Source organism: Diceros bicornis, chromosome 34 (assembly GCF_020826845.1).
Source record: "Diceros bicornis minor isolate mBicDic1 chromosome 34, mDicBic1.mat.cur, whole genome shotgun sequence".
NCBI lineage: Eukaryota > Metazoa > Chordata > Mammalia > Perissodactyla > Rhinocerotidae > Diceros > Diceros bicornis.
In genome coordinates, this window is record NC_080773.1 from 7650481 (window position 1) to 7721868 (window position 71388).

A 71388-nucleotide genomic window follows, 5' to 3' on the forward strand; every position below is an offset into this window, starting at 1 on the left:
ATACTACAACAATGAAAAAGAACTACTCCTACATACAAGCACTTGGATAAATATCACAAATATAATGTTGACCAAAATAAGCCAACCACAAAAGGTTACATCTCTGTGATTTCATTTGTATAAAGTTCATAAACAGACAAAACTAACCCATGTTACTTTTGATGGGGGGAGTGATAACAACTGGGAGAGAGCACAAGCAAACCTACTGAGGTACCAAAAATGGTCTATATCTTGATCTGTGTGGTGGCTAAGCAGATGTATACACGTGTAAAACTTCACTGCTCTACACCTAAGATTTATGTGTTCTATGTATGGACGTTATGTCAACATAAAAGTAACTAAAGTGTTTGTTTCTGAATGTAATTATTCAGTTCTACTGATATGTATGCATATTTCTGAGCCAAAGCTGCACTCTTGATCACTAACTCCCTAGTAGGTTTGATATCTACAAAATAAGTTCGCTTCTTTTCTTCCAAAATTTTCTTGCACATGTATGCTTCCAAGGTCAACTTTAGGATCAGTTTTTCAAATTCCTTAGAAAAATTCTATTAGGATTTTTATTGGAATTATGCCATATTTGTAGTTTATTTGGAGAGCACTTATATCTCTAGAATATTGACTCTTTCCATCCAATGAACATGGTTTGTTTATTCAGGAATTTTCAATCGAGTTTTAAAGTATTCTTTGTGTAGGGCTTAAACATGTTTTGATGTGTTATGTAGATGATGTATATTAAGTCATTATAGTTTCTGTTCCTATTATAGGAGAAATATTTGTCCCATTACTTCTCTAATCATTGCTGGTACATAAAAAGGCTTTTTTTTTTTTCTATCTGGCCATCTTGCTGAACTCCTTAACTCAATTTAGGAGTTTTTCATTTGATTCTTTTAACTTCTAGGTTGGGGTAAAGTATTAAAATCTTTCCCCCTTATATGAGAATCTGACTTTTGATTAGTTTGCTGACTGTGTTTCCTGGAAACAGATGCAGATGGTGTGTGTCAACTATGCTGCCAGGCAACTTTGCTTGTAATACAAATGACTCCTGGTTTGCAACTTTTATCTGGACCAGGAGTCACCACAGCCTTGGGTTCCTTTCTCAACCTGCAGGTCCCCTGGGGGACCCTGGAAACCATGTCTATGGAGTTGTTACCAAAGATATTTTTGCTGGGGGCTGGTGGAGGGGGGATGAAGTTTTAAAATCAGGGCAACTTGTGCACCTATCCAATGCGGATCTTGTCTTCCTGCACCTGAGCTGTCTGCTGAGTGAACTGCAACAAAGAGTCCCACTGCTATGAATATCTGACACTGCCACAAATGGCTGTGTGGTGGCCAGCAGGTCCAAGCAGAGCTACGATGACAACGTGTGGTTCCTGTGCTGTGGCCTTCCGAACAGGCCAGGATCTTATGTGGCCTGCGGTGGTCTTGCGGATCTGAATTAGTTGAATCTAAGAAGACCCGTCCTCGCCATGGGCATTGCAGAGTGGTGGAGCAGTAGGCTAGACTTGCAGACTCCTGACACAATTTGACCACTGGACTGTGAGATAGAGGAATGGGGAAGGAAAGCTGACAAGGCACTAAATGCCTGAGTGGGAGAGTCCATCTGCCCATTCACTGAAGTTGAAAATTCTGTAGCATATGACAAGGGATTGGGGCAGATGTGGCTTGGAGTAAAACCAAATTCATAGCGAGAGGAGACACTGCTCATGGTTTATGAAAGGAACCTGGCCCGAAACCCACTGCAGCTGTGCTACCAGGATAGATTAATGTCTGGCTGGGAGGATGTTGGAGGGGGCCACGAAGACAAGAGAATGAACCTGAAGACCCCATGCTTGTGATGGGCCGTCACCTTGGGACTGCCAAGGTGACGCCAACTCCACTCAAACTTTAATCTGCAGGGAGAGAGGTCTGAGAGCACCCAAGCAGACAAATGGCTGTGTGGTGGCCAGCAGGTCCAAGCAGAGCTACGATGACAACAGTTTAATATGGTTTGGGGTCACCAATACAAGGTTAGGGAAAGCTCTCCATGTGTGGGAGAGGGTAGCCCCAGGCCACCTAAACAGCATCCTGGAGTCTGACAACAGCTTTGGACTGAGTGCTGGAGTCTATTTAAGGCTGCGCTGGAGCCTGACCAGTGTCCTCTGCTGCCATCTAGTGAAAATTGATGGTAATGCAATCATTTTCTAGAGTGACAGACCAGATTTTGAAAGTAATAATTGGTTATTGTAAAGGCCTAAGCTGTACTTTCAGACTGGATAAAACTCTTGATTTGCACTTGGTATATAGGAAAAAAGACACTTTTCTAAAAAGGTTAAATAAATTTCACTGTAGTATGTTTAGTTTGCTAAAAACTATCGTGTAATATCGTTTGATATAAAATGCCTAGAATTCCCAGAATAAAAGGAGTATTGTAGGCACTGTAAAGACAGATGGCCAAAGACTAAAATTCGATTATTCCAGCTGAACAGGACATGCAGGGGACATTCGTACCCCACTGGTTAATACAAACCCTGGTGATCACAAAATGTGCTAATTTGTCTTTTTCTATGTTAAAAATGTTAACCAAAGTCACGGAAGTGGACTATGGGCAAAGGGTAACAAACACTTCTGAATGAGAATCTAACCTTAGGTTTATCTCACTGAAAGTATGTGTCAGCTATGTTGCTAGGCAACATTGCTCATAGTAAAAATGATCATTAGTAAATTGCATCTGGACTGGCAGACCTATAACTACCTGATGGGGAAACCACTGTTTTGGGCTTCCTGAGTGTGGAACTCTTGTAACTGGGCATGTCCCTTGCAGAAACCCTGGTAGCTATGCCTATAGATTTGTGAGATTGTCTCTTATGAGGCATGGGGCTTTTAAATGAAGGCAGCTCTTGTAAAGGCCCAGTGTGGATGTTGCCTCCTTGCATCTACTGAGTGAGCTGCAGCAAGGACACTCGCTGCAAAGAACACCTGTCGCTGCCCTGCTGATTGCCGTGGTTCCTGCCCTGTAGCCTTCTAACTAGACTGAGGGTGGCCTATCTTGTGAGTCTGCAAAGCCTAAGATCACTGGTGGGCCTTGCACAGGTAATTATATCAGCTGCCAAAAACGACTTTTTTTCCTTTTCCTCTCCATAACTATACTCATATCCTTTTCATTTGCCATTTGTTATAATTCATTGAATTATAGTGAGCACAATGATGAGAGGAGGGGTGCAGTGGGTGAAGAGGGGAGACAGAATGCCTTGTCCCTACCTTTTATTTTTCCATTTTTTATTATGAAATAATTTCGAGGGGCCGGCCTGGTGGTGCAAGCGGTTAAGTGCGCGCGCTCCGCTGGGGCTGCCCAGGGTTCGCCGGTTGGGATCCCAGCATGCACCAACACACCGCTTGTCAGGCCAGGCTGTGGCGGCGTCCCGTATAAAGTGGAGGAAGATGAGCATGGATGTTAGCTCAGGGCCAATCTTCCTCAGCAAAAAAAGGAGGATTGGCAGATGTTAGCTCAGGGCCGATCTTCCTCACAAAATAATAATCATAATAATAATTTTGAACTTATAGAAAAGTTGCAAAAAGAATATAAAGAACTCCTAGAAAGACTTCACAGAGATTCACCAATTGTTAACATTTTGCCACATTTGCTTTATTTTTATTTCCTCTCTCTACATATATGTATTTTTATTATTATTATTTGAGAGTAAGTTGCCGCCATCATATCCCTTTATCCTTAATATTTTATTGTGGTTCCTAAAAAAAAAAAAGACATCTACTTACATTATCACGGTATAATTCTCAAATTGGGAATTAACATGAATACAATGCTACTACCTAATTAACAGACCTGTGAAAATTTTACCAGTTGTCCCAATATTGTTTCTTATAGCATATTTTTTTTCTGGTTCCAGACCCAATCCTTTAGTCATCTCATTGCTTCTAGTTGTCATGTCCCTTTACTCTTTCTTAATCGGGAATAGTTCCTTAGCCCTTTTTGTCTTTCATGACATGGGCATTTTGAAGAGTACTATTGTTTTAGCAGAATGTCCTTCAATTTGGATTTGTCTGATGTTTTGTCATGGCAGATTCAGGTTGGGGTCTCCGCACTTTAGGGAACTCCCCTCTGGCTCTCCTCTAGCGCATCTCTCAAGTTTGGAGCCAAGGAGGCAAGCCCATTGGAGCCTGCCCACTCCCTCTTCTAGACCAGAGGTCGGCAAACTTTTTCTTTAAAGGGCCAGAGAGTAAATATTTTAGGCTTTCAGGCCATATGCTCTCTGTCACAACTAACCACCTCTGCCACTGTAGCAAGAAAGCTGCCGTACATAACATGTAAGTGAATGAGCATGGCTATATTCAAATAAAATTTTATTTATAAAAACAGGAGGAGGGCCCATATGTGGCCCGTGAGTCAGTTTGCTGACCTTCTTCTAATCCATGACCCAGCTACCAAGAACTCCAGAATTCCATGCCCACACAGCCTCAAGCCTATTCCCAGAGTAGGTCTGTGTGGGCCTCTCTTCCCCACATCCGCCATCACGAGGCGAGGCATATTGCCACTAGGGTGTGCGTTTTTCTAGGCTTGAGTGTGACCAGGAGGTGGCTGTTTGGAGGAATGTGGACAGATGTGAATGCAGAGGTGGGGCCTTCGCAGTGTGGGAAAGAGCTGAGAGGGAGACGAGAAGGGGCAGGGAGCCACAGTGGCCGGCTCCCCTCCTCTCACCACGTCTGGTGCGGAACTCCAGGGAGTCTGAGAATTCTACATTCGAACCTGGCCTTCCTGGTCAGTTTGAAGGTATAGTTTATCCAGAGAAAAATGAAATGTATTTTATTAACTGTTTATTGCTTGAATTATAATTTTTATTATAATTTTATTTATTTTTTTCCCCCCAAAGCCCCAGTAGATAGTTGCATGTCATAGCTGCACGTCCTTCTAGTTGCTGTACGTGGGACGTGGACTCAGCATGGCCAGAGAAGCGGTGCGTTGGTGCGCGCCCAGGATCCGAACCCGGGCCGCCAGCAGCGGAGCACACGCACTTAACCACTAAGCCATGGGGCCGGCCCTTGAATTATAATTTTTAAACATTTAGATATGTTGTATTTGGTATCTATTTGTACTTTGCCCCCAGCCCCATAGTGCAAGGGGCAGCCTGTGTGACAGCACAAACACGTCTCAGAAGAGCCTCAGCCAGGCTGAACTGGTCCCCACAGGGGTTCATCCGCGAAGGGACTCTCTGCAAGCTGGCTCCTGGCTCCACTTTGCCCCTGGGAGAATCAGGAGCAATCTGTGGCAATGCCTCCCAGCCTCCCTTGCCTGCAGCCACTTGGCTTGGCTAAAGGCCTCAGGCTCAGTGCTCAGCTTCCAAACAACAGAGCAGGGAAGATCCCAAATGGGCCAGTTCCTCATTCTTCCCACCTTCTACCTCTGGAATGACTTTTCTTCCTAGTTTATCTAACTAATTTCTTTGAACCTCTTGGTATTTGAACAACAAATTCCCCTGTGACAGACTTAAGACCTCTGGAGATTTCGTTGTCTCCTTCTTTTTTTTTGTTTTTGTCAGGAAGATCAGCCCTGAGCTAACATCCACACTAATCCTCCTCATTTTGCTGAGGAAGAACGGCTCTGAGCTAACATCTATTACCAATCCTCCTCCTTCCCCCCACCCCCCCGCCCCAAAGCCCCAGTAGATAGTTGTACGTCATAGCTGCACATCCTTCTAGTTGCTGTATGTGGGACGCGGCCTCAGCATGGCTGGAAAAGCAGTGCGTCGGTGCATGCCCGGGATCCGAGCCCGGGATCCGAACCCGGGCCTCCAGCAGCGGAGCGCACGCACTTAACCGCTAAGCCACAGGGCGGCCTGGCTCGTTGTCTCCTTCTCTTACTCATTTTTTTTTTTTTAATTTTTTGTTTATTGCAGTAACATTGGTTTATAACATTGTATAAATCTCTTATTCATTTAACACACTGCCACCACCCCACCACCACAACTACTGCCACCTCTGCCATCGCCACACTGCCGTCACTGCCTCTGGTCAGCACAGGGCCCTAAGGCACATTTCCCTTACCCAGAAGCCTCAAAGCTGGAAGATGTTGTAGGGGGTGCCATCTTACCAACACTAGCGCATACTCACGTCCAGACACTTTGGAATTCCATCTAAGTAAAAAACACCAATATGGTGCCCAGATCTGGTAAGTAGTGAGGTGTATCTGGAAAAATAAGCAATTTTTTAAAATGTTACCGCATGAAGTACCTCTAACTTTTAACATTTTTTAGAGGTAAGTGATGGATATTAATCTAAATATCTCTTCCAATAATGAAATACTTTTGGTAAGACATCCAATAACATCAAATTTAAGAATTACTGCTATGTAATTTACATAATTCCCATAATATAGTAACATATAGTTTACTGTTATATAATTTACGATTCTTTTCATTATTTTGCTGAATTTTTTAACTTTCATCCTAAAATTGTTTTCTATAAATATAAACTCTAAAAGTTGTTCCATTGCAATTTGTTTCTTTTATAATGCTTTGAATCTCTAGAAAAAGGCATTTTTGAGACTGTTTTGCAATAATATATTGATTTTTATATATTATTTGCAATTTTATTTTTTTTTTTTGTCGTTGACCCTGGCTAGCCTTACCACTAGGTGTCGTGGTGAAGGCCTTTGTCTGTTAATATATATAGGCGTCCTGTTGGCTTCGCTTACTGGTATTTCCTGCTCCTTCCCCAGATTTGGGAAATTTTCAGCTATTATTTCCTTGAATAGGCTCTCTGTTCCTCTTTCCCTCTCCTCTCCCTCAGGAATACCTATAATTCTTATGTTACATTTTCTAATAGAGTCCGATATTTCTCGGAGTCTTTCTTCATTTCTTTTTAGTCTTAGTTCTCTCTCTTCTTCCATCTGGAGTATATCTGTATTCCTATCCTCTAAAGTACTAATTCTTTCCTCCATATTGTCAGCTCTGTTCTTTAAAGATTCCAGATTCTCCTTTATCTCCTCCATTGTGTTCTTCATCTCCATCAGCACTGATAGGTTTTTCTTTATGATTTCAATCTCTTTTGTGAAGAAACTCCTAATCTCATTTAATTGTTTGTCTGTGTTGTCTCGTATTTCGTTGAGTGTTTTTATGATAGCTATTTTGAAATCTCTGTCATTTAGTTTATGGATTTCTGTGTCTTCGGGGTTGATTTCTGGGTGCTTGTCATTTTGTTTCTGGTCTGGTGATTTCATATATTTTTGCATTGTGGTTCCTGTGTTGGTTTTGATTTTCCTCATCCTGGAAGTCTCTGGTTGCAATTTCCACCTGCCGCCACTGTCTGGTGGTAAAGGGCTGTGTAGTCTAAGCCCCCTGCGCTCTGCCCCAGTTTTTCTGCTGCGATCCGCAGTTTTGTTTTGTTTTGTTTTGTTTTGTTTCCCCACTGCGATCCACGGGTCCAGTCCAGTTTATTCAGGTCTGCCTCGGACCGCTAGATCTGGTCGAGCTGCAGACTCCGGGTTGCGGGGAGGGGGGAGCTCTCTCTTTTGCCCTCTGGGTCCCTGACGTGGGAGGCTTCTCGTTTGCCCCTCTTTATCCGCTCTCTGGGTTGCTCAGATGTTGATGGTAGCCCTGTGGCTCCTCTGAGCCCTCTGTGCGGGAGTTTCCCACTGGCTGAGAGAGCCCGAAGAGCTACAGTTTCCCGCCGAGGGCCGCCCCTCCCCCCTCTCTGGGAGCCGCGCGGGCCGGGATCGCGGATCTGATGGGGAGGGAGCGGAGTTCTCCTTACCTCTCCCCACTTCCTCCGGGGGCCCAGCACGGTCCGCTCTCAGATGTGCGGCAGTGTGGATCCCTCCGCTCTAGCTTTTCACTGTCTGGGATTCCGTTGTTGGTCTGTGGCTGTTGCTTTTGTTGTATCTTGTGGGGGAAGAATTCACGGGAAAGCTCACTCCGCCATGATGCTGACGTCACTCCTATTTGCAATTTTATTTTTATATTATTTATATAATATTTGCAATAATATATGACTATCATTTTTATTTGCCAATAGTTAAGCCTATTACTTATTATAATTTACTTATTTATATCTTCACCATCAGAACATATAATTAGTCAAGATAGGAAGTGGAGCAAAAACAGGAATTTTGCCCACTAATCAGTGACTGAGTAGACTATTCTCTCCTCTAGCTGGGTGCTCTGGTAGAAAGAGCTGAGGCTGGACTGAAAAGACCTGAGTGCAAGTCTTGGCTCAGCCGCTGACCACCTGGGGTCAAAACCATCACCTTCGCTGGCCCTTAGTTTCCACACTGTAAAGGGAGGAGCATGATGACGCTGGTTCTGTGCTCGACAATGCAGGTCATATGAAGACCAAATGATAAAATGCTGTGTTAACAGGACATTGATGTGCTGGTTATCATCTCACCGCATACGAAGTCTGCTTACTGGATCATGATCCCTAATGCTGTAATGACATTGCTTTCCTCTGACAGATGTTATCTGGACTTCCTTGCACAGGTGGTGTTACCGCACCAGGTCTGTTTTTGCCCTCCGCCCAGAAAGCCAATCACCGAGACGACGAGATTGCAGAGAGAGAGGGTTTAATCACAAGGCAGCCCAGTGAGGAAAACGGGAGAACAAGTCTCAAATCCGCTTCCTCGCAACTAGGGACTTAGGGGTATTTATGGGGAAGGGGGCAAGGTGGTCTGAAATGATTGGAGGTGAGGAGAATGAGGTAATTGATGATCTGCGCACGCGTAGTCAGGCTTCTTGCTTCTTCTTAGGACACATGTTCACAGAATGGCGGCATTAGCATGCCCTGAGGGTGGAGTTGCAATCTCTTGCCGTCAAAAGGGCCCAGTTAATGGGTTGGTGGTCTCAATCTGGCCTGAAGTGGACAAGGGGTTCAGTTCCTGAAAAAAATAGCTCAAACACCCATTACCATGGTAACCCAGGCTCCAGGGAGATGTCATCTATAGGAACCTAGTGGGAGTCAGATAGCATAGTGTCCAAACACCACAGTTAACAATGAGTAAGTTAAATTTATCACGCACATTTAAGTCCCTCGCCTTCCATTCTGATAAATTTCTAGGTAAGGCCATTCCCCCCTTCTTCCTGGTGCAGGGAAGAAGATACCCTTACAAATGGAGATCTTCTTTACAAATGTAAATGTCTCTCATAGAGGGTAACTAGAACCAAGAATGGGTTTAGCATGACCCCACCCAGGTACCCGGAGATGTCTATAGTAATGGCCTTTTCTGGGGGCAGGCCTCCCATCCCAAACTCCTTTGGTCAGTTAGGGGGGGTGGGGGTCAAAACGTCATTCAGGCAGAGACATACTCTGAGTTCACAAATTCCAATCCCCCATAGTTACCAGCTGCTCAATCATCAATGGCTGCTTGCCGGTTTCAGTGGCAATGTGCTGGAGCAGTCCTCTCTCTCTTCATTGGAATTATACCTTGAGAATGAGTGCCTCCTTCAATTCTGCACCCCACGTGCCTCCCTTGCCTCACCCTAGCTCCAGCCCTGGTACCTTGGAGAGAGATGCTTGCAAAGCCTGCAGATGCAGGAATAAGCCGTTGTAATGTTCTCCCGGCCTGTTGTGCTCTGGTTACCAAAGTTCCATCATAGAGATAGCCCTCTACCTCCCTCTGCATTGGGCTGCCAGTGAGCCTAGAAGTTACTGGATTTTAACTTCGCATCCCATCTTGTGGCTGCCCACAGAGACTAAGTCTCCCCTCTCTGCAAACTTTACATCTGCATATACACTTTAGGAAAAAAAGTACCAGAGCAGCTATGAAGCTCAACTGTAGATTCTCTTTTGAAGCTTGGATCTGTAGGTTGATGTATCTCACTAAATTTGGGGAATTTTGAAACACTGGTCTTTGATATATTTTTTCTGCACCATTCTTTTTCTCCTCTCCTTTTGGGACACCAAATATAGATATATTAGACCACTTGATATTGTCCCACAGGTCACTCAGACTCTGTTCATCTTTTTCAATCATTTTCTCCCTATGCTTCATTTGAATAATTCCTACTGTTGTCTTCAAGCTGACTCTCCTGTATTTGGCAGTTCCGGTCTGATATTAAGTCTGTCCCATGGATAGTTTTGATTTCTGATAACACTTAACCCTAGGCTTACTTGTAAGACATGGACCTTTTGGGTTTCAATAGAAAGCTTTAGGAGTTCACCGAGCCCCTCCTATTTGTGAGTACTTGAACTTCAAACTAGCATGGATATTTCTGTCTAAAATTGTAGCTAAAACTTTCAGCTGGGTTCCCTGAGATTTGCCTGTGCATGTTCCCTCTAGGAGTCAGCTAAGGATTTGAGTGGAATTTATATGCATATTTTGTAGTTTCTCCTTATGACTCCCTCATTTCTGGGATGTTCCCCCTCAATTTCCAGCTGTTTTGGCAGCCCTAAATACTAACCTCAGTCTCTTCAGCTATTAAGACCACCACTTTATATTTTAGCTCTATTCTACCATGTGTCGTGTGTTGCTGAGGACTGGAAGTGCCCTCAGAGGAAAAGCCTGATAAATTGGGGCTAACCCAGTTTCCTTCCCTTCTTAAAAACTCAAATTCCCTTCAAATCCTGCTTGCTTTAGCTTGCTCACCAATGCCTTTAAACATGAGCATTTAAAATTTTTTTTTTGTCCAGGGTTAATTATTGTTATCAACAAGTAACTGGGTCCAATACAAAATACTGTCATTTCCAGAATTAAAACCCCACCTCCCACAGCAATTTTTTTTTTTTTTTGGTGAGGAAGATTGGCCCTGAGCTAACATCTGTGCCAATCTTCCTCTATTTTGTATGTGGGATACTGCCACAGCATGGCTTGATGAGTGGTGTGTAAGTCCGTGCGTGGGACCTGAACCAGTGAACCCTGGGCCACCGAGGTGGAGCACACAAACTTAACCACTACACCACTGGGCTGGCCCCCCTCCCACAGTATTTTAATGGAGCTACTTTTCCTCGGACACTGGTAGTAAAATCACATATAGTGAAGATAGAAATCTTAAATGTTCCCCTTCTTTAAAAAAGTTTTTATTGTGGTAAAATATACATAACATAAAATTTACCATTTTCACTTTTTTTTTTTTTAGGTGAGGAAGATTGGCCCTGAGCTAACATCTGTTGCCAACCTTCCTCTTTTTGGTTGAAGAAGATTGTCCCTGAGGCAAAATCTGTGCCAATCCTCCATTTTTTCTATGTGGGATGCTGCCACAGCACAGCTTGATGAGCAGTGTGTAGGTCCACACCCGGGATCCGAACTGGTGAACCCTGGGCCGCTGAACCTAACCACTACACCACCAGGCCAGCCTCTATTTTCACTCTTTTTAAGTGTACAATGCAGTGGCATTAAGTGTATTCACACTGTTGTACCACCATCACCACCATCCATCTCCAGAACTTTTTCATCATCCCAAACTGAAACTCCGTACCCATGAAACAATAAAACTCCCCACTACTCCCTGCCCCCAGCCTCTGGCAACAACCATTCTACTTTCTGTCTCTATGAATTTAACTACTCTAGGTACCTCACAGTAAGTGGAATCATGCAGTATTTGTCCTATTGTTGGAATATTCTTTTTTCAAAGTGAATGAACTCCTCGTTAAAGATGGCTTTTAACCCCACACTTTTATCTCCAGGCCCTCCCAATACCCTACTAAAATAATAGCAAAGGAGGTAAAAGGTACAAATCCACAGGAAATGGGAAACCACCAAGAGATAAGAAATTTCAACAGAATTATTCAAAATGTAAAATAGAGAGTAGACGAAAAGAACAAATACTGTGTAATTCCACTTATATGAGGCACCTAGAATAGTCAACTTCATAGAGACAGAAAGTAGAAGTGTGGTTGCCAGGGACTGGGGAGAAGGGAGAATGGAGAGTTAGTGTTTAACGGGTACAGAGTTTCAGTTCGAGTATGAAAAGTTCTGGAGATGGATGGGGGTAATGGTTGCACAAAAATGTGAATGTAGTTAATGCCACTGAACTGTACACTTAAAAATGGTGAAAATAGTAAATTTTATATTATATATATTTTACCACCGACACACACGAAAATAGATAGTGGAGGTAACTGATGAAGCCAAGTAGAAGAGACCAAGGACCAGAATGCACATGGTAGGGTGTGGGGAGGGGGACAGCAGCCAAGTGGGGAGCAAACCATCCCTTGGACCCCCACGTGGCTTGTGTCTTGTAAATGACCAGTACTGCAAAGGGTAGGAGTTAGGCATGGGGCTGAATCTTACTCCCTTCCCTACCACTCTCACATAGCGGCTGTGTGGTGGCCTGACATGCAACCCCCAGAAAAATTGCAGGAGCTCTTCCCTAAAAAAGAATTGAATGCCTCAAAACTTTCACAGTGTGTCATTTAGAGGTGCACCTCTAATGTCTAGAGAGCAGCTTCCCACCGGATGATCTTAAGTGAAGCCCTTCAGTCAGTGAGTCCACTACAAAGACAGAGGCCTCATCACAGAGATGATTCACGATCTCCTACTCATATATGCTCCAATGGTCACCAGACTTTGGCGAAAGCCTCCAACGTGAAAGACTCACTCTAAGATAAGCAAACAAAAACATAACCAGGAGGCAATGGGTGTCTTCATACTATGGAGCTGTCAGTACAGCAAACACCACACACAGTCAGAATGGGTACTACCTGGACATAACAGGCCAACCTTACATTGTATACAGCCTGGACCTCAGTCCTGCATGGAGGAAATAAAGACAACTCGGGAATGGGGAAGAACTTTAAAATATCTCTAAGTACTTGCCCTGTGAGATAAATCTTTATTTATCATACCTGGAAACTGATAGATAATGTCTGAAATAGAAGAATCAAGAACTGGTGATGTAAGCATTTTATGTAGAACAAAATAACCAACAGGAGAAACAGCTGAAGGAGTTAAAAGTGGTTGCCTCCATAGAACTGCAGCCAGGCAGAAGTAGCCGGGAAGACTGCTCTGCTCCATAAGCCCTCCTGCGTGATTTGATGGTTTAACCTTATGCATGTAGGAGTGGTACTATGATTTTTTTTTTAATTTTTTTTCCAAAGAAAATGACTGGAAGTTTTTTATTCCTGTATCATTTTTTCATTCTGGAATTTTCCAATTAAGCTTTTGGCTAAACACCTACATATGATAATGGTAATTATTCAGGAATCTGGAGGTTTGTAAAAGCACTGTGTGCCATTAGAGTAATCAACCTCAGCTCTAAGACGTCTTGGCTTTTCGGGATAATCACACGACACTGGAGGCCCAGATGGGTTGAATGAGAAAGCCATGGGTGTCTGCCATATAGTAACAGGAAAACATCACCCAGAACTACTCAACTGCCAATTGAAATTTGAGTGTTAACTTAGTACACAAGAAATACATCAAAATGCTTGGATTTGCAGCAAAGGTTTCACTTTAAAAATAAAACACGGGTGCAGCTGTGAAATCCTCCAAAACTCATTTTAGGCCTTCACGTATTAAAACAGAAACTTTAAAGCGAGGAGTAGTTACTTCTATAATTTCGATTATTTTAAATGATCACCTCAGACTGTGAGCACATTTGTTTAAAATTCACGAAATATAAAAGCTAACTTACCTATTACTTTACCTCAACCAGAACTTTTCCATGTGTACTCTGTACAAGTACCTGACAGGGCGAAGAACGCAATATTGGAAAGGCACAAATAGTCCCTGGTCCCACCACAACCAACAGACCAGGATAGAATACTACCTGAGAAAAAGGGGAGATTGTGGGGGAGGGGCGACTAGCGGGGACATGGGGTGCCTTTCAACAGACTCCTGGAAGGCGCAGAGACGCAGGGCCCCCTGGGCTGTGGCAGCAGGGCATGGGCCTCCTCTGCCCACGTCTAGGGGAGGCACCGGTCACAGGTTGACCCGACCGTCACTGGGAGCCGGACGCGGGGAATCTTCATCGCCACCGCCTCACCGGATTTCCACCCTCCAACCCCACATCGGACCCCACCCACACCCACTGCCGTCCAGATTCGAATACACAGAGGGTACGGCGTGCACGAGTCGCACCACCAAGTAACGCTGCCACCAGGGTGGCCTTGATGGTGGCAGTTGGGGAGGAGACTGGTGCGGGGCGGGGGGGGGCAACAACCGAGGTATGCATGCCAGCGGTGATGGCAACCACCCAGAGATCTGGGATCTCCGGGACCGTAGGACAGGAAGGTGGAAGCAGCCTGCACACCGGGCCCTGTCTCCCATCCTTCCTCCTCTCCCGACTACCGCCCAGCCCCTCCGGGAGCCCAGCGTCCTAGCGTCGAAGCCGGGCAATCAGCTGCGCATGCGCTGGCCGCTGGCGAGCGCCCACCCCCACCACCCCGGCCTCACAATGACCAGCCGCGTTGCTAAGCGATGTGACCTCGAGGCTCTGAGGGAGCGGGCCGGCCCTGAGGCAGTGTCTAGGCTCAGGCACATGCTGTGGCCTGTGCTTTCCTGAGCTGGCTGTGGCCATGTTTTCCAGTGGGGCCTTCAGATGGCTAGGTGGATGGAAGGCAGGCGAGCAGACAGGCAGGAAGGTAACAAAGAAGGAAGGAAGGTAGGAAGTTGGGTCAAAAGGAAGCAAAGAAAGATGAATAGCTAGATGAATGGGTGGTTGGGGCTCCCAAGAGTGGAGGAAGGCGGGACAGGGGCCTGGCTGACTAAGCAGGATCAGGAGCCAGGCAGTGGTATCCCTTCCTCAAGTCGGCCTTCAGAGGGTGCCTGAGACTGTCTGACACACCCTCAAAGACGTCTGCCCTGTGACCCGAGAGGGGACTGCCTGTGTGCTTCTGGGAGGCTTTGCTCGCTCAGGGGCTTCAGCGCCTGGAGCCACAGGCCGAGCCCCCGGAGCTGCCCATCCTGATGGAAGGATGACACTTAGCCCCTGGGCCTGGACATCCTGCAGTCCCCATTCCTCTCAGTGACCTTGTGCCTGTGTTGCTGTCTTTCTGCTATGTGGCTGAGCGTCAACTCTTTCTTTTCCTCCTTGGAGACTCTTCCTGGGTTTTCTTGAGGGGTGCCTGGCTTGGCGAGGGCTTCAGACCAGAAGCTGTGGGAAGCGCCTCTCCATCCTGAGACACACCTGTCCAAACACAAGAACACAAGAAGACCTGATCAGGACCTCAGTTTACACTCGGAGGAAAAGTGGCCAAAGAGCTCAGAGAAGGTGCTCAGGACTCTAATGCCACCCTACTGCCCCCCTTCCCCCAATGCTCCAATCTTCCCCAACACCAGTACCATGATCAAGAAGAGGAGAATTGCTTTGGGACGGCAGGATCCACTCAACGGCAGGCTTTATGGCCACTTCACCACGCACCCACTGCCAGTAGAGCTCTCTGTTTTCTGCACTTCTACCAGCACTTCATCTCCGGGCTTCCACTCTTTTTCCTGGGAAGTGGGTCCCTGGGGGCTGAGGGTGGACTGGGCTTGGAAGGGTCTTCGCTACCAGGGTTTTTCCTTGGTAAGCACTCTTTCTCTCCGTCTCTCTCTCTCCCTCCCTTTTTTTTCTTGTACCTTTTTCAGGCCTGTCTCCAACCTTCTCAGACCTCGGGTTGGCGCTCTGCACGGTTCCCCTTGTGGTCCTGGATAGGATATTCTTGATCGTGACCCCTCTGGGGGTTCTTCCTGTGGGCCAAAGCATGCCTGGGGGTTATCGTCAGTCTGGGAATCTCCAAATACTGCCTCAGAAACACACCCTCTCCCTCTCCATCTCTTCTTTTGCCGGATCCCGATGCCACAGTGTCCAAGCCGCTCTTTCTGTCCTCTGTGCTTCTGCTGGCTCTTCACTCTTTCCCATGATCCTGTGCTCCTAGGCTAGTGTGGGAGATCAAGATTTGGCCACCCTGAAATATATCTCTTTACCTTGATTGTTTTCTCTGAGGGACATTTGACCTCCCCCACTAACTGCCTAAAGAATTTGACATGGTGGCTCCTTCCTGGAACAGATTTTCTATCATGATGGCTGTAAAGATAATGTAGGATAAATGTTACAATAGGAAAGGCACCAACAAGCCCATCTTATCGGAAGTTCTGTCTCTCTGGCCACATTCTCTGGATGGCCTTGCAAGGAGTTGCCAGACAAATATTTACATTTATAAGGGAAATCTCCATTTGTAAAGGTATCTCCCTCTCTGTTTTGGGAAGAGGGGGGGATGGCCTCATTTCTAGAGGCTTATCAATGTGGAAGGTGAGGCCTTAAATCTACATAATAACCTTACTCTTGTTTATTGTGCTTTAGTGGTAATCTCCTGTAACTGACTCACCCCACCCCCAAAATCCTCCTTTGTCATTGGCTGAACATGGTATTTAAGATAAGAATTTCTGCTATTGTGTGGAGAAACGCAGTGTCCCTGCTTTCTCCCATGTATACATGTTATTAAACTTGGTATTATTTTCTCCTGCTAACCTGTCTTGTTAATTATTTGGCCAGCCATAAGAACCTTAAGGAAAAGGGCAGAGGGAGATTCTTCCTCTTCTCCCAACAGCTAGGGTGCACTCCTTCTGGCCGAGTGGGTTCACTTTTCCTTCAGCTGGGTCTCACCTCTTCTTCAAGCCTTCTGCTCCGCTCGTGGCTTCTGTTCGCCTTCAGTCACCGGCACACCTCTTTTCCATTTCCCTGGTCCGTTTGGTTTCATTGTTAAACTCAGAAGCGAGACTCCCTTCCCTTTCCAGACTGAAAACATTTGTCTTCTGTGTCTTTCACCTGTGTCTTCCTCGTATGCTTGTACCTCCCCTGGACCTATCCACGAACCTGTCGTTCGGCATAATTCACGTCAAGGAAAACGCAGCCCTTTTCCCTTTGGGGTCTCACGACTTCTGGCGGACGTCCCCGGAGGTGGGCTGCTGCCGTCAGCAGAATTCGGAACACGACGGGAGGGGTCCGAGCCCGGAGAGCCCTTGAGAAACTCTTCCTGACAATCCCAGGGCCTGGAAGAAGCTGCTCCTTCTTCAGCGTGCTGCCTTTGAGATCGGCCGGAGCCCCTTCGGGATCATCCCCCCTGTGGAGGTGACAAAGGCCTGACGCGGAGGATTTGCGTCAGTGGCCCGAGGGCCCAGCGGTGCTCCACGCCTTTGCTGGGTCTCCGCAGCCGGGTCCTCGGCGGCCCTGCCCAGGTACCGCCTGAGGGCAGGGGGTGCCCTGGGGGCGGGGCGACAGGCGGGAAGGGCGAGGCGGCAGTCAACACTTTCGCGGAAGGCACGGGGACAGGCAGGGCCCCTGGGCCGTGGCAGCAGGGCACGGGCCTCCTCCGCCCACGTCTAGGGGAGGCTCCGGCCCCAGAGTCAGTAGATGTGCGGTTGAAGCCACCGTCACGTGGGGCGGGATTCTGGGGATCTTCATCGCCCCAGGCTCCCCGGATTGCACCGCACCCGCCCCGCATCAGAACCCATTCCCACCCGCTGCGGTCCGCATTCGGGTGCAGAGAGGGGCCCAGCGGGCCCACGTCTCGCCAACCATTAATGCTGCCGCCCAGGTGGCGGTGATGATGGCAAGCAGAGGGGCGGAGTCTGGGGGGGGCCGCAGCGGCGGCGGTGGCAGGCACCCAGAGATTTGGGATCTCCGGGACCTTACAAGAGGAAGGCGCAGACGCCCTCCCCACCTGCACCCCTCTGCCACACTTCCTCCTCTCCTCCACCACTGCCCGCCCCCTCAGGCGGCCCAGCTTCTCAACGCCAAAGCCGGCCAACAACTGAATCAACTGCGCATGCGCGGGCAAGCGGCGCCTCTGGCCTCACAATGACCAGCCCCGTTGCTAAGCGACCTGACCGCGAGGCTCTGAGGGAGCGGGCGCGCCCTCTGGCGGTAGCTAGGCGCCACGCCACATCCCCAGGCTGTGGCCCGTGCTCTCCTCAGCGGGCTCTGGCCCATGTTTTCCACCGGTCCTTCAGATGGCTGGATGGAAGGCAGGCAGGCAGGAAGTTAGGTCCAAAGGAAGGAAAGAAAGATGGATAGATAGGTGAATGGCTGGTTGGGGCTCCCAAGAGAGGAGGAAGGCGGGGCAGGGGCCTGGCTGACTAAGCAGGATCAGGAGCCAGGCAGTGGTATCCCTTCCTCAGCTCGGCCTTCAGAGGGTGACTGGGACTGCCTGGCACAGCCTCAAAGAGGCCTGCCCTGTGATCCCAAGAAGGGGCCGCCCGTGTGCTTCTGGGTGGCTTGGCTGGCTCAGGGCCTTCTGCGCCTGGAGCCCCAGGCCGAGCCCACGGAGCTGCACGACCAGTTGCAGGGATGAGGCTTCCTCGCTGGGCCTGGGCATCCTGCAGACCCCGTTCTTCCCAGTGACCTTGTGGCTGCCTTGCTCTGTTTCTGCTGTGCGCCTGAATATCAACTGTCTCTTTTCCTCCTTGAAGTCTCTCCTGAGTTTTCCTAAGGGGTGCCTGGCTTGGCCACGGCTTGGGACCAGCAGTTGTGGGAAGTGCCTCTCCATCCTGAGAGACACCTTTCCAAACACAAGAACACAGAAAGACCTTATCAGGGACTCATTTTACCCTTGGAGGGAAAATGGCCAAAGAGCTCAGGGAAGGTTCTCAGGACTCTAGTGTCACCCTACCACGCTCGTTGCCCCAATGCTCCAATCTTCCCTAACCCTAGTAGCATGATCAAGAAGAGGACAGTCGCTTGGGGACGGCAGGATCGACTCAGCTGCAGACCTTATGGCCCACTCATGACTGCCCCACTGCCAGCTGAGCTGTCTGTCTCTTTTGGCCTACCAGCACTTCACCTCCTGGCTTCTGCTTTTTTCCTGGGAAGTGGGTCCCCAGCGGCTGGGCTTGGGGCTGGGCGTGGGGCGAGGGGCATCTTCCGGACCAGGGTTTTTCCTTGGTAAGCGCTCCTTCTCTTCGTCTCTCTCTCCCTCCCTTTTTTTTTAATTTTACTTTTTTCAGGCTTGTCTCCAACCTTCTCAGACCTCGGGTTGGCGCTCTGCACGGTTCGCCTTGTGGTCCTGCATAGGATATTCTTGATCGTGACCCCTCTGGGGGTTCTTCCTGAGGGCCAAAGCATGCCTGGTGGTCATGGTCAGTCTGGGAATCTCCAAACACTGCCTCAGAAGCACACTCTCTCTCTCTCCATCTCTTCTTTTGCTGGATCCCAATGCCACAGGTGTGCGATGCGATCTTTCTCTCCTCAGTGCTTGTGTTGGCTCTTCACTCTTTCCCATGATCCTGTGCTCCTATGCTAGGATGCACTCGTTCTGTCCCAGTGGGTTCACTTTTCCTTCAGCTGGGTCTCACCTGTTCTTCAGCCTTTCTGCTCACGTCATGGCTTCTGTTCTGGTAAGTAATCAGTATTTTTTAAAATATCTTAGTAGCACTACCAAAACCCCATGCAAATCAGCCCCCACTCATACAAACGGAATTCACCTAACGTACAATTAATATCATATTTGTTTTGGGATAACCCGTGTGCCAAGCACAGTAATGGTCCTTAATATGAACGTGCCTGGGCCTCAGACATGGAAAGTGACTTGATTCCAGCCGTAAACAGAAACTGTCTCAGAACTGGGGCAGATTTGCCCCACAGACAAGTTTTACCTGGATTGTGCAAGGTTTTAAGCATTTCAAATTAGTAGCCGTTATTTCAAAATCAGGAACAACCACTCCATCTCCACAACAGAGTTCCGATTTCTCTTGAAATCCTGTAAGTTTTGGCCACACTAAGCTTAGTAGAATTTCCCTCTATGGATGGGACAGACACTATCCTTTCCCCACCGTTCCCATCCAGCCTGCTTCGTGTTGCCAGGTTACATGCCTAGCACCTCTTCATATCTCAGTTGCCACTTCTGTCACTAAAGTCTGTGAGTAGAAGTACACAGATTTGGTCTGGGATCTTCTGACTCTCCACTGCCCCATTTTGCCTTTTTTTTTTAATTATGGTAAAATACATATGACATAAAATTTACCATCTTAACCACTTTTAAGTGTGTAGTTCAGTACTGTTAAGTATTTTCACGTTGTTGTCTATCTAATCTCCAGAACTTTTTCATCCTGCAAAACTGAAACTCTGTACCTGTTAAACAGTAGCTATTTCCTCTTCCCCCATTCCCTGGCAATCTCCATCCTACTTTCTTTCTCTATGAATTTGACTACTCTAGATATTTTATATATGTGGAATCATATAGTATATGTCTTTTATGTCTGGCTTATTTCACTTTGCATAATACCCTCAAAGTTCATCCATGTTGTAGCATGAGTCAGAATTTCCTTCCTTTTGAAGAATGAATAATATTCCATTGTATGTATAGACTACGTTTTGTTTACCAACTCATCCATGGATGGACACTTCGGTTGCTTCCACCTTTTGGCTATTGTGAATGATGCTGCTATGAACATGGGTGTGCAAATATCTCTTCGAGACCCTGGTTTCAATTCTTTGGGGTATATACCCAGAAGTGGAATTGCAAGATCTTACAGTAATTCTATTTTTTAAATTTTTTTAAGGAACTGCCATTCTGTTTTCCGTAGCATCTGCACCACACTTTCTGCCTTTTATTTCAAAGTTAGGAAGAATAGTAAGACCCAAAGTGTTTCTATTAAACCATCTATTGTTAAATCTGGAAGGGCCACAGTGAGCATCCAGTCCAAGGCTTTTGTTTTACACAAAAAGGAGACAGAGGCCTAGAGAACCAGGTCCCTTGCCTCCAGGTTTTGTGTTTAGACCACTGTCCCTGCTCGTGGTTAGGCTCTGGGCCCCACAGCTCATTTCTGCAAAGAGCAGCCTCCTTGCTCAGCTCAACCCCTCCTGCTGCAAGGTGGCTTTGAGTATAAGCGGGCCGTCGTGGACTGCATCATCAACATCATTGAGGAGAACTCAGAGAGCAAGGAGACAGGGCTGTCACCCCTGTGCGAATTCATGGAGGACTGCGAGTTCACTGAGCTGGCTACTCACATCCTGCATCTCCTGGGCCAGGAGGGGCCCAAGACCAAAAACTCCTCTAAGTCATCCACTTCGTCTATAACTGAGTGGTCCTGGAGCACAAGGAGGTCCTGGCAGGTGGGTCTGAGCAGGGCTGAACTTGGGCTTTTAGCTTCATCGTGAGTAGACTGCCCTAGCAAAGGGGCTGGAGCCCCCAGTGGGGACATGGGCACTTGGTGTTCTTGCCTCACAGGCTCAGTTTTATATAATATTGTAGGAAGGACCAGCGATGCTTAGATGTCATCTAGTGGAATGGTTCTTCTTCTTTTTTTTTTGTGAGGAAGATCGGCCCTCAACTAACTTTCAATGCCAATCCTCCTCTTTTTGCCGAGGAAGATTGGCCCTGGGCTAACATCTGTGCCCATCTTCCTCTACTTTATATGGGATGCTGCCACAGCATGGCTTGACAAGCGGTGCATCAGTGCACCTGAGATCCGGGCCTGCAAACCCCGGGCCGCGAAGCAAAGCGCATGCACTTAACCGCTACACCACCGGGCTGGCCCCTAGTCGGTTGGTTCTTAACCTCTCTAATTTGTTTTGTTGATTTTTTTTTTGTTTCACTATATGTTAGTGTTAAACTTTTTTTTTTTGCTGTGCAAGGTTTGTCCTGAGCTCACATCCACTGCCAATCTTCCTCTTTTTGTATGTGAGCCGCCACCACAGCATGGCCACTGACAGGCAATTGGTGCATGTCTGTGCATGGGAACCGAACCTGGGCTGCTAAGTGGAGCACGCTGAACTTAACCACTAGGCCACGGCCCTAGCTTTTTTTAAAATAATAGCTTTATTGAGTTATAATTCACATACCATAAAATTCTCTTTTAAATGAGCATACAATTCAGGGTACTAACATCATACTCTTAATTTTATTTTTAATTCACTCTTCTTTTCTTCTGTTGCCCACTGGACAGATTTTTCTCTTTCAGCAATTGATATTCATTAAGTAATAGCTCATTTTCTCATTGTATTCATCTGAAACTTAAACTGAAAATTGAGGCCATTTGGATACAGAAGCTGAGAAGCCTGACCTCGTGGCCAGCTTCTGTGGCTTCAGCATAGTTAATGCTGGAAATGGCTCCTAGAACTGGAGAATGGGGCTGCCTTCTCCATGAAACAGATGAGGAAGTTGAAGCCGGGTGGTGCTAAGATCCACCCAGAGCCACTCACTGCGTCGGCGGTGGTCTGGGCCTCTTGGGTCGGGACTGCTGGCTCCAGGGCTCTTCTGCCCGAAGACCCATTCTGAGAACTGGAAGTGCCCAAGCAGTGAGCTGTCAGATACATCAGGTCAATCACATTTGCGTCATAAACACAAGTGCTGTTAGTGCTCTGGCCAAGCTTGGACTGCAGAATGAAGAGCTGTTACCCAGAATCTTTGTGTTATTGAAGAGGTAAGTCTGGGCCAGAGGGCCCTGGTGGATGACAGTGTTTCCTTGGGCCCAGGTGGCTTTCCTTTGTCTCTTTTTAACTAAAAAGTGGGAGAAAAGTTATACAACTATGGACTGTAAGTAAAAAATAGAAAGCATAGAAAAGCAAGAAAAACAACGTCATGCAAAAATCCCTCCACCCAGACATGACCATTATTAAATTGAGTTATTTTCTTTTTTAAAAAACAACTTTATTGAAATATAATTCATGAACCATACAAATCACTCATTTAAAACGTATGTGATGGTTTTTAGTATATTCACAGAGTTGTGCAACTGTCACCACAATCTAAGTTTAAAACATTTTTATCACCCCAGAAAGAAACTCTGTTTCCATTAGTAGTCACTTCTCCCTCCCCTCAAACCTCCCTCCCCGCAGCCCTAGACAACCAGTAATCTACTTTCTATCTCTAGGGATTTGCCTATTCCGGACATTTCATATAAATGCAATCATACAATATGTGGCCTTTTGTGTGTCTGGCTTCTTCACAATGTTTTCAAGGTTCATTCCTGTTGCAACATGTTCCAGTACTTCATTCCTTTTTATTGCCAAAAAACATTTCATTGTATGTATAGACCACATTTGGTTTGTCTATTCATCAGTTGATGGACATTTGGGTTGTTTCCACTTTTTGGCTCTTGTGAATAATGCTGCTATGAAATTCATGTACTGGTTTTTGTGTGACATGTTTTCACTTCTTTGGGGGATATATCTAGGAGTGGAATTGTTGGGTCATATTAAATTCTTTTTTGACATATACTGTTAGATACAGGAAATTGCCTCCCTTACTGGGTGGGCTTAGGGAGTGGGTCCAGGGAATATAAATATGGCCACCTCTTAGTTAATTCATTAGAGTCTTATGGGCCCCTCTGTACATGTGATGCCTTGATACCACATCTGGGGCCTGAGCTGTTGGAGCTTAAGGAGACCTTCTTCCTCTTACCACCTTGTGATGAAGCCCTGCAGGATCCTTGTGGGGGCCCAGTCAAGAGTACCCTGTGTTTCAGCTGCAGGTGTGTGATTGATGATGACAGTGAAGTAAGGGACTGAGACACTTTTATTTATTTATTTATTTATTTATTTATTTTGGGTGAGGAAGATTGGCCCTGAGCTAACATCCGCTGCCAATCTCCCTCTTTTTGCTGAGGAAGATTGGCCCTGGGCTAACATCTGTGCCCATATGGGATGCCGCCACAGCATGGCTTGACAAGTGGTGCATCAGTCTGGGCCCAGGATCCAAACCTGCGAACCCCGGGCCGCTAAAGTGGAACGCGCACACTTAACCGCTATGCCACCAGGCTGGCCCCGAGACTGAGCCACCTTCTATCTCAATGTCCTAGAGCAGAAGCAGAAGGCCCTCAATGCAGGCTATATCCTAATATCCTGAATGGTGAGTCTTTCCCTCCCTGTCTTTGACCCAGCCGCCTCTCGGAGCTGTGGCTCTTCTCGTCATGCCAGAGCAGGCACACCCTCCTTTGGCAGGGGAAATCTGAGCAAGAGCTCTTGGCTGGACTTTCATGGCATCTTCATGGCATCGTTGTGACCTCAGGAGACCATGGGTCATGCGGTTCACACCAGTGTGGGTGGAAACAGCCCAGTGAATTGAAACACTAGTCATTCATACAAACCTCTGTGGTATTTGCATAGTACTTTACCCTTTTTAAGTCACTCTTGTATATACTTTACTCCCCACACCAATTCTATGAAGGAGGATGTAGATAAGAAAGTGGAGGCTCAGAAGGTTAGGTGGTTTCTCAAGGTCATACAACCTAGTCCCCAGGGCCTCAGTCTTCTATGGTGGATCTCTGGTGCTCATTCTACCATGTGTTCCAGGCAGAGTGACCTCTCTCCCACTGGCCTCTAGGTCTAACCATGTCCATTCCTGGTCTGGAGAGGCTCTGCAGCAGTACACTCTAGAACCATCAGAAAAACCTTTTGACTTCAGGTCTGTGCCCCTGGCCACCATGCCCATGGCAGAGCAGAGAATAGGTAAGTAACACCTGTGCTCCTTTCAGAGGCCCTCAGGTCCGTGCCTCTGTTGGAGGGTCTGTGTTGGCCGTGAAGCCACTAAACCTAACCAGGAGGAATGGGGTTGTGCTGGAAAGAGGGAATAATCCTTTCTCCCCCTGGCTGCAGGAAATGGAGATACGGACACACAAACACTTGCTCTCTTTCTCATATATTCTGTACTTTAAACTCTCTCAGGAGGATAGGAAATTATAATCCCTAAGTAATAGCACTGTGGTCAACACCACGCTGCCCCATTACTGGAGTTGTTGGTCACTACGTGTCTTTGCTCCTGCCAAAAGCACCCCCATCACAGCAGCCAAGCAGCATGAGAAAGTGGCAGCCACCCGGCAGGAGATCTTCCAGGGTGAGTAGCAGTGCTCAGTGGGGTCTTTGGGACCTGGACTTGGTCTCCTCAACTTTAGGGTAGCTGCTTTCCCCAGGAGAACTAAGAGTAAGAACTGTCCGTTGTGGGGTCTGTCCTGAGTGCTGGGCCCTGAGAGTACTTTAGACAGCACATTCAACTCTCCAGTGGAGGTTATTAGGTCCATTTGGTATCTGAGGAATTGGAAGTTTAGAGAAAGTGATTTTCCCAAGGTAGCACAGAAGAGAGTGGAGGGGCTGGAATTAAGACCCAGACCAAACTGGCTCAGAGCTGCCACTCAGCCTTGGTTCTGAGGACTCAGGTCCCTGGAGCCCAGGCAAGTTCAGAATGTCTGATTCAGCAGAGTTCAGTCCAAAGACACTGGTACTTTTTCTTGGATTCCAGATGTGTTCAGTCCACGTTGTCTTGTAAGGCTTTGTTTAGATATTCATCTATTCCTCTGGTCTTGCATTTTTTAAGGGGAGAGCTGCGTATCTAATTGCCAGACCATTTTATCCATTGACTTCCTACCTTCAAGGACTAGCACATACTCCTCTTCCTTCGTGAAGCCCTCCCTGATCTCCTAAGCTCATCACTCCTACCTCAGCTCCTCTGTCTTCTCTTAAATAGTTCTGTGTGGTTCTCCACATGTATTTTTATTTATTTCTCACAGCATTTAGCACAGTGGTTTCCTTCCTTACAGTAGGCTCCCAGTTATTGTTGAATTAAATTAAATCCCCCTTTTTCCATTCCATTCCAGAATACTGTCTTCTGTCAACATATTATTTTTCAGATTCAGCAAAACTAGGATCCTGACCTAACTGGGATCACTCTAACCCAAAACTTTTCCTTCTGTGTTAGTTTCCTCTTGCTGCTATCACAAATTATCACAAACTTAATGGCTTAACACAACACAAATTTATTATCTTACAGTTCTGAAGTCACAAATCCGAAATGGGTTTCACGGTGTTGGCAGTGCTGAGCTCCCTCTGGAGGCTCTAGGGAAGAATCATCTCCTTGCCTTTTCTGGTTTCTGGAGGCCACCTACATTCCTTGCCTAGTGACCCCTTCCTCCATCTTCAAGCCAGCAGCATAGCCTCTTCAAGTCTCTCTGACTCTGAGCCTTCTGCCTCCCTCTCATAAGGACCCTTGTGATTACATTGGGCCCACCTAAACAATCCAGGGTAATCTCCTCATCTCAAGATCCAACTTAATCATATCTGTAAAGTCCCTTTTACCATGTGACATAACATACTCACAGGTTCTCGAAATTAGCTCATAGACATCTTGGGGGCCATCATTCTGCCATATCTTCCAAAGGAGACTCCTCCTGAGCCTCTTACAGGGTATCAGTTCCATTTTTAAACCATCTTCCAAAGCCTAACATTTATTATCACATAAGTGCCAGGAATTTTGCTAGATCTTGACATTTATTGCCTCCTTTATCTTTGCAACAACCTTGTAAGCAAGATTATCATATCTATTTTATTGATGAAGAGTCTGAAACTCAGAGGCATTAACTGATAGCTACTAGCAGAATCCCCCAGGTAGTTAGTGCCAGGTCTAGAAACTTGATGCCCAGTGAAATCAATTCCCATAGAAAAGCACTCTGATGGCTGATGATTATGGTGGCCAGAAGTTCCTCCTAATATCTAAGCTGGTTCTTTCTGGGCTTTTTATTGCCTGCACATTCATTAGATACAGTCCTTTGGGCTGCAGAGGGCTAAAGCAGTCACATAGGCTGACTTTTGGGGGGAGAAAGCAAAATAATAACAATAATGCCTCTATCCCTGAAACATGATTTTTTTTTTTATTTTATTTTTTGGTGAGGAAGATTAGCCCTGAGCTAACATCCTTTGCAAATCCTTGTCTTTTTCTGAGGAAGATTGGCCCTGGGCTAACATCCGTACCCATCTTCTTCCACTTTATATGTGGGTAGCCTGCCACAGCATGGCTTGATATGCAGTGCGTAGGTCCGTGCCCAGGATCCAAACCTGCGAACCCTGGGCCGCCCAAGAGGAGTGTGCAAATTTAACCACTACGCCACTGGGCCAGCCCCCCGAAACATGAATTGAGTACCTACTAAGTACAGGGCAAAATAGCAGATCCCTGGTCCCAGGGCACAATTCCTATCCTTATAGAGTTCAATTTAATTGGGAAAACAAGTTGAAAATCTTAGCATAGTGGTCTTCAAATATCAGTGTACCTAAGAGTCATCTGAGGAAACTTGTTAGAAATGCAGATTCCTTGGTCCTGAACCCAGAGATTCTGATAGAGCAGATTTGGGATGGGCCCAGGAATCTGAGTTTTTAACAAGCTCTCACCCCCAGGTAAATCTGACACAGGTGATCCTTGCCTACAGTTTGAGGAATCCTGCACCTGCCGTAGAACAGGGAAGAGAGCAGCAGCTGTAACCACCATAGGTGGACGCCATGTGCAGACAGCTGCCAGATGCCTCATTCACCTGGATGGGCCAGAGGGCCCAGCCCAGTGCTGGACCCTGGTTATGGCGTGTAGGGCTAGGCCTTACCAGATGCCCAAAGACCACTCTAAGTTGGGTTTTCTGCAATATGCTGAATCTGAAACATCTCCTTATTGGCCGTTTGTCTTAATTGACAAATGTATGGGACCAGTTTATTCTTTTGCCTGATTCTGTGGCTACAACAGCATTCATCTCATCCTCTTAGTCTTTTCCTAATCTCTACCTTCTTTTATTTTATTTTATTTTTTTAAACATTTTTTTGTGTGTGAGGAAGATCAGCCCTGAGCTAACATCTATTGCCCATCCTCCTCCTTTTTTTTTCCCCCAAAGCCCCAATAGATAGTTGTATGTCATAGTTCCACATCTTTCTAGTTGCTGTATGTGGAATGTGGCCTCAGCATGGCCGGAGGAGCGGTGCGTCAGTGCACGCTCGGGATCCGAACCCGGGCTGCCAGTAGTGGAGCGCGCGCACTTAACCGCTAAGCCACGGGGCCGGCCCTCCACCTTCTTTTAAGAATCCTTGCTGAGCTAAAGTTGAAGGAGTCTCCAAATGGATTAGGCCTAGGACAGTGGGGTCTCCCAGTCAGTTTATCGTTTCTGAGGTCTTTCATGGAAAGAGAGGAGGAGAGTGTTCATGGTGGGTGGTACAACTTGAACGAAGTTAAAGAGATGAGAAAATGCATCTATATATTTAGGAAATAGTGAATAAACAGTTGTATAAACATATCCATCCATCTCAATAAAGTGAAAGACCTTGAGAATCAGGCATGAGCATTTATTAGAAGCCATCACAAGTTGGTCTGGGAATTGAAAAGCTTAGTAAATGTGTGGCCTCTGGGTTTCAGAGTAGTTGGAGGCAGCGCCAGTGTTCCATGGGCTGGGGCCCCTCTTCAAGTCCTTGCCTGAGCCTGTGGCCCTCACTGAGTCAGAGACAGAGTATGTCATCCACTGCAGCAAACACACCCTCACTGACCACATGGTATTCCAGGAGAGCAGGGAGGGCTGAGGCCTTGCTGGGGCCCGGCCCAGGGAGTAGTCCCAGGGCTGACGGCTCCTATAGGGTTATGGCACCCCCACACTGTGTTGGTTGGGAGCCCAACTTGCTGACAGGATCTGCCACCAGCTGGTATGTCTCTTGCACCGTTGACCTAGGGCCTCTCTGGCTCCTGAGTGTCAGCATGGAGACGGGGAGCCTGGGCAGGAGGACTGGAATGGGAGTCATTTTGGCCCATGGGGTGAGAGGTAGGACCTGGCTCTTCCTCTGCAGCAGGGCTTGGACCTAGAGCAGTGTCTAAGCAACCCCTCTCCTCCTTGGTCCAGTTTGACTGCACAAACACACTCAATGACCAGACTTTGGAGAATGTCACGGTGCAGTGGAGCCCACTGAGGCCTGTGAGGTGCTCTGCTACGTGCCTGCCCAGAGCCTTCTCTACAACCAGCCTGGGACCTGCTACAACTGGTGGCACTGCCTACAGAAGCCCCCACAGCTGGTAAGCCTCTCTCCAGATACAACCCTGGCCTCGTGGGAGCCCTTGGGATCAGGATGAGGTGGGGCAGCTTGTGTACTAGCCATTGGTCTCCCGTGAAAGCTTCAGCTCCTTGATTTTAGTCCTGAGAATAAGAATGATGGCTAAGTCCTGGGTACTTTTCATACATTATTTCATCCTCATAGAGGACCTAAACGGATGAGTACTGCTATCCCTATTCCTAGATGAGGAAACTGAGATTCAGGTGAAATGACTTGTCTAAGTTCACATGGCTGATAAGAGGCAAATCCCAGGTCTCTCTGGTTCTCAAACTAGTACGCTTTCATTATACCAGGAAAGTACAAAGACAGACACAAATACTGAAACATCCCAAATCCACTCCTCCCAAGGAAGCCACCAGCTCATTCTCCAGGCCTTGGACAGTGGGCCTATGACTATCACATGGACATAGCCATCCTGCAGCATCTCTGCTTCCTTTTTTCTTCCTTCCCCATGAGGGGACTCCTTGGACCCATGACTTGATTCTACTGCCCTTCTACAAGGTAGCTGTTCCCTATGCAGACTTGTGGGTTTAGATGGCATGTTGCTGCTACTGATAATGTAGCAGGGACCTAGAGAGCAGGCTATGGCCACCTGCCCTCTGGAGGAGCTCGTCCCCCGCAGTGCCTGGGGACATCGTGACCACCCAGTCTTTCTTCCCTGCAGTGGCCTGCACATTTAGCTGCATGATGAAGTTCACTGTCAAGGACTGCGACCCCACCACAGGGGACACTGATGATGAAGGCTATGAGGATGAATATGTGGTAAGAAGCTAGTGTCAAGTGGCTCAATTTTGTGCCTGAGGCTGCAGAGCAACTCCCTACTGGAGCTGACAACCAGACTTGAAGAATTTTCTTGCTGTTTTTGGCTTTACAGCTTTCTTTGAAAGAAACTTTTTTTTAACTTAAAAAAAATAGGGACGGGCCGGCCCGGTGGCGCAAGCGGTTAAGTGCACGGGCTCCGCTGCGACGGCCCGGGGTTCGCCGGTTCGGATCCCGGGCGCACACCGACGTACCACTTGTCGGGCCATGCTGTGGCGGCGTCCCATATAAAGTGGAGGAAGATGGGCACGGATGTTAGCCCAGGGCCAGTCTTCCTCAGCAAAAAAAAGAGGAGGATTGGCAGATGTTAGCACAGGGCTGATCTCCTCACAAAAAAAAAAAAAAAAAAATAGGGACTGGCCGGGTGGCATAGTCGTTAAGTTTACACACTCCACTTTGGTGGCCCTGGGTTCGCAGGTTCAGATCCCAGGTACAGACCTATGCACTGCTCATCAATCCATGCTGTGGGGGCGTCCCACAAAATAGAGGAAGATAAGCACAGATGTTAGCTCAGGGCCAATATTCCTCAGCAAAAAGAGGAAGATTGGCAACAGATGTTAGCTCAGGGCTAATCTTCTTCACCAAAAAAAAAAAAAAACATGCTGCTGTGTAAAAAGAAAACTTGAGAAATATAAAAACAAAGTATAAACAAACAAGAAAACATTACCCATAGTCTTTAGGAGTTTTTTGCAGGGGGAGTTGTACAGTTGAGGTCGTTCTGTACATAATACATCTTACTGTTTTCACTTAAAACTATAGTTAAGTATTTTCCTGTGCCATTACAAATACTTCATAAACACAATTTTTAATGACTGTGAAATACTCTGTTTTATAGATATAGCTCACTGGACTGTGTATTCCCTTAATGTTGGGCATTTGGGATTCCAAATTTTCACTATAAATGCTGCATTCAACATCCCTTTAGGTGCAATTTTTTAATTTTATCTTATTGAGGTCATATTGGCTTACAGCATTGTGTAAGTTTCAGGTGTCCATGACTGTATTTCAGTTTCTGTATAGACTGCATCGTGTTCACCACCAACAGTCCAGTTTTTATCCATCACCATACATAAGTGCCCCTTTACCCCTTTCACCCTTCCCCCACCCCCTTGTCCTCTGGTAATCACTAATCTGTTCTTATCTATGTGTTTGTTTATTTTCCACATATAAGTGAAATCATAAGGTATTTGTCTTTCTCTATCGGACTTATTTCACTTAGCATAATACCCTCAAGGTCCATCCATGTTGTCACAAATGGCACGATTTTGTCTTCTTTATGGCTGAGTAGTATTCCGTTGTATACATATATACACCACATCTTCATCCATTCATCTGTTGGTGGGCACTTGGGTTGCTTCCATGTCTCGGCTATTGTGAATAATGCTGCAATGAACATAGGGGTGCATATATCTTTTTGAATTATTGATTTCACGTTCTTTGGATAAATACCCAGTATGGAAATAGCTGGGTCATATGGTATTTCTATTTTTAATTTTTTCAGAAATCTCCATACTGTTTTCCATAGAGGCTGCACCAGTTTGCATTCCCACCAGCAGTGTATGAGAGTTCCTTTTTCTCCACGTCCTCTCCAACGCTTGTTATTTCTTGTCTTGTTAATTATAGCAATTCTGATGGGTGTGAGATGATATGTCACTATAGTTTTGATTTGCATTTCTCTAATAATTAGTGATGTTGAGCATCTTTTCATGTGCCTGTTGGCCATCTGTATATCTTCTTTGGAAAAATGTCTTTTCATATCCTTTTCCCATTTTTTGATCAGGTTGTTCATTTTTTTCTTGTTTGGGTGCAAATTTTTATCTGCATTTCAGGTTATCTCCTTAGGATAGATTCCTAGAGATAGAATAATTGGGTCAAAGGATAAGCAGGATTTTAAGATTTTTGATTTATTTTGTCAAATTGCTTTCTAGAAAAACTGGGTCAGTTTGCATCTGCTGGGTAGTCCTTTGATGCACTGAAATAGCCCTTCAAATTCCACCTCTCTGAGCTTGGATGAAACTGAGTGCAAGCTCATTCTGGGGTTTGACCATAGGGCAGTTGCTCAGTGCCATCTGAGTGCAGATTGTTATTCTCAGCCCATGGATGGACATTGTTAGAGCTCCTCATGGCTAGAGGGACAGTCACGGTGGAAGACAACTGACATGCACAGACAGTCTGTGTCATCCTAGAGCCATTGTTGAGGAGGGGACTTCTCTGAGCCAACAATGACCCTACGGGCAGGAACTGCCCTAGGACCAAGTGAGCTCCTTGGGAGAGCTGGGTCTGAGGCAGTGTTCCTACTGTGGGAGCTGAGTACTACTTATGTGCACCTTACACATCCAGGGTAGGGGCTCAGTGAAGATCTGTTGGGTGAATGAATGGGGAACCTTTACATACAGTCAGTCCAAGGTGTGGGGAAATATTATGTGCCAAGTTCAGGGAGGACACAGCTTATATGGAAGGGGGGATCCAGTATATGTCAGGCCGAGAGGACACAGCTGAGGTGGGGGGAGGATCTGCTGAGTCACAGGAGTGACAGAGCCATAGGAGGCAGACCTCTGTGAGTGGTCTGAGTGAGTGTGAGCAGACCTTATGCTCCTGTGAAGTCCCGGATCCTTGAACCACTGATTCTAGGCGGGCTTCAGAAGGGATGTGATCTTGCAGCTGACACCCTAAGGGGAGTACTTGGTCCGGGTGTTTTCCGATGAAGGGACACCACTTTCCTGTGAGCACCTTGAAGACAGGTAACCGGTCAAGTTGCTGCATGTCCCCAGAGCCTAGCACAGTGCTTAGCGCCCAGCAAGCACCTGCTGAATGTGTTTCAGGAAGGGATGAGCAGTGAGTTCAGAGCAGAGGCCTAGAGGTGTATAGAGCAGGGAGTTTCTCCCCTCAAAGTATGTCCCTAACTTCCCCCTCCAACTCCCCAGCTGGAAGACCTGGAAGTCACTGTAGCCGATCACATCCAAAAGGTCATGAAGCTGAACTTCGAAGCAGCTTGGGATGAGGTAGGAAAGGAGTTTGTGAGGGAGGAAACATTCATCTAGTTAACCATCAAGACACTTGAAGGTAAAATCCCTGGCTACTGTTGATGTGCTTCTCCTCTTTCTCCCCTCCCCACTCCCTGCCCCCCAAGGATCCAGGGCCATGTCTAGAGCATATAATTCAGATGCCACTTCATTAAAAGCCCCTCAGAGCAGTGTTAGGGGATGGGGGAGTGGTGGTGGCACAAAAGGGAGACAGGATCTATGGTTTGATGATACTGGGATTTCTCCCTACTGAGGCTGTGGGCAATATTGTGAAGTTGCTGGGGATGCACCCTGGTGAGAGGACGGACAAAGTGCCAAATAACAAGAACACCCACATGCTGCTCCTGGCTGGCAAGCAGCGTTTCTGGGTGGGAAGGGCCTGGATAGCTCGCAGCCTGGATGCCACTGCAATCTGGGAATGCACTCCCACTGAGAACACGGGGATTCAAACTTTACAGCACTGAAAATTCACCAGGTGAAAAAAGACCTGCAGTGAAATGTCTCCCTCCCGACCCTTGCTGCCAGTCATCCAGTTCCCTTCCACAGGCAACCAATGTCACCGTTACAAACAATGCCGGCTCGTCCTTCCAGTGATTTTATGGATAGAAAAGCTGATACAGACATATTTCCCTTTTTTAACTCAAATGTTTATGTACAAATAGTATACATACATTGTTCTGCACTTTGCTTTTCATGTGACAGTGCATCTTGGAGATCTTCCCTATCGGTACATACAGTTTCCTCATTCTTTCTTTTTTTTTTAAATTGTGGTAAAAATATATGTAACATAAAACTTACCATTTTAACCATTTGTAGATGTAAAGTTCAGTGGCATTAAGTACATTCACATTGTTGTGCAATTATCACCACCATCCATCTCCAGAACTTTTTTATCATCCTAAACCGCATCCTCATTCTTGTTTGTAGCTGCTTCATATCCCACTGTTTGATGCTCCATATGTTACAGAACCGGCCATATTGATGAATGGTTTAGATTGTTCCAGTCCTTTGCTATTACAGACAGGGCTACAGGGAAGAATCCCAGACATACACATATACATATATACACATATACTTCATTTTGCTCATGTGCACTGAGGATATCTATAGGATAAATTTCCCAAGGCATTACCAGGTCAAAGTGCATTTCTCATTGTGATAAATATTTCCAGTTGCCTTCGATAGGAATTGTATGCCTTTCCTCCCATACTCTGGACAACACAGTATATTATCATATTTTATGATCTTTGCCAGTCTGGGTGAAAAATGGTATCTTAGTGTAGTTTTATTTTACATTTCTTGATTGAATAAAGTATATTGAATAAAGTTAAGTATCTTCTCAAACGTGAAGTGCCATTTGTATTTCCCTTTCTGTGAATTGTTTTCATATCCTTCGTCTAATTTTCTACTGGGTTGGTTGGTCTTTTCTAATAGGAATGGGATTTTAAGCATTCATCATGGAAATTTTCAAACATATGCAAAAATTGAATAGCATAATGAACCTCCATGTGCTCATCTTCCAGCTTCAACTACTAACAGCATCTGTACCCCTACTCCTTCTCCTCCCCCCAGATTATTTTAAAGCAAATTCCAGATAAAGCATTTTGTATGTACATGTGTCTGTATCTGTATGTTTCTTTAAGAGATAATGACCTTTCATTTAAGCGGGGGCAATACAGTTATCATACCTATAACGGTGAACAAAAGGAAATGGGAGTTTGGTTTTGCTGAGTGTTTATAAACAGGGTTGGGAGGGAGCTATGCTTCAGTGCCCTGCTCACAGCTGACAGCCCCCAAGCCCAGTCCCCTGGGTCTTGCAGACACCTGTTCTGCGGTTTTGTCATGTGGGGCTGTCCCTTCATCTGTGCTCTTAGATTCAACCAATGTGTGAGAAGCCTGCAACATCAGATACAAGCCTTACATGTTCATTAATTCATTTGAGATTGGCAGAATCTTGAAATCATTTTGTGTTACTCCTCAGCTTTGTAGCTGAGGATACCACAGCTCAGAGAGGTAAAGTGACTTGCACAGGGCCTCAGGGCTTTCAGCCCAGCTCTCCTGGTTCCAGGCCCACTCCCATTGCACTGCACCAGAGCTGCCCCGATCAGCTGCTGCCAACGCCACCCTCAGCCTAGCTCTGCCGCCCCCTTCTGCTTTGCACACTTGTACTTCCGGGGTGGTCATGACGTCCTGGTGCGCTCTCGCTGCTGCTTTTGGACACAGTAGCAATGCAGGTGACAGCCAGAAGTTCGGAGGAGCTGCCAGTAGACATCATCTTGGCATCTGTGGGCTAAGAGGCCAGCCTGCATAGGCCCTACTCCCACCCTTTTCCCCCCAATACTACACAGAAGTCACACCTTCCTCCTGAACCCAGTGGAAACTCCTTCTCAAGCCTCTCTATTCAAAAACAGTTGAAAAGGAAACATGGAGGATTCTTTATTATTGTTATTTAACTCCTGCCCCAGGACTAGGGGGTAACTTTTTATTTTTTTAAATAGGGGATGATTTTAGTTTGTCCTAGAGCTTGCTGCCGTGCCTGCAAGGGAAAGCACGTCACACATGAGTAAAATGCTCGCAACTCCTCTTGAATTTATCCCCCAAGACACTACCTTATCCCCATAAACAAGTTAGCATGTATTTATTGAATGACTGCTACTTCTGCAGACTCACGGTTAGGGTCTGCACCTTCCCCTTCGAGGCCTCCCCACCACCGAGAAGAACACCTGCTCTATCCCCACAGCCCTGTGGCTGCTGTACTTCCCATGGGGCAGGACTCTCTCCCACTCATCTCTGTGCAAGCCTCGTGCCCAGGAACAGGGGCAGTGCAGATTTCCTGAGGGAATGAGGGCAGGCGTGGAGTTCATGTGCTGATTCTTGCATTCTCACAACCAGCATCCTTTTCTAGGGTGAATGGAGGCCCCAGAGGGTTTGGGTCCATTACCTAGGCATTCCCTAGCATCAGGTCTGAGGTGGAGTGTGCACTGAGGTTCACCTGCTCCCAGTTCAATCCAATTCAGTGACCTCAGGGAGGGGAAGAACAGCCGTTAGAGAGCACTCTCTGTTGGCTGCAGATGCAGAAAGCCCTGGTTCATGTCCCAAGGGAGTAGGCTCAGAGGCCACCTCAGCTGCTCTTTTAATACCAACTTTGTGGCTGAAATACACCTGTAAAGCCTGTTTAAAAAAATCTAGGCCTCCCCTTAGAGATTCAGATTTGGGGGTGGGGCGAAGGTGAGGGCCCTGGAAAATCTCATTCTGGTGCCCACGGAAGTTTGAGTGACTTGTGTGATTCACAGAAGTTTTCCTGATGGTTTTCTCCATTTTTGCCCCAAACTCTGAGGCGGTTAGCAACACAAGTAAAGAAAACATTCTCTTACATCACCCCTACAACGACCCGGCGCCCTAATCATGGTTCCCGCTATACAGAGAAGGGCACTTCAGGCTCCCTGGGACGCATCTAGAGTCTCTGCTAGCCCCTCGAGGACTTGACGAGCCTGGTCCTTCAAGACCTTTCCCCACCCCAACCCCAGCCCCCTTCCTGCAGTCGGCCCTGAGAGCGGGGAGCGGGGTTAACCCCGCAGGGAAACGGGCGAATATGGAGGAAAGTGGAGCTCTGAGAACCCTGGGATCGCGGAGTCTCCAAAGGCAATCATAGTCTCCTCCTGGGGCACTTTTGGAAGATTCAAATTCCGCGCCGCCCCGCTCCCCGCCGTCAGGGGGAAGGGGAAGAAGCCCCGCCCGCGGCCCGAGGGACCTCGCGGGAACAACCCGCCGCTTGGGGGCGGGGCTGACCGCTCTGGGGGCGGGGCCTGACGCCGCCAGCGGCGGCCCGCGGACTCCCAGAGCCCGGCGGGAGGAGAGCGGGGTTGGCCTGTGGTGGTGAGGGTGCGCGACCGCGGTGGGGGGCCGGGGCCGAGGTGAGGGTGCGCGACCGGGGTGTGGGGCAGGGCCGAGGTGAGGGTGAGGTGACGCGGGGCGGGCGGCCGGGGCCCGGGCTGGAGTGAGAGGCGAGGCGCGCGGCCGGCTGAGGTGAGGCGACGCGGGGCGGGCGGGCGGACCCAGCCCGGCGCGGAGGGGCGAGGTGGCGCGGCCGGCGGCCTGGGGGCCACCTGCCCGGGGCGGGCTGACGCGGGGAGCGGAGGGGCCGCGGCCCCGCGCCCTGGCGGTGGGGAGGCGAGGAGCCATGACGCACAGGGAAGGAGCCATGACGTACGAGGGCAGCAGCTGCAGTGGGCAGGTGCTCCCTGGTGTGAGCGGCTGATTAATCCCAGGAGGGAAGGAGGAAAGGAGTGGGGACGAGGCAGTGAGGACGGAAAGAGTCACCCAGAGAAGGAGCCAGTGGCTCCAGAAGTGACCAGACACCCCTTTGCCTTTCTGGGCTGAACCACTCAGCTGAGGGAATGAACGTGCTCAGGGAGAGCTGCTGTCTTGCGTTCACTCGGATGTTTCTGGAGCGCCTCCTGATACTCGGTTGAGTGCTTCGCACGGGGCTAGACAGTGGGCCTAGGGAGTGAGCGCGACAGGCGGGGTCCTGTTCCTGGGGAAAGACTGGACAGATGGTGACACAGACCCACAGTGGGTGCCCTGGAGGAGAGTCCTGCGGGGATCTTGAGAGAACGCTGTGAGTGAAGGAATAAGACCTGATATTTGAGATCTACGAACCCTCTCCTACTGTGTTGTGCCCTGAAGGTGGTGAGAGGCAGCCTGGAAGGATGTGTGGGCGAACGTCCTGTCACTTACCTATAGATGTGCTCACAAGAGCTTGTGCTTATCGGAACCGGCAGGGCCAGCCGCGGCTCCCCGAGTGGAAGAACCCCGACAAGTATTGCCCCTCCTACAACAAGAGCCCTCAGTCGAGCAGCCCGGTGCTGCTGTCTCGGCTGCACTTTGAAAAGGTAACCACTTCATCTGCACCATGCTAGTTTATGGCGGGGCGTCGTGAGGGTCATCTACTTATGTGTGGTTTGGTGTGTGCTCAGCTGAGATGACATTCAAAACCAGCCTTTAATCATATATTCTGACCCCCAGTTGAGAACCACTCTGAAAGGAGTTTTATCAGTATCTTCTAATCTTAGAACATATTTTTCAGGCTCAATTTAAGTGCCTTTTCTATACAAGGCATACTAGTGTTAATGCATACTGAATTTATATGAGCCTTGTATTTGAATACTGTTTTTAAGACAGCATCTTTCAAACTTCACTGATCATCAAGGTCATTTGAGTATCTTAAAAAAAAAAAAAAATTTCCATGCCTCTTACCAGGCCTGCTGAATCAGAATCTCTAGGCCCAGGGCAGGATTAAGACTAGCTAATCTAAAACACCTTTGATGTTTTTTGAACATTGAAGTTTCTATTCTTTCTGCTTGTTTTCAGTCTTTTTATGTTTGTCTTTTAGTGAAGCTGGAAACAGATGTATTTGGTGTGGTTATCTGAAGTTTAATTGCATTCATTGTGTTTATAGTATTTACCCCTGTAGTGCTGGAGTGACCAATAATTTATAATCAAATTTTGGTTCTTTGCTTTATCTCCTGAAAGTTTGTGTTTGTGTGCAATGTAATAAAAATGGTTTATTACAGAAATGAATAGTTTCCCCATGTCTTAAGTATTTTAAACGCCTTATATGTTTTTAAAAATCATGATTGTTTCCATCCTGGATTTTTATTCTATTTGATCTAAAATGCTTAAATCAGTTGATTATACCCCTGCTACGTACTCTTTAGAACTCCTGTGATAATATGATAGTCAAAAGATTGGTTTCTGCATTACAGGGATCACATTATTTGACATTGATCTTTTTTGTTGAATGAAGCCATTTACTTGAAATTTCTTCTTGAGCCATTTTTAGTGGATGCATACTTTCCTATTGAAACTAAAAGAACTTTTTTTTTAATGAGAGGGACATCAGAATACCGTGGGAACCTTGACTGGGAAAGGAAAAAATAAAACATGTTTCAAAGGAAGGCATAATTTGAAGTAAAAAGAGAGAAAGATTAAGTGTATGAGCTTTATTCATTTTTAGCCTTAGTTCTCTTTGTACCACCTCTTTAGAATTATAGAATGCATGTTAGCTGGAAGAAAATTTCATTTAACAGATGTAAAGACAGAAGTGTAGAGAAATTGTGACTTGTCCTAGGTTATCTTATCAATGAGGGACAGAGCTGGGACTGAAGTCCAGACCACTGTCTGCACTCCAGTGGATGTTTCCTGGAACTAGGAATGGGGAAGTTGGAGCCCCTAGAAAAGTAGCCCTCTTTTTCTGTCAGTGGTGTGAATTTGCTGATTTAGTGTTTTGACTCCACATCTCTAATAAATTTTGTTAAGATTGCTAGAGTTTCCTGATTTTGATAAATAATTGAGGTTTCATTTTTTGCAAACCTGTAAATTGTAAAGCAAAATTAGAATCATTTCAGTAGTTTCTTAGTGCATATCATCAACGGCCATCACGTGTGTAGATTGCAACATTTGCACTTGAAACCACTGCTTTGCAGATTGCTTCCTTTTTGATTCATCTACCCCAGACTTAACCAGCTGTACTTGTCACAAGTGCAAAAGGGTATAGGGAAAGATGACTAATACTGAGCAATATTTTCAGTATTTTGGTGTCTCAGCCAGTTTCTATTCATTGTTCCCAGTAGGGGGCAGCCTCACGTTTGGATTTGGCTTATAGTTTTCCAGTGAACACACTCAAGTTAAAGATGATCAGTGGAATTTGTAAGAGTAGGATTTCTCAACCTTGGCACTATTGACATTTTGGGTGGAATAATTTTTTGTTGGAAGCTGTCCTGTGCATTGTATTTAGAATGTTTAACAGCATCACTGGCCTCTACCAACTAGATGCTAGTAGCACCCCCCAGGTCATAACAACCAAAAATTTCTTCTGATGTTGCCAAATCTACCCCCTATATGCCAGTAGCACACCCCTTCTTGGTCTTGCTTGGGGGCGTTCAAAACGACCCCATATTGAGAACCTCAAATTTGGAGTATTGTTGTCTTGCAGATTTCTGATGAGAGATCATTTAGTTGGCCATTATATAATGTTATCTCTCTTATTCTTGTTTATACTTTGGGCAGTGGGCTCCCTGCTGGGAAGGCACGTTTGATTCTGGAAGAGAGAGAGGATTTACAAAAGCTCTGTTTTCATACTTTCTTTCTCTTCCTCCTATCCTGGAGGAGATTAACATTTGGATTTAAGTTCTCTACCCCACCATTTCTTCTTGGGTAGTCTTTTCCTTAGTTATCCTGCATGTTTATTAATTGCTTTTTTTTTTTTTCTTGCCTCTTGGCATACAATATATCTAGGCTGCCTCTGTCTTTAAGGGGGAAAAATACATGTATATATACGCACACACACAATTGATCCTCATTATTCATAGATTTTGTATTTTCAGGTTTACCCAAAATTTGTTTGTAACCCCACAAATAATACTCATATTTCTTTCTCAGTCATTCATGGACATACAGAGTGGTGGAAATTTTGAGTCCCCCGATGTACACATTCCCAGCTGAGCTTGAAAAAGGCAAAGCTCTACCTTCTTGTTTCAGCTCTTATATTGTAAACAATTATCCTTTTTGTGGTTGATTTACTGCTATGTTTTTTGCATTTCTGTGCTTTTTGTTGTTGATTTCACTGTTTAATATTGTCCCCAAGCGTAGTGCTGAAGTGCTGGCTGGTCTTCCTAAGTGAAAGAACGTTGTAGTATGCCTAACAGAGAAAAGACATGTGTTAGATAAGCTTCATTCAGGCATGAGTTACATAGTGCTGTTGGTCATGAATTCAACGTTAATGAATCAACAATATATATTAAATAAAGTGTCTTTAAATAGAAATACACATAAAATAAGGTTATGTATTGATCAGATGATGAAAATGTTTTCTCCATAGACTTGTGGGAACCTAACCCTGTATGTGCCCTAAGAGCAGCAGTTCAGTATTTGCTAATTCAGTGTTTGCAGTGACTTTGTAGAACCTAACTGGCAAGAATAAGGAGAATGGAGTGTGTGTGTGTGTGTGTGTTTCTAAAGGGGATTAGCTGATACAGGCAACGTTTTGGAAGAAATAGGGCAGGATCTTATCAGGAGCACAGTGGAGGGATTAGCTTTAAACAAAAGGGAAGCTCTTCCGAGAGTCAGTACTGCTACTGATGATTCCTTTCTTGGAATTCCATCCTCTTGACTTGTTTCATTCTATGTTTCTCTCTCTAAGCACTTTCTCTTGGACTCTACTTTTCCCTCATTTCTTCTTTTTTCTTTTTCTACCCCCAAGTTAAACCTTGTGCTTGATTTACTCTCCAAGAAACTTTATCCTCATGGCTTTAACAATCACCTTTATATAGAAATTTTTACTATTTGTTTTTAATCATAACCTTAGAAAAATATTAAACTAGAATTTCTGTGTCTATTTCAAGCCACACGTTAATGATCCTGCAAGGTAGGTATTGTTCACTCTATTTTTATAGATAAGGAAAGTTGAGGGTCCAGGAAGTTGAGACTAGTCCAACCTCCTAAGTAGCAAAGAAGGGATTTTTGAACGAGGGTCTTCTTACAAAGGCTTTATTCTTTCCTCTGTACCGTAGGTTGGCAAACTATGGTCCTCAGACCAAATTTAGCCCACTGCCTGTTTTTGTAAATGAAGTTTTATTACAGCATAGCCATGCTTATTCAGTTCTTTGCCTGCTTTCACACTACCAGTGGTGGCAGAGTTGAGTTGCTTGAATCATTGCAACAGAGACTATATTGACTCACAAAGCCAAAAAATATTTACTGTCTGGCCCTTTACAGAGCAAGTTTGCTCACCCATTCTCTATACCATGCTGCCTCTCTCCTAAGCTTCAATTCCATATCTCTGAGTGTTTGTTGGACATAGTAAACAGTTCTGCTTGGATTTTATTCTAATGACTTTAAACAACCTTTTTATTATGTTCACCAGTGAGGAATTAAGCCAACGCACTGCGGGTATGGTTTATCTCTTCGTTGAAGTCTGGGGCCTCAGCTGAGAAGACTTGGCACCTGGGGCTAGAATCGTCTAGAGCAGAAATCAGAACTAGGGCCCTCTGACCATTTTTGTAAATGAAATTTTATGAAACACAGCAAAATCCATTCGTTTATCTATTGTCTATGGCTTTGTCCCTATAACAGCAGTTGTAGTTGGGACAAAGACTGTATGGCTTGCAAAGTCTACAATACTTAACATCTGGCCTTTTATGGAAAAGTTGGCAAGCTGTTATCTAAAGGCATCTTCACTCACTTATCTGGCAGTTGATGTTGGCTCTCAACAGGGGCTGTTGACCAGAACAGCTATATGTAGCCTCTCCACGTATCCTGGGCTTCCTCACAGCGTGGCAGTCTTAGAGTAGCTGGATTTCTTACATGGCAGCTCAGAGCTCCAGAAGCAATGTCTCTGCAGACAAGGAGGAAGCTGAAACACCTTTTCTGACCTAGCCTTAGAAAGTGTACAGTGTCGCTTGTACCGCATTCTGTTGGTTATAGGTGAGTCACGAGCCCATCCGGATTCAAGGAGAGGGACCATAGGCCTCCAGCTCTCAATGGGAGGAGTGTCAAAGATTTTACAATCATTTCTTTAAAGTGCCACAGACTTCCCCCTATTATCTAAAATTCAACCTGTGATCTTTCCCCAAATCAAACCCCTCTTTAGATTTGTCTCTTTTGTTGCGTAGTACCGTCATGATTTCACTCTTCTAGCCTTGAAAACTTAATCATCCCTATTTATTTTTCCATTCACTACCACAATTTCACTTTTTTTCTACCTTTTGGATGTCTTTTATTCTCACTGCTGTCACCAGACCCACCATATCTTTACCCCTGAACCGTTGTAGTAGCACCCGGAATGCACTCTCTGCTCATGGTCTCTTCCAACCTATATTGTACTACACCATCCAGAATAGTGTGTATGTGCATTTGAATCTATAGATTTCATCAAATTCTCAAGGGGTCAATTGCCCCAAAAAGTTTAACAACCATGTGTCAGGGGTTTCTAAGACTACTCCCACATTTGGAGATTTGTTAGAAGGACTCAGCAGATAAGGCATATCATGGCTAAGGTTTATTACAGTGAAAGGGTATACAATAGAATCAGTAAGGGGGAAAGACAATAGTGGAAATCTGGAAAAATCCATGCACAGGCTTCCTTATGTTCTCTCCTTCCTGTGAGGGGACACACCAAGCATGTTCCTTTTCTACCAATGAAAAATGTAGTAACGTGTGCAGTGTTTCTGCCCAGGGAAATCCATTAGAGACTCAGGGCCCAAGGTTTTTATTGGGGGCTGGTCACATAAGTACTCCCTGCCTAGCAAGTACCAAAATTCCAGACTCCCAGAAGAAAAGCAGGTGTTTAGCATAAACCTCATTTTTTGCACAAACAGACAAGGCACAGTAAACCATCCTTATCAGTTAGGAAAAGGTGGGAACACTCAAAATCCAAGTTCCCAGATGCTAACTGAGTGCAAACCTTGTAAGCAGGCCCTCCTAAAAATAGCATCCTCAGGTTTGCTGTAACTCTTTTCTGCACAAAACCACTTCCTGGACATTCTTGACGTGGCCTCTTTGCTCATCTAATTTCATTTCTGGTCTTCCCTCCCATCTCTTCTCTGGAGAGTGTACCTCTTGTGGAATCCAGTTCAAGAACCACCCCACCACACCCCCGCCCTTTCTGCCCCTTCTGAGGAGCCGATACTTCTCCATTCCATCTCTCACAGATCACTCTCCACTGAACTCCTTTGACACTCATTGTATGTACCTCTTATATGGCCCTTAGCCTATTGTATCTTACATTATTACTTAATATTTTTATGTCTATGTGGCTTCACATGTTAATAGCGCGAGTGGTTTGAGGTTAAGCACTCTTCCATGTGCCCCCATAGCTCCCTGTGCATTCCTTGGTCACAGCATGTACCTCATTGTATTATGGTTATCTATAACATGTGTTATTGAGAACTGGGACCACATAAACTGCAGGGCCTATCACTATGTCTCTCCTATGGTAGGCACGAATTAAAAGTTTACAGGGGGCCGGCCCGGTGGCATAGTAGTTAAGTTCACGCGCTCTGCTTCGGCAGTCCAGGGTTCACAGGTTCAGATCCTGGACACGGACCTACGCACCTCTTATCAAGCCATGCTGTGGCACGTGTCCCACATATAAAGTAGAGGAAGATGGGCACGGATGTTAGCCAGAGCCAGTCTTCCTCAGCAAAAAGAGGAGGATTGGCAACAGATGTTAGCTCCGGGCTAATCTTCCTCACCAAAAAAAAAAAAAAAAAAAAGTTTACGGGAACTAAACCTCTTTGTATCCCCCATTCTACCCAAGCCAAATGTTTTACATTCTAATAAATATGATTGCTAAAGAACTCAAGTTACTCACATCGTGATAAATCATTAAAATTGTTTTCAAGTAGAATCTTTCCCTTTGAATAATCTTCTCTGTGTCCTTTGTATTTTAATACTAATAGTAATGTAATATATGTGCTAAATATGGTTTTCTCAATTTCATTATGATTTCCTCACTGGTTCTTAACCCTTTCTGTGGCAGGGCGCAGACTCGTCTGAGCGTATCATTGTTCCCATGCGATGGGGCTTGATCCCATCTTGGTTCAAAGAAAGTGATCCTTCCAAGCTGCTGTTCAACACTACCAACTGTCGTAGTGATACCATGATGGAGAAACGGTCCTTCAAAGTAGGTAGCTGGTCTAGGGAAAAAGCACATATTCTCTTCTTTTTTCTAACAGAACTATCAGTGCCTTTTATACCTGAGAAATAAAATAAGGTTTTCTTGGAACCTTCCTTAAGTTTCCAAAGTGTGTTCAAAGTTGTTAATGTTGAGTGCAGTTCAATTTATTACTATGTAACAAACCATGCCAAAACTTAGTGGTTTAAAACAGAACAACAATTTATTATTTCTCATGTTCTGTGGGTTGACTGGGCTCAGCTGGACAGTTTTCACTTGGAGATTCTCATGCAGTTATAATCAGATGACAGCTGGGTCTGGATGTCCAAGATGGCTTCTTCACCCACATGTCTGATACCTCAGCTGGGATGAGTAGAACTGGAAGCCTTTCCACATGCGTACCTGGAGGCTGTCAGAGTAATCAGGCTTCTTACATGGCGTCCAGCTTACCCCCGAGCTCATGATCCAAGAGAGCAGGGCAGAAGCTGCATGACTTTGTGACCTAGCCTTGTGGGAGGGGAGTACCTAGGTTGTGAATACTGGCACGCATGGCTCATTGAGGGGCCAACTTTGGAGGCTAGCTACCACGAGTGCCTATTTGTTAGAGAGGCACTATAGCTGTTATGTACATTATTTAATCTTTTCAGCATCTGTAAGTGGTGACTTTATACATAAGAAAAGTGAGGTACAGAGAAATTAAATAACTGCTCTAAAGTCACACATTGGTGGCCCTGAGATTTTAACTCAAGTCCATGAAACATGATTCTATCACTAAGACCATATCTTGCTCACATTTTCCCTCAGGTGCCTCTGGGAAAGGGAAGACGCTGTGTTGTTTTAGCAGATGGATTCTACGAGTGGCAGCGACGTCAGGGAACACATGAGAGGCAGCCATACTTCATCTACTTCCCCCAAATAAAATCAGAAAAGGTATCGTCATCAACCCTCATAGTAGATATTTGGAAAGGTACAGAGAAACTAAAGAAGGGCATTTTTTTCCTTCCCTCGTAGAGTTTTCTTTTTTTTTAATAACAGTTTCATTGAGATAGAATTTACCATAAAATTCGCCTTTTAAAGTAGGTGATTCAGTGATTTTTTTAGTATATTCAAAGTTGTGCAGTCATTACCGCTATCTAATTTTAGAATATTTTTCTCACCCCAAAAAGAAACCCCATATCCATTTGCAAACACTCTCCATTCTCTACTCCTTCCAGCCCTGGCAACCACTTAATCTACTTTCTGTCTCTATAGATTTGCCTGTTTTGGACATTTCGTATATATGGAATCATACAATATGTGGTCTTTTGTGTCTGGCTTGTCTTGCTCAGTATAATGTTTTCACGGTTCATTTATGTTGTATCATGTATCACTACATCATTGCTTTATGGCTGAATAAACATTGTTCAGATGGATAGACCATATTTTGTTTATTCATTCACCAGCAGATGGCACTTGGGTTGTTTCTACTTTTTGGCTATTTTGAATAATGCTGCTATGAACATTAATATACAAGTATCTGTTTGAGTCCATCTTCAGTTTTTTTGGGTTACATTCCCACTCACAGTGTATGAGGGTTCTGGTTCTTCCGCATTCTTGCCGACACTTGTTATTTGATCATTTTTTTAAAAAATTGTAGCCATCCTAGTGGGTGTGAAGTGGTATCTCATTGTGGTTTTGATCTGTATTTTCCTAATGACTAATGACATTGACCATTGCTTCGTGTGCCTCTTGGCCATTTCTATATCTTCTTCGTGACAATATCTATTCAAATCCTTTAAATTGGGTTGTCTTCTTGGTTTAGTTGTAAGGCTTCTTTATATAGTTTGGATACTAGATTCTTACCAGACACATGATTTGCAAATATTTTCTCTCATTCTGTGGATTGTCTTTTCACTATGTTGATAGTGTCCTTTAAAGCACAAAAGTTTTTAATTTTGATGAAGTCCACTGTATCTGTTTTTTCCTTTGTTGTTTGTGCCTGTAGTGTCATACCTAAGAATCTATTGCTAAACCCAAGGTCATGAAGATTTACTCCTCTGTTTCTTCTAAGGGTTTTACAGTTTTAGCTTTATAGTTAGAACTTCGATCTATTTTGAATTAATCTTTTTGTATGGTGTGAGGTAGAGGTCCAACTTCTTTTGCATGTGGTTATCCAGTTATCCCAGTACCATTTGTTGAAAAGACTATTCTGTCCCCATTGAATGGCCTTATATGATCAACTGGCCATATATGAATGGGTTTATCTCTGGACTCTCAATTCTATCCATTGATCTATATGTCTGTTCTCAGGCAGTACCACACTTGAGCTTTTCGTAAGTTTTGAAATCAGGAAGTTTGAGTCCTCCAATTTTATTCTTTTTCAAGATTGTTTTAGATATTTGGTTTCCCTTGAAGTTCCATATGAATTTTAGCATCAGCTTGTCTCCTTCTGCAAAAGACTTTTGGAATTTTGATAGGAGTTGCATTGAATCTGTAGATCAATTTAGGGTGTTGCCCAAATTGCCATCTTTATAATATTAAATCTTCCAATCCATGAACACAGGGTGTTTTTCCATTTATTTAAGTCTTTAATTTCTTTCAACAATATTTTATAGTTTTCACTGTACAAGTCTTGTACCTCCTAGGTTAAATATATTCCTAAATCTGGTATCGAATTATTCTTTTATCTCTTTTTGGACAATGCAAGTACCTTAGAAAACTTTATCGTCAAGGTCAATGTACACAAATCACCAATATTTTTATATACTAGCAACAAACAATTGGAAATAAAAGCATGTTTGTAAGCTGTTGGAAATAATCCAGTAGAGAGCAGGGAAAAAGTGTAAGTCACTAGAGGGACGTCCTTGCGTAGGTGACAGGGAATGGGATCTAGTGTACCAGTGGAGAGGCTGACCTAGCAAAAAGCACAGACCGAAAGAAAGTGGAGGGAAGACAATGTATATAGTAGGTGGGGAGATGCATTGATAGGAACCATGTGGAAGCTCTCTTCCAAATGCTTCTCTTTTGCCAGTGAAATAGGAAACACAGTTAATCAGCTGAGAATGAGGATGATGAGGGAGTGTTGGATATTTGAGAAGAGGGGAAAAAGTATTGAATGATTGTCAGTAAATGGACAAGAAATGTACTAGGATTCTCAAATCATTGATCCATCTGGATTTTGTTTTAAGAAATAAAGCAGGGATTTAACTTTATTTCTTTTTCCCAATATCTACCCAGTTATCCTATATCCATTCATTGAGTATTGAGTATTCATTACCTTTTTGTTAGTTTTTTCTTTCTCCCATTAGCTCTACTTTTTCTTTTTTGTGAGGGAGATGAACCCTGAGCTAACATCTGTCGCCAATCCTCCTCTTTTTGCTGAGGAAGATTGGCCCTGGGCTAACATCCACGCCCATCTTCCTCTACTTTATATGAGACATCGCCACAGCATGGCTTGACAAGCGGTGCATCGGTGCGTGCCTGGGATCCAAACCCCGGGCCGCCACAGCAGAGAGCACGCACTTAACCCCTATGCCACCAGGCCAGCCCCTAGCTCTACTTTTTTTTTTTATTAACTCAGTCTCCTCTCTACGCTCTACCTAGTTCTTCTAGGTATTTTTCTTTCCTCTAGAATTTTTCTTTGCCAGCTTATAGTAGTGCATTCCTCAGTATGCCTACGTATATTTAGGGTTTTGCAACAATGGCAAACTAACAGGCTGTAAAAGGTAGAGCCATTTCTGGTTTTATTTGTGTCCAGTCAATGTATTAGCCAAGTGTTAGCAATCTTCCAAGGAAAGGGAAGAAAGCCTCTCTACAACCAAATCTCTCCCAACTGGAGAGATGAGACACCATTTGGCAGCAGTCTCTCTAAGGACCCTATGTAGCAAGTAGACAGATATGGCTCCCTGAGAGAATCCTCAGGCTTCTTCCTGCCCTCTTCAAGTAGCTGCTAAATGCAAGGTCCTTGCCCCAGTCCTTCTTCACGCTACTGGCCCTTACTCTTGCCTCAGAGGGGCCAGCATGCTAGTCCTGGCTATTTTCTTATTCTAGAGAGGGAGTCAAGGCCATGCATTTAGGCTGCCATCTTCCCAGATTCTCCCTTGTGGTTTTTTCCATTTAAAAATAAACTGTAAGCCAGAACTTCTGGGACTTATTACTTGAGGGAGCCACTCTATAAGATTTCCATTCCTTTGCTTCTCCATCTTTAAATTAGGAATCGTAGGGCCAACCCTGGTGGCCTAGTGGTTAAGTTCGGCACATTCCACTTCAGCAGCCCATGTTCGGTTCCCAGGCACAGACCTACACCACTAGTCTGTCAGTGGCCATGCCATGGTGGCAGCTCACATACAAAAAGAGGAGAATTGGCAGTGGGTGTTAGCTCAAGGTGAATCTTCCTCAGCAAATAATTAATTAATAAGGAATTGTGTATTCAAAAAGAGAATTTTCCTCTGGCACTCTTCTCGAGACACTGGTAGGCACTTGTATGGACTAGAATGACACTTTCCTCAATTCTATACAATTAGTCTCTTACCTATAAACATTCATCTGTTTAGAGGCCAGCCCAGTGGCATAGTGGTTAAGTTTGCATGCTCCACTTTGGCGGCCCGGGGTTTGCCAGTTCAAATCCCCAGCGCGGATCTACACATCACTCATCAAGCCATGCTGTGGCGGCATCCCACATACAAAACATGGAGGAAGATGGGCACAGATGTTAGCTCAGGGCTAATCTTCCTCAGCAAAAAGAGGAAGATTGGCAACGGATGTTAGAAAAAAGAAAAAAAGAAAAAAAAATGTATCTGTTTATTCAATAGACATTTATTCACCATATACTGTTGTGCCCTTCTTGGCTCCTGAAAGTTCAGTGAGACATGCGTTCTATCCTCAAAGCTTTACTGCCAAGACACAGACAAATAAATCAACAGTCACAAACTAGTGGTGAATACTCGTGGAAGACTTGCTTATGAGGTTATGGGGGCACAGAGGACAACATATAACTCAGACTGGGGCATCATAGAAGGCTTCCCAGAGGAGGGAATTTTGTAGTGTTTAGAACATTTAATGTAATTATTGATCTGATAGGGTTAAAAATTCATTATTTTGCTAATTGTTTTCTGTTTGTTTCATCAGCTCTTTTTTCCTTTTCTCCTATTTTTTCTGCCTGCTTTTGGATTGAGTGTTTTTTACGATTGCATTTTATCTCCACTATTGGTTTATTATTTTTACTTCTTTTAAAAATGATTTTAGTAGCTGCTCTATAATATATATTTTAAATTAACGTCAATCTGCTTTTAAATAATATACTGCTTCTTGTGTAGTTTAAGGACTTTACAACAGTATATTCCTGATTCCTGGCATCTTTTGGTATATTGTCATACATTTTACTTTTTCATATGCTATAAACTCATAATACATTGCTACTATTTTGGTTTAGACAGTCAGTTATATTTTAGAGTGATAAAAAATAAGAAAGGAAATTTTACATTTACCTTTATTTTAGCCATTTCCATGGATCTTCACTTTTTGGGTAGATCCAAGTTTCTTTCTGGTATCATATTCTTTCTGCCTAAAGAATTTTCTTTAATATTTCTTATAGTGCAGGTCTGCTGGTAATTAATTCTATTTTTGTTTGTCTGAAAAAGTATCTACTTCTTCATTTATTTAATCATCATGATTTTTTTATTGAGAAATAATTCACATATCGTAAAATTCACTCTTTTAAGGTTTATAATGGTTTTTAGTATATTCAAAATGTTGGGCAACCATCATCACTATCTAATTTCAGAATTATTATCACTCCAAAAAGAAACCCCATACCCATTATTAGTCACTCCCTTCCCCCAGCACCCGGCAACCACCATCTGCATTTTTGAAAGGCATTTTTACTGTGTATAGAATTATGGTTTGGCAGTTTTTTGGAGTTTTTTTCCAGCACTTCAAAAAAACTGGTCCATTGTTCTGGCTTTCATAGTTCCTTTTGAGAAATCTATTGTAATTCTTGTCTTTTTTCTTCTATTTGTAATGTGTACCTCCACCATTCCTCTTTGGAAGATTTTCTCTTTGATTTTCAGCAATTTGAATGTGATGTATGTGGTGTGTGTGTGTTTGGCATGTTCTCTGAGCTTCTTAGATCTGTGGTTTGACATCTTTCATTATTTTTGGAAAATTCTCAGCCATTATCTATGCAAATATTTCTTCTGCCCCATTTTCTTTTCTCTTTCTGGGATTCTAATTACATATGTTAGATAATTTGATATTGTCCCATAGTTCTTGGATGTTCTCTTCTGTATATTTTATTCTTTTTTCTCTGTGTTTTCAGTTTGGGTAATTATTATTGACCTGTCTTTAGGTTCACTGATTCTTTCTTATTTCACTGAAATTCCTTATCTGTGCATGTATGTTGTCGATCTTTTCTGCAAGAGCCTTTAATATATTAACCATATTTATTTTAAATTCCCTGTCTGATAGTTTCAGCATTTAGGAAACGTAATCTCTTGAGTCTGGTTCTGTTGATTTCTGTATCTCTTGGCAGTTCATTGTTCTTTTTGGCTTTTTTGTGTGTCTTGTAATTTTTGATTGATTTCTAGACATAGTATGTAGGACAGAAACTGAGATAAATAATATTTATGCCTGGAAATGAATAAACTTATCTTTCTTTTAGGCCATTAATGTGTGAAGTTGAGTCGATCTTGACAGGTGCTGAACTGGGTTTGGGTTTTGTTGTTATGATTACCTTTGTTCACCACAGGCTTTAAAGTTCTCTGGTGCCACCTTGTGTTTAGGGTAAGGGTTGATTTTCCAGAGGTTTTTTCTCAATAGCCCTGCTCCCTTCAGCTGTAGTACTTCCCTCTGAGCCTTCGCCTTAGAGAGGATCTCTCCGTGCTCTTTCCCCTTCCCCAGAATTAGACTGCTGTTGCTTGTCACTTGGTGCTTGCTAATCCGAAGGGAGAAGAGAGTTCTCTGTTGTCTTGGTTCTTAGACAGAACTGTGTCCTTGGTGCTCAGGCTTTCTCAGTGATGCTGCTCTTTTCCTAGGGGAGTAGAAGGTTTTTTCTTTTACCCTTCCCAAGCACCAGTGGGTCTTTACCTGTATCTTAGGGGCAGTAGGGTTTATTACCCTTCCCCTGGCCCCTTAAGGCTTTTGTTCCTTAGAGGAGACGTGATCAGGTAAGGTTTCATGCCTTTCCTGAAGCAGAAGAACTCTCCACTGGGCATGCACCAGCAAGAACAGTTTTCTCCAGTCTCCTGCCCTGTTCCCAGTCTTTCTTGTGAGCACCCAGAGAGGTCCATGGAGAAGAGTCTGCAAGCTGATGCCAACTTGCTTGATGTCTGCAGCTGCCAAGGGTTCTGTACTCTCAGTCTAACCCACACTCTCCTTTTAGCAATTTGATAATTTTATCTGAATTCTTACCTACTGTGTGAAGGCCTTGACTTCCTCCTGTTGCCATCAGTAAGCCAGTACAGGCATACTTTGGAGATATTGTCAGTTTAGTTCCAGACTACTACAATAAAGCGAATATTGCAATAAAGCAAGTCACATGAATTTTTTGGTTTCCTAGTGCACATAAAAGTTATGTTTACACTATACGGTAGTCTGTTAAGTGTGCAATAGTATTATGTCTAAAATGTACAGACGTTGATTTAAAAATACTTTATTGCTAAAAAATGCTGACCATCATCTGAGCCTTCAGTAAGTCATAATTTTTTGCTGGTGGAGGGTCTTGTGAAAAACGCAATATCTGCAAAGTGCAATAAAGCGAAGCACAGTAAAACAATGAACACCTGTACTTGTGTCTCATCTCCCCTTGGAGGCCCTTGTCTTTCGATAAAGTTCAGGCTAATTGGTTGTCTTGCAGCCTCAGTTCTGTGATGAATTTAAGAAAAGTTATAATTTTTTAGATTATCTAGCTTTTTTCTTGTTGTTAGGGTGGAAGTAACTTTCTTTCCAGCTTTCTGTATTCTAGGCCTTGCACTGAATCTTAAATGGCAAGTAGGAGTTGGCATGATGAGAAAGGACAGGAAGGACATTTTGGGCAGAGGAAGGTTGTTTTGGCAAGATACAGGGAGACAAAACTGCATGAGGGCCTCATTTACAAACAGCTGGGTTTGGTTCAAATTAACATTGTTGGTGAAGCTAGAATGATGGGCCAGATCATGGGAGGCCTGAATGCCCATTGAAGAAGTTAAATTGTATACTGAAAGCATTAAGGAGCCATAAATCTATAGCCTTGGTGGGTATTTGCCAACAACTCTCTTTTCTTGGTGACATTGGATCAGAGGAGTTAATAAGGCGTGGGCTGAATTACTTCTAAAATGATTGCCATGTGCTTAGATCTGTAGTAGTAGCCGACCTGCATGTAGGAGGGGGCTGCTGAGTATCTAATCTGCTCATGTATTTTGCTTCCAGTCAGGCAGCATTGGTGCAGCAGACAGTCCAGAGGACTGGAAGAAAGCCTGGGACAACTGGAGGCTGCTGACGATGGCTGGGATCTTTGACTGCTGGGAGCCCCCCGAGGGAGGAAACCACCTGTATTCCTACACCATCATCACAGTGGATTCCTGCAAAAGCTTGAATGACATCCACCAAAGGCAAGTGACACTTCTTATCCCTGGGTCCAAAATGATACAGAGGAGGGTTTGTTCTCTTTGCTTTTAGATAGGTAGCTTTTGGAATTTAAAGTTTCTGTATGCACAAATTTAGAGAGTAGCAGTTGTTTTGCAAAATACAATTACAGTCAGTTGGCTATAATATGACATGCATTCCTGAAAGTCACCACACTATGCAAAATTGTACAGTGAAAACCCAGAACTTATGAGAAAAGTGGGGTTAAAGAGACAACACTTAAAAACTTTGTCAGTGACACATTAAAAAATAATAGGAATCTATTAAAAACAGTACCACAGTTAAGAAATACATAGATACTACCACAAATAGAGGCATACCTCATTTTACTGCTGTATTATGCTTAAATTACTCCATAGCGTATCAGTCATATTGAACAGATTCCCATTTTTAAAATGAGCATTAGGGGCCGGCCCGGTGGCTTAGTGGTTAAGTGCGCGCGCTCCGCTGCTGGCGGCCCCGGTTCGGATCCCCGGCGCACACCGACGCACCACCTCTCCGGCCATGCTGAGGCTGCGTCCCACATACAGCAACTAGAAGGATGTGCAGCTATGACACACAACTATCTACTGGGCTTTCGGGGAAAAATAATAAATAAAAAAAAATCTTAAAAAAAAAAATAAATAAATAAAATGAGCATTAGCAGAACTGACTTGTGTAACACTTTGACAATTTTTGCCAGATCTGAGCACTCTCAGAAGTGATTTTTGGTGTTGTGCTGAAAAGAATGCAGTGCTGCACGTATTATCCATTTTAGCCTTGTCCTAAGTGTTCTGTGTGAAATTATGCTTTCGTGTGATATAGTACTTCTATTTTTCGCTAATTCACCTTAAAATAAATTCCCATTGCATCTAATCTAAGACACCATTGATTTTTTTTTATATAATTTTATTTATTTATTTTTCCCCCAAAGCCCCAGTAGATAGTTGTATGTCATAGCTGCACGTCCTTCTAGTTGCTGTATGTGGAACGTGGCCTCAGCATGGCCGGAGAAGCAGTGCGTCAGTGCGCACCGGGGATCCGAACCCAGGGTGCCAGCAGCGGAGCGTGCGCACTTAACCGCTAAGCCATGGGGCCGGCCCATCCATTGATTTTTAAATGTACCATTGTTTTATATGCTGTTAAGAAAAATAAAGTGCTGCCAATTACTGCCAACTAAACTATAACTTGTGCAGAGATGCCATTCATCATAAAATGCATCTGGATTTCAGAGATTGCAGAATATTTTTTTAAAGTACATGTTTTATTTATTGAAGTTACAGTAATTATTAAAATAGATGTTTATGCATTTATCTCCTAAAATCAACAGTACCCATCAGTGAACTGTGTACCATGCTTTGCATTGGCCTAGGACATAAAACTGAAAGGTAAACATAGGATCTTTTCCTAACATCCTCCTGGGTACCAGGAGCCATCTTAGACAGCCTCTTTGCTTTCTAAGGCATAGTTTCCTTTTGTTCACAATTATGTGAATACTCTTTCTTAATGTAAATCTGTCATAGGTAGCAAGGCTGGAGATCAGTGTTGATAGACAAGTTTTCCGGGATCTGTTTTCCCTTTAACTGTAGGCTGAGTTATCATAGAAAGGTCACCAACTTGCAAGCGTGTACATTGGAGTGCCCTGGATCCAGTCAAAGTGGTGTTCACGGTCTTTGCCATAAAATTTTGTAAGCTGGCTCTCCCGGTGTTGAATGTCATGCCCTGTCAAGTTGTGGTCAGGGAGCACATGGCAGCAATCAGCATGCGAGGCACAGAGGGAGGGTGAGCTTCTCCTTGTGATAGTTTGCGCTGTCAACTGACTCAAGTCTTTCTGCCTTCTCTCCCTACCCTCACTCTACCTCTCCCAACCAATGTTTTGACCTCACTGACTAGGATGCCTGCCATATTAGATGGAGAGGAAGCTGTCTCTAAATGGCTTGATTTTGGTGAAGTCTCAACTCAGGAAGCTCTGAAGTTAATCCACCCCACAGAGAACATCACCTTCCATCCAGTCTCTCTTACGGTGAACAACTCCCTAAACAACACTCCTGAGTGTCTGGCTCCTGCCGACCTATTGGTCAAAAAGGTAGGGGCCTATGACTCTTGACATTCTTTTTTGAGCTTTCTGTCTTCCATCAGTATAGCCTTTTCTTTTAGGATATGGCCTTTTACAATGAGAGCTTTAATTTAAACCACCCAAAACTCATTCCTTGTGCATGGCAAAGTCGAGCAGAGCAATGACTCAAAGCTAGCTGTGACTCAGAGTCCTCAGGAGTGCTCTTTCAAAATGTAAATGCTGGACCCTCTCTAGCCCTACAGAGTCAATGTTCAGGGTTGGGCTTGGGCTTCTGTATCGTTAAGAAGCTTCTTCAGTGAGTCTGATATTAAGCCAAGTTTGAGGACTCCTAATCTAGAGGGTGATTGTGAGAAAGAGAGGAGCACTTGCCTGTAATTGTATCTCTGTCCACAATCAACTGTGATTTTTTTGTCTCTTTTCTGTACCTCTGCTTTCCCAACCACCAGTTGGAGGAGTTCCAATCCTTGTTCTCCTTCAGGAGAATTTAGGAACATTCCTTCCATGAACTTTAACTTCTTAAACTTGGCAAGGACCCAGAAGATATATTTTGAAGGGAAGGTGAGCAGGCAAAAGGGCTGCAGTGGAGAGGGAAGTTCCAGAGCAAAAAGCTGGCCCCTACTGACATTCAGGGATAAAAGTTTAGGAGTAGCAGCTGTTTCTAGGTGGCATAGAGGGACCTGAAGTAGGATATGGCTCTGATGTTACAAAAATAGATATCTTAGAGTGCGTGAGAAGTGTTAAGGATGATGATTGCAAGAATGGCCTACCCCCCTTTTTTCTTAAAGTTTTTTAAGTTTTCCATACCCACAGTCAGTGTCATTTTCTTTTGTCTCAGTTCTTTGCAAACTCCTGCAACCCTGACACTTTTTTTCTCTAAAAATGTAATTATATATATTCATTTTGCCCTAGACACTGCCCCATTTCCACCATGGTCTTTACTCTAAAAGAATTCACATTCTGGAGGGGTGGCATTATGCGAATTCAGAACTTTCAGTTCAGGGTTGGGGTGCAGGTATAAGAGAAGCAGAAGGGAAGCAGTGCTGGTCAAGGAGAGGCTGTGCAGAAGGGCTGCACAGTAGGGAAATAGTTTAGCCTGTTCAGCCTTAGGCTGAATCCCTCGTCATGGTGGGATGGCCATACCTCTCCAGCTTCATTTCCCAACACTCTGCCTGGTCACACTTGATTACGTTCTTTTCTCTGAGAACGCTTCACTCTCTGCACATGTTTGGAATGCCAGTCAGCTCTCTTCTCTGACTGGTCCCGCACATCTCCTCTGTGATGCCTTCTGTGAGAGCTATTCCCTACTGTTGTACCTTGGAGCACACTCAGTTCTCCTCTCTTCCCACTCCTGACTAGTGGGCCCCATCTGGCCCTTAGTAACATTTCCGAAGCCTGGGTCAGGACCTAATGCCTCTTCCCCTTTCTTCCCTTAAAGTTAGCCTTTTCCCAAAAGCTTGAGCTGGATTTGAGCTCACAAGTTTGAGCTTTCTCTTCTTTCTCAAGCTAAGAGGCAGCAGCCAGAAGATGTTGCAGTGGCTGGCCACAAAGTCACCCAAAAAGGAAGACCCCAAAACACCCGAAAAGGCAGGGTCAGATGTGCCCCAGTGGTCCAGCCAGTTGCTGCAGAAGAGCCCGTTGTCCATCAAGAGAAGCAGTGCAGGACTCCTGGAGCAATGGCTGAAGCAGGAGAAGGAGGAGGAGCCCATGGCCAAGCGACTTCACAGTGAATAATGCAGGACTTGCAGAGACCAAGGCCAGGTTTGCTGCACTAAATACTGTTGCTGATAACAGGTTCTTGCACTGTGTATATGGATTTGCTTTGGGAGGAGGTAGCACAGTGTTAGTGGACATTTGTGGGTTCATGGGGGAGTGGCTATTCTGATTGTGACCAGAAACCCACAGTGGGGCTGATGGGCAGCCTGGGAAGAGGAGGGGCCACCACCATAGTGGGGGCTATTATGCCTTCAGTCTTCTCCTGGTAGACTTGGAGAGCCTTCCCTCAAAGCTTCACCCTGCTGGCAGTTCACAGCCCAGACCTGACCTGGTGCTGCTAGCAGAAGGCTGTTTTCTACTCAGCTTAGGCTCTAAGTTCTTTGGAATTCAGTTCCTAAAACATTCTGTTTTTTCTGAATAAATTATATTTGATAAACTGCTGGTGAGGGGAGTTCTGAATCTTACTGTTTTCTCATGGTGTCAGTCCTTAGGAATGCATTTTGTTGCAAACATGGGGCACTGGGGCTTTTTGGGGACAAACTGCTTTTTTGGAAACAATGAAAAGGCTTGGTGAGGGGTTCATGGTTGAGTCTCTTCACTCTTCATACTTGGAAGTTGTCCGAATCCTTTAGCTTAAAACCAGCCTGAGGGCCTGCCAAACGTAAGGGGCTAGGGGGAGAAGGCTGTACAGAGGTCAAGACCTTGTCCTTACCACAGGGAGCATAGGGTGAGGAGAAGCCCTGGTCACAGCCCACCAAGCCCTATGCAGACTCCCACCCTCTGGGTAGAGCAGGGCACAGAGGATGACATGGGCTTGGGGCCCAGAGCAAGGCTGCCTTGGGGGCTGACCATCTGTCCCAGCCTGGTCAGAGCCCCCTGTGATTTGCTCTGCAGGCTCCTCCTTGGCAGTGAATCATTTTATAATTAGATATTTTTGGGGGGTGGTTATCTATGGTCAGTCTCCCCACCCAGATCATTAGTTCCATGAAAGCAGGGACTGCTTTTTCACCATTATTTTTACCTAATGTTAATGGTAGTGAGATAGGTAGCTAGGCAGACATGTGTGAGGGATCATAGTTGGAGACCTTGCTGCATCAGTGAAGCGTCTTGCTGGCATCCTACAAGACGCAGATAAAGGGGAACTGAGACCCGCCTGGCACCACCACCGGAGTCTGAGACCTTCAACCACTATGATAAAAGTAACGAGTGCACAAAACAAAGCCTTCTGCTATACACTTCTGGAGGACATTGACCTTTCTTTAATTTACATACAAATTCCATATGCATTAACCCCTCTTCCACAGGGATGACTGCCATAACAGTTCTGGAGATTCCCCTAGAAGGTCAAGAACTCCCCCTCGTGACGTGTGGGTGGAGAAAAAACCGATAACCAGATAATGTTAATTCCCTTCTAAACAGCCCAAATAAAAATAAAACTAACTCAAAACGTGGATCAGATGCATTCTCTGGCACTGCCCGCTCCTCACTTGGAGTGTATCTGACCTTTCCTGTAATAAATCTTGGCTTGCTTGCTGTTGCTGTTTTGTCAGTGTCTGAATTCCACTGTTACGCTGACCAAGAACCTGAGCGATTGGAGTTTTCAGTCCAGTTACAGTAAGTGTGCAAATATTTGTTACGTGAATGTGAGCACTTACTACGTGCCCCCCTCCCCCCTCCCCCACTGTGCTGGGCAGGGAGTGACAAGCACTAACCAGATAGCACAGCTGGCCACCTGGCGGGTAAGTACTTGCTCATATGGGTGTGCCAAAGGGATGTGATGAGCTGGGAGGGCCACTGTCAATGGGGGTGCTCTGGCAAGGTTCCCCTAAACCTCCATGGAAAAGAGGGTGCAGAGCCTGGGGGGGGTAGGGGGAGGTGCATGCCAGGACGTGATCTTCCCGGGAATTCAGGGGGAAGGAACGGAAGAATCTCCAGGAGCGCCAGGGCCGGTCCGCTCCATTGTCTTTGGGACTTGCAGAAGATAGGGACCACAAAACGCTGTTCCAGGTGGCTGGAGGGAAGCAGGCCCTGAGGCCACAGGGAAGGACAGGTGCTGCGAGGCCGCCCACTGCAACTGAGCCGCTGCAGAGATGCTGCCGCCGTGCTGGGCGTGAGGCCCTATGCAAATCAGGGATCGCAATTCCCACCAATCAGGGAAGCTCCGGCGCTGTCACTGCTAATGGGAGCGAGCATGGGGCACGGCTGGCTTCCCAGCTGGGCCCGACAGGGGCCTGGAGGGGCGGTGGGGCATCGGACTGGCTGAAGGTCCCCTGGCACGACTGCCACCATGCCTTGTCTCCGAATTCCTCTTTGGAGCGCCCTCCCTTGTGCTTGAGGAGGCGGGGTTGGCCCGTGGTGGTTACTCGTGTTCTGTGAAGGGGGGACGCTGTCATGTGGCCTCTGGTTTTGTTTGGGCTGATTTACCTGGCGTTTTGGTTGTTTTACTAAGAAATTTTAAAAATACAGATAACTTACCAGAAGGCTGACTGTTGTATGACTGTTTTGTCTTTTTGCTTCAAGTTTAATAAGTGACAAAAATGAAATTCTCTTTGCTTTTCATTTCTGTCTCCCCGCTGTTTGTCAGGGTTGTAAATCAGTTTGTTGGGTTTTCATTTTAACATGAAAGAATAGAATATCCTCTGAGGCATGTATCCTTTTCATTCAGGTTTTCATACTTTAACATAAATGTGATATTAAAAGCACATCTTGTGTCCCGAACTTATTATTTTGTGATTTTCAGGTTCACATAATTGGTATCATCTTGGACATTTCATGCTGCAAATTTTTTTTAATCTGGCTGATTAAAGCATCAGCTTTCCTAGGTTTTGCCAAATTGCCCTCCAAATTTTCGCTTATTTCAGGGGCATATGAATCCCCATTTTGCGGAGACTTAATCCTGCTTACTAGAGCAGTGGAACATCTTGTCTTGTTCTTTGTTTTTAAAGAACAAATCTCAGGGACACATAGGGCAGCCTTCATCTGCCTGTCTAGATGTGGCCAAGTCAGGCCAGGGCCCCAGTTGTTCTCTGGGGCAGGCAAGACAGCCTTAGGATGTGGCTGTCTGGCCCCTTGGCTGGACTCCCAGATGGCAGCACATCTTCACCTCCACCCTCCTACCCGTGCAGTGACCAGGCTTGGTTCCAGGCCTTAAAGGGATTCTTTCCTGCTCTGCAGCTTTAGAAGAGGCAGAGGGTCCCCGGCACTCCAGGTCCTAATAGACAGGTGACCGCCCTCCACTCCTGTCTGCGGTCCATCTAGATCCATCTCCTGGTGCAAAGCTTGTGTGCCTAAAGCCCAACCCTGCTTTGTACAGAGGCGGAACAGACCCAGGCAGGGGATGGGCTTGGCCAAGGGCACACAGCTTGGCATAGGTAAGTTGAGGACAAATCTAAGGGCTGCTAGCCTGGGAGGGGTATCTAAGCTTGGAGAGTTTGGACAAGATCCTGTTTGCTGCCAGGAAAGCCTGGAGGGTGGGTTGGTGGTGGTGGGAACTAGAGAAAGTAATGGGTGGCCTCAGACTCCTAGATCCCCACCTGGGCCTGCACACCCTTCCTCTTCTCAACCAGCATGAGGAGCAAGTGATGGGAAGGGTGGAAGCTCATTCCTTGGGGAAAGGAGCTTTGGCTCAGGCTGTATGGGAGGGTCCCCAGTATATGCAAAACTAACCAACTCCTTTGCCCTCTCTGAAACTTGGTTTGTCCATCTCTGAATCAGGAGAGTGTGGGTGACCACGGTTTAACTCCCAGGAGCCCAGAGCAACAGATGCACGTTGTTGGAGACCCAGAACCTACCTCTGGGCTGCTGTCCCTCGTGGAGATGGATGAGGATCCTCCCCTCTGTCCCTCCACCTTGTGTCCCAGGATTCCAGGGGGGAGAGGCATGCTACAGCCTCCACAGGCAACACTCCCAATGGGCGGCAGAAGCTAGAGGACTGTTTGGAGGAGTTAGGGACATCAGTGAAAGGGGTTGGACAGTCAAGCTGAACAACACAGAAAGTTTTAACAAGTAGTCAGGCTGGAGCAGGGCCCCAATGCCACACTCCTAGCCCCTCGCAGAGGCAGCCAGAAGAAAGATAGGAGCTGGGAGAAGCAAGAGGAGGTGGACCAGAAAAGGGGCCTCTGGAAGCTCATTATCTGCAGGGTGCACTGCACAAGGCTCTGGGATCCTAATGACAGTCCTGTACAGAGAGGTTGTTACCCCTGGTGCAGACCCTCAGCACTGGCAGGCTGGGCCTCTGGCTTTCACCACTTTATGGCTTCCTTTGGCTCAGTCTCCTTCAGGACACTACCATTTGGGGCTTCTTGTCTTGTGAAGCAGCCGGAAGGGCCCTCATAGAAGATCAAGTTGAGTGATCTCAAAGGTGAGGGACTGCAAGCCCATACAGTATCTATGTATGTATGTATGTATTTTTAATTGTGGTAAAATACACATAACATGAACTTTCCCATCTTAACCATTTTTAAGTGTACAGTTCAGTAGTGTTACGTAGATTCACATTGTTGTGCAGCTAATCTCCAGAACTTTTTCATCTTGCAAAACAAACTCTGTATCCATTAAACAATCACTCCCTATTTCCCCATCCCCCAGTCCCTGGCAACCACCGTTCTACTTTCTATCTCTATGAATTTGACTCCTCTAGGTATTTCATATAAGTGGAGTCATACAGTATTTGTCTTTTTGTGACTGGCTTATTTCACTTAGCATAATGTCCTCAAGGTTCATCCATGTTGTAGCATGAGTTAGAATTTCCTTGCTTTTTAAGGCTGACATTCTGTTGCATGTATGTACCCAATTTTGTTTATCCATTCATCTATTGATGGACACTTGGGTTGCTGCTGTGGGTCTGCAAATATCTCTTCAAGTCCCTGCTTTCAGTTCTTTTGGGTATATACCCAGAAGTAAAATTGCTGGATCCTATGATAATTCTGTGTTTAATCTTTTAAGTAATCTCCATACTGTTTTCCACGGCAGCTGTACCACCTTAAATTCCCACAAACAGTGCACAAGGGTTCCAATTTCTCCACATCCTTGCCAACACATGTTCTTTTTTTTATAGTAGCCATCCTATGAGGTGGAGTATTTCTTTTTTTAAGCCCACATTTTAAAAGTGGGAGGTTTCACAAAAAAAGTTTATAGTTTCCACATAAAAAAGTCTTGGGAAGTGCCTCAGATGACTGAGCCCCATATGAGACCGCTCCCAGGCCTCCCTGGATGGCCCAGGTCACTCCCTGCTTCTGGAAGGGAACTTAGAAACATTTTCAGGAGGTGCTTCTGACACGGTCTGAAAAAAGTGGGAAGCTCTGACCACACTGAGCCACATTGCTGCCTGGCAACAATCAGCAGGACTAGGTAGTCAGTGCCCCTCTTCAGGTGGGCTGCATGTCCTCCAGGTGGCCAGACTGCCCTGCCTGGCCTGGTGCGTGTGCACCTCTGTGTTTCAGAGCCCTGGTCGAGTCCCTGCTCACCCTCATTCCACACACACCCATTTTGTAATGGGAAATGGTGATGGCTTTGTAATGTGTCATTGTGGCTAGGCTGACCTACATTTCCCAGAACTCCCTTACTTGTATGTTTCCCGTTAGGGTCAGCTGCAAGGCATATTCTTGCCGAATTTGGGAGGAAGCCACCATTTTGGTTGCTGATCTGCTGATTTACCTCCTTAGTGTGAGGTAGCGCCTGGGCCTGCAATTACCCTACTTTCCCTGGATTCTCTTTCAGTTTTACTGACTCCTGGGCCAGGTGTGTGCATGGTTAGCTCTGTGACAAAGGGTCTCAGCTTCTGCAGGATACCCTCATCACCAAGGTCAGAGGCAACAAGAACCGACACAAGTTTCAGTCCGTCCTGGAGTTCCAGCTTGTGCTAGTGGTGTTTTAGCCTGCTCGTGTTCTTCTCCTCCTGACTCTCTGGGCACCTCACACTCCAGCATCAGTCACGAAGGTTCAGGCTTACAGAGACTGCTTAATCAGCCGTGCAAGTGTATGTCAACTTTAAAGTAAAATAGCCAGTTACCTTACCAGCAAAATGAGTTGATTTGGGAATAGCCAGAGGAATTGCAATTCGGGAAATGCAAGCTAAGGCGGTCCATGTAGGTAAATCAGAGAACAAAGGAGGGGAGCTTGGTTTGATAGAGAAAAAGTGGGAGTTGGGAGGGGCTGTACTAAAGCAAAGTTCATTGGAGGAAAGTAAGAGTTCAGGGTGGTGACAGCTTCTTATGGCTGAGCTGTTGCTGGGCAAGGAGAAACTCTTCCGTCCTCCTGCTGGAGTAGTAAAGTAGTTGCACATCTGCCCAGAATTGTAAAGTGAGATGGTATGTGCGTGAGAGTTCTCCCTACAGGGCTTCCCGATTCCATTTTAAAGGAGGTTTCCCTTCATTAATTTTCACATGTACCAGCCAGTTTCCTGTAACAAATCTAATTATGTAGGCGTGTATGTGCCTATATCCTTCTGGTTCTGCTTCCCTGGTGAACTCTGACTGACATGGGAACCTGAAGCCCTGCTGACTATTTCCACCTCATGCACTGTCACTCTACCTGCTGCTTTCACCATTCCGTAAACTCAGGAGCTTTTTCTGTACCTGGGGGCCTGTGCTAGTGCTGCTCCAGCGTGGAATGTCCCTATCCGGAAGCTGCTGGTTTATCTGTCCTCCTGCACATGGCTGAGCTCCTCGAGAACAGGGAGCAGGTCTGATAGGTCCCCATCCCTGCCTCTGTTCAGCAAGCATGTACTGAATGAATGACTGTGGACTAGGCCCTTGACATATGAGATTTCATTCTGTTCTCCCAACACCTCTGTGAGTGTCACTGTCCCCATTTTGCAAGTGCAAGCGGCGGCAACAGCAGTTGCTGTGGAAAGACCAAGGCCTCTTTGCTGCCTCCTGACTGGTGGAGCTGCCAGAACAGCTAACGTGCCCTCTGGCCACATCACCCAAGGCCTGATGCCTGGGGCAGAGAGCTGTCAGTACCGCTTGTGCTGAGTGCTCAGGCCCCCCGACAGGTTGTGTGCTGCAGTGCTCAGGGCTGAGCACTGGCACGTCGACAGGTTCAGCTAGGTTGGTCCATGGGGGTCAGTTGGGTGCAGACCCCATCCTGTGCGTCACGAAAGCTGCACAGCCTGGAAAAGGGCCTTTCCAGTGGCTGCAGGGCTGTGCTGGGGCCAGGGAGAAGTCGGATCTAGGGACCCAGAAGGCAGACCTGGGGTCCTGAGGAGGTTCACAGGGAGGCAGGTCCCAGCCGCATGAGAGGAAGGAGGCAGCATCGCAGGAGGAGAGTGCTACCGCCAGGGAGTACAAGGGATAGAGGCAGGAAAACCCAGAGACCCTGGCCAGAGGCAGTGTGTTCAGATGCTCCCTAGTTAGGTGAGTAAAAGAAATCTTTCTTGGCTCCATTTATAGATAAGGAAACTGAGGCTTGGGGAGAACAATCTTGCCCCGGAGGAAAGACCATGGTGCAGCCAGGCCCAGAACCCTGATCTCAGCCTCCAGGGCCTGGTCCCGCTTGACCCCTCTCCTAATCAGTGGGCAGAAAGGAGCCCAGGCCTGGGCCATTGCTATGCCCCTATTTTACAGACAAGCAAATGCACCTGGTCCTTTGCCTCCTCACTGTACCAGGGTCACCTCCCCCAGGAAGCCCTCCCGTTGGGCCTTGCAGTGTCATGTGCCTCCAGTGTTCACCTGGAATTGAGGTTCCTTGAAGCCAAGTCCAAGAGACACAGTAAGTAAATGGTGGATCCTGGGCTCCCCAGCCCCGTGCAGGAGCTGAGGGTGGTGTCAGGGCAGAAAATACAGCCTCCCAGTCTCAGCACCCGCACCTGTAAGATGAGCTTTTGGACACCTTCCTTGCTGGGGCTGAACACCTTCCTTGGTGGGACTGTTGCAAGGCTGAGATGAGGCCTGTGCAGCCTTCCTCGGAGTGCCTGACACACACTGAGTGTTCACGTGGGGCTGGTTATGGCCATCCATTCTTCAGCGTGGGGTGGGACCCACCCACAGAGGTGTAGCTCAGCTGAAGGGTCTGAGTGAGCAAGGAGGGAAGAGAGGAGGGGAGGGGCCTGTGGGTAGAGAGTGGGACACTGGGAGAGTGGTTTCAGAGGAAGAGCAATTTGAAGGGATGACAAGGTCCAGGGTGTGAGCATGGGAGGGTAAAGTGAGTCAAAGGAGAGAGTAGATTACAAGTAACAGAAATCCAATTCAAACTAACTTATGCAAAAGGCAATGTATCAGGTCACATGACAATCAGGGCTAATCTAGCTTCAGACATGGCTAGATCCAGAGGCGCCATTAACGTCCTCAGGTATCTGTCTCTCCATTACTTGGTTCCAGTTTTGTCTGTCTTGGCTCCTTTTCCAGGTGAGCTCTCCCTTTGTGTTGATAAAGATGGCCTCTGGCAACTCTGGCCCCATGTCCCTACCCTTTAGTGATCCTGGGGGAGAGAGCACCTCTTTCTCAGTAGTTCCAGGAAAAGTTCCAAGATTGACTCTCATTGAACCCACTGGGGTCAAGAACCCATTTCTGACCCAATCATTGTGGCAAAATGAATAACCAATGGAACACTCATTGGCCAGGTCTTTGATCATGTGACCATCCCTGGAATTGGAGGGGTCAGACCCCCAGAGCCATGTGGCCTGAGTAGGGTGGGTTGGGTCCCCAGAGGAAAATTAAAGTGCTCTTCCTTATCAGAAGAGTGGGAGGCCCCACTGAGGGCTGGTCCACTGGGTGCTCCAGTGCTCCTGGAGGAGGCAGGCCTTGGGGAAGGAAACAGCAAGCTAGGGGCCCAAGTCTTCAAGGAATGGAGAGGGGGTGATGTGAGGGGTGAGGGGTGAGGGGCAGCAGCATCGAAGCGGGAGGCCACTGGGAAAGCCAGGTGGTATGAGTAGCAAAGGGCGGATTTGGGTGGGAAATATGGAAAGGCACTGCAGAACAAGGATGACCTGAAGGGCACTTTGGGGCCCTGGAGCTCAGGGATGTCCTCATAGGGCAGTCAGTCAGCAGGGTGGGGGGCTTTGGTTACAGAGGGCTCAGAGAAAAAGATGAAGCTCGGTGTGAATTGTAGGACAGAAAGAAGCAGTGTCCACATGCCCAGGTCCCCTGCAGCAGCCCTTCCCAACCCTCTCTGAACCTCAGAGCCACCTGAGAGATGGTCGAAAAGCCAAGTCCCAGGCCCCAGCCTCAGATTCTTACTTGGACAACTGGGGTGAGAGCCCAGGTGGCATATGGGCTTGGATTTCTGGTTTAGAATAGAATAGACAGAATCTGAGGGATCACATTTAGCTGGTCAGGAGCACCATCCCCCAGAATCCTGGGTAGGCCAAGGTCTCTCATGGCCTCTACCTGCTGGTGGCCTATTGACTGGCCCTGCAGGCAGTGTGGGACAGGACCTGGGCTGGCACAATGGCCCTGCAGCAGGGCACCGGGCACACTGCCCCCAGTCAAAACTGCAAAGGAGATGAAGCTGTTAGTGATCAGCAAGTGGCCAGGAGCTGGGCTGGCAGGATGGGTAGAGCTGTCAGCCCTGGTCCACCATAGTCCCTCCGTCTCCAACCTAGGCCTCCTGCCTGCTTCCTGGATGCCCTCAGTTCCCCAGAACCAACACATCCACAGCCAAGTCTAGCATTGCCATTTCCTCCTTGCTCTAGACAGTGCCTCCTACTGCCATCCGTCATACTCAGGTCAGGGCCCCATCTGAACTTCTGCCTAGAGAGCAATGCTGTGCTGAGGGGTGCATCTGTGACTGTCCTCCGCCACTGGTTGGGAGGGCTGGGCAGGGCAGGCACTTTTGCTGGTTTTGTCCACTGCCGTGTCCTCTGGGCCCAGCACACGGCAGGGCAGGTAAGACACACTGGCACCTGCCCCTGCACCTCCCTGAGGCGGGAAGCAGTAAGGAGCCCCCAGCAGGATATGAAGAGACTTGAAGAGGGAGTGGAGCGGCCACTTGCTCCGTGTGGAAAGGGGCCTGCAGGGTAGTAGGTGGTTGAGGGGTCTGCTCTGTGACCCCACCAGAGATGTGCCAGGGAAGGGTAGCAGCTGCTAGGCCCAGGTCAGGTGTACCAGTAGGCCAGAGGCTCTTCTCCAGTGGTGCTCCTTCCCCTCTCCTCCCCCAACCTATTGCCCCTCCCCCCACCACCTGTAGTCTGTTACACCGGGATGGAAAGAGATCCCCTGCATCTCTCACCTAACCCCAGCCCAGGCTTGCCCAGCTTGGTACCATGTACATACCCACTGTTCTAGAACATTCCCTGGCTTCCCACTGCCCCAGGGTCCTCCTTTTGCTGAGTTGTCCTTTCATAAAACATCTGTCAGAATAGGCCTCAGCTTAGTGCCCAGATGAATTAATTAGTCCATATGCTGGACACCAGGGTGTCCCAGGGCTGAGGGTCAGTCTTCCCAATTTGCCCAGTAACCCTCCAGTCTCATCTGCACTCCAGATTAACCAACAAGCTGAGAGGATCAGTGCCTTGCTCAGGCCACACCTCAGGGTGAGGGTGGTGAGCCAGAGCCCGGGGGTGGGGGGGGGGTCCACATCTCCACTATCGTTCCCACATCAACATGAAGTCTCACCAAATTCAGAATAACCAATCTCTGCAAAGGTCCAGCCTGGTGTGACCTCGTAAGAGCTGAGGGGCCCTGACCAGTAAACCCCAAAAGCCACGGCTCCCCCTACCCCACAGCCAGTGGACCCTTGTCAGGGACCTTACTAGCCTATCTCCAGCACGTTTCCACCTCTGCTCACGGGACCACGGGAGATCTGTCCTGAGGGTCCTTCTGGGATCAACCAGCGGCCGCCTCCCCAGCTAACAGGTCCGGGGCGACGAGGACCCCTGGGGCCCACCACCCAACCCAAGCTACGCACCAACCACGCCCATTTCTGTTCCACTCGGAGGGAAAGCAGAGCTGCTCAAAGGTTTAAACAATTTATTGTGCACCCAAAAAGGCTGACGGGATGGAGAGAACTGCCGCGCGCCCCGCACGATTGTTCCTCGCGCACCCAAAGGCGGGGAGGGCGGGGAGCTGGAAAGGGCGGAGCGGAGGCCGTGGCGCCCGGGGATGGGCTGGCGCGGCCTCCGCCATTGGCGCACAGGGGCTGGTAACCATGGCAACAGCCGTTGCCACAGGCGAGAGCCAATGGGGGCATTGCCAGGGCTGTTTCAAAAATCTAAAACAAACAACAACAAAACACTACAACGGCGGGGGATGGGAGGGATGAAGAAGGCGTGGAGCGGCCCGAGCCCCTCCCTCGGCTCAGAACAGGTGCCGCGGCCCTGGCCCGGGTAAACGTACAAGACCTACACACACTCGGAGTAGAAAAACCAAACGCCGGAGAGACCTAGCTGGCTGGCGTGCCCACTTGCGGCCCTTGGGAACTTTGGGGACGCTGGACTTGGCCGCATTCTTAACCTTCTTGTCCCGGAAAGCCTTTGAGGAAACTGTTAGTGACGATCACATGGACCTGGAAGAAACTGCTCCTTATTCAGCGTGGTTCCTTTGAGGACGGCTAGAGCTCTTTCAGGATTGTCCCCACCGTGGAGCTGACAAAGGCCTGACACGGAGAATTTCCGTCAGTCGCCCAAGTGCCCACCGGCGGTCTATGCCTGAGTTGGGTCTCCACGGCCACTACCTGAAGGAAGGGCGTGGGGCGAAGGGGGGGAGGGGCGTGGCTTTCAACAGATTTCTGGAAGGCGTTTGGGCTGTGGCGGCAGGGCATGGGTCTCCTCCGCCCACGTCTAGGGGAGGAGGGGAGGCAGCGGTCCCAGGCCAAGAGATTTTCGGTTGACCCGACCACCACTTGGAGCGGGACGGCGGAGCTTCACCGCCCCCGCCTCACCGGATTTGATCCTTCCCACCCCCCATCTGACCCCATTCCCACCCACTCCGGTCCAGATTCGGCTTCACAGAGGGGCTCCGGCGTGCGCGCGTCTCGCCACTAAGTCCGGGTGGTGATGGTGGCAGCTGGGGCGGAGGCTGGGGCTGCCGGGGCAGCGGCAGCCACCTAGAGATCTGGGACCTCGGGGCCTAAGGAGACGAAGGCGGACACTCCCTCCCCATCTGCACCCTCCCACCTGCGTCCTCCTCTCCCCACCCACTCCGGGAGCCCAGCTTCCGGGAGTTGAAGCCGGGCTACCAACTGCGCATGGGCAGGCAGGAGTGCCTCTGACCTCACAGTGACCACCACGGTTGCTAAGCAATGTGGCTGCCAGGTACTGAGGGAGCGGGAGCGCCCTCTGGTGGTGGAAAGGTGCAGGCACAGGCTGTTTCTTCAGCTTTAGTGGTGGGCTGTGGCCTGTGTTTTCCAGTGGGTCCTCCAGTGGAGGGAGGAAGGAAGGAAGAACGAAAGTGTGGACAGACTTTTGGTGTGAAGCAGTGGTGCAGGCCGTCTTCAATCTGTGTCAAAATGACCTTGCAACCCACACCTCGTGACTGAAGACCCCAGCTTGACAGATCCTCAATAGGAAAAGATCAAGGAGTACCTCGCTCTCACATTTCCCAGCTGCATTTATTAGAGATTGGGGAAATAATTAACGACCGTGGTCCCTGCCTCCCTCCACACATAGATAACATCAGCATCTCTGAACTCGTTTGATGTAACCAAGAAATTCTTGTTTATGTTACCTTCAACCAAGAGAAAAGTCCAGATGTACTTGTGGGAGATCAAGATTTGACCATCCTAAAATATCTCTTTACCTTGATTGTTTTCTCTGAGGGACATTTGACCTCCCCCACTAACTGCCTAAAGAATTTGACGTGGTGGCTCCTTTCTGGAACACATCTATCATGATGGCTGTAAAGATAATGTAGGATAAATGTTACAATAGGAAAGGCACCAACAAGCCCCTCTTATCGGAAGTTCTGTCTCTCTGGCCACATTCTCTGGATGGCCCTGCGAGGAGTTGCCAGACAATCATTTACATTTATAAGGGAAATCTCCATTTGTAAAGGTATCTCCCTCTCTGTTTTGGGAAGAGGGGGGATGGCCTCATTTCTAGAAGCTTATCAATGTGAAAGGTGAGGCCTTAAATCTGCATAATAATCTTACTCTTGTTTATTGTGCTTTAGTGGTAATCTCCTGTAACTGACTCCCCCCACCCCCAACATCCTCCTTTGTCGTTGGCTGAACATGGTATTTAAGACAAGAATTTCTGCTATCGTGTTGAAAACGCAGCGTCCCTGCTTTCTCCCATGTATACATGTTATTAAACTTGGTATTATTTTCTCCTGCTAACCTATCTTGTTAATTATTTGGCCAGCCATAAGAACCTTAAGGAAAAGGGCAGAGGGAGATCCTCCCTCTTCCCCCGACATACTCTATCCTTTTTTTTTGAAATCTAGTTCTAAGTTTTTCTCTTTTCCTCTTCCCTGCATGTACACTGTTTTGTGAAAGAGAGATAAACTACAGTTAAACTCACACACCTCAGAGTAGTTCCAACAGAGCACTCTGTTTTCCAGGAACTGCTTCCAGGAATTTGAACACTTCACGGTAATTATTGAATAAACTCCTTCACTAATATCACTTAGACTCTTTATTTCAGTCAAAAAAAAGTAAAAAGAAAGGAAAGAAAGATGGATAGATAGGTGAATGGGTGGTTGGGGCTCCCAAGAGCAGAGGAAGGCGGGGCAGGGGCCTGGCTGACTCAGCAGGATCAGGAGCCAGGCGGTGGCATCCCGTCCTCAGGTGGGTTTGGAGGCTGTGCCTGGGACTGTCCTGCAAGGGGTCTGCCCTGTGACCCCCGAGAGGGGACTGCCTGTGTGCTTCTGGGAGGCTTTGCTCGCTCAGGGGCTTCAGCACCTGGAGCCGTAGCCCAAGCCTGTGGCTGCCCGTCCTGGTGAAAGGATGAGGCTTATTCACTGGGCCTGGGCATCCTGCAGACCCCATTCCTCCCAGTGACCGTGGCTGTCTTGCTGTGTGGTTGAGTGTAAATTTTTTTTCCTCCTTGAAGCCTCTCCATCCTGAGAGACACCTGTCCAAACACAAGAACACAGAAAGACCTGACCAGGGACTCATTTTACCCTTGAAGGAAACATGGCCAAAGAGCTCAGGGAAGGTGCTCAGGACTCTGGTGCCACCCTACCACCCCGCTTCCCCCAATCCTCCAATCTTCCCCAACACTAGCACCAGGATCAAGAAGAGGAGAGTCGCTTGGGGACGGCAGGATCGACTCGACTGCAGACTTTATGGCCCACTCACCGCTGGCCCACCGCCAGCTGAGCTGTCTGTTTCGGCCTACCAGCTCTTCATCTTCTGGCTTCCACTCTTTTTACTGAGAAGTCTGTCCTAGGGGGTGAGTGTAGGTCTAGGGGTGGGGCGTTTTCAGGGCCAGGGTTTTTCCTTGGAAAGAGCTCCTTCTCCCTGTCTCTCTGTCTCTTCCTTTTTTTTTTCTTCTTTTTTCTTTTTCTATCTTACTCTGTCTGCAGACTTCTCAGACCCAGGGTTGGCTCTCTGCACGTTTCCTCTTGTGGTCCTGGATAGGACAGTCTTGATGGTGACCCCTCTGAAGCTTCTTCCTGCGGACTAAAGCATGCCTGGGGGTCGTGGTCAGTCAGGGAATCTCTGCCACAGTAACACACTCTCCCTCTCCAACTTTTCTTGCCGGATCCCAATGCCACAGGGTCTGATCCGGTCTTTCTGTCCTCTGCGCTTCTGCTGGCTCTTCACTCTTTCCCATGATCCTGTGCTCCTAGGCTAGGGTGCACGCCTTCTGGCCCAGTGGGTTCACTTTTCCTTCAGCTGGGTCTCACCTCTTCTTCAAGCCTTCTGCTCAGCTCGTGGCTTCCATTCTCCTTCAGTCACGGGCACACCTTTTTTTCATTTCCTTGGTTGGTTTGGTTTTGTTTT

General features: G+C 46.5%; 1 protein-coding gene and 1 pseudogene across 2 annotated transcripts; both read left to right on the plus strand.

Moving 5' to 3' along the window:
- The first annotated feature begins 19222 nt into the window (after window positions 1–19222).
- Window positions 19223–34821, plus strand: LOC131397949 (coatomer subunit gamma-1-like; annotated as a pseudogene).
- Window positions 34822–36341: 1520 nt separating this feature from the next.
- On the plus strand, window positions 36342–57006 carry HMCES (5-hydroxymethylcytosine binding, ES cell specific). Of its 2 annotated transcripts, XM_058530823.1 has the most exons (7): window positions 36342–36438; window positions 37211–37416; window positions 44064–44207; window positions 45003–45128; window positions 52581–52762; window positions 54669–54861; window positions 56356–57006. In XM_058530823.1, exons 2-7 carry the CDS (start codon window positions 37234–37236, stop codon window positions 56581–56583), a joined length of 1056 nt encoding a protein of 351 aa, XP_058386806.1. In that variant the 5' UTR covers window positions 36342–36438; window positions 37211–37233; the 3' UTR covers window positions 56584–57006. The 2 variants fall into 2 exon arrangements, with proteins under 2 accessions (XP_058386806.1, XP_058386807.1); XM_058530824.1 differs by lacking the exon at window positions 36342–36438 and having other exon boundaries at window positions 36834–37416.
- The last annotated feature ends 14382 nt before the right edge of the window (window positions 57007–71388 follow it).

Excerpts from the sequence above, each read along its gene's own strand:
- HMCES (XM_058530823.1), top strand. The coding sequence starts at position 37,234 with ATGTGTGGGCGAACGTCCTGTCACTTACCTATAGATGTGCTCACAAGA. Across the intron at positions 52,763-54,668 it reads TTGAATGACATCCACCAAAG|GATGCCTGCCATATTAGATG; the intron begins GCAAGTGACACT and ends CTCACTGACTAG. Across the intron at positions 54,862-56,355 it reads CCGACCTATTGGTCAAAAAG|CTAAGAGGCAGCAGCCAGAA; the intron begins GTAGGGGCCTAT and ends TTCTTTCTCAAG.